General features: G+C 34.9%; 1 pseudogene; it reads left to right on the forward strand.

The window, feature by feature from the left end:
• The first annotated feature begins 10,531 nt into the window (after positions 1–10,531).
• LOC120587944 (uncharacterized) lies at positions 10,532–10,650 on the forward strand (annotated as a pseudogene).
• The last annotated feature ends 61,439 nt before the right edge of the window (positions 10,651–72,089 follow it).

The following is a 72,089-nucleotide window of genomic DNA, read 5'->3' on the forward strand; positions in this document are numbered from 1 at the left end:
TTGCTAATGAATGCTCCTTCCTTGCCCCCTCCTCCCCTACCTGCCTTGTTTTTCTATGTTGTTTAATCAGGAATGCCTGTAAACAAGATACATTAGACCGATTATAGGGACTGAAATCCAGTAACACTTGTAAGACCCCAAAGACTTCTACAAGATGCCACACTGGGCCTTTAAAATATATATCCCACAACATGGAATATATATGACTCCATGGAAAGTTCCTTGTTTACGTCTTCATAATATTATATTTTATACAAAAGATATGTGTTGTATAAATTTGAAATTCTTGATATGTTATCAAGAATTTTATGTTTGGATTTTTTTTATACCTAAAGCGTGTAGTGTTAAGAGAGAAGAGGTAGGGATCTGTTTGCCAGAATAAGTGACCTAAAAGATAAGGCTATGTCTGTCCTACCATCTAAATTAAGAATCAAATAGACTTAGAACAGAATTAACATCAGAAACAAGATCGGGCAGATGGAATTTTACCTAGGAGACTCCTATTGACATGCACGGGAGTTGCTTATAACAGAGATATTATGAAGACTAGGAGTTGGTTATTGTAATATAGTTTTGTGCTTAATAGAAAAGGGGTGTGTGGTTAATTCTTTCTCATTCCAGACGGCAGTTATCGCTTCGTCTCCTCCTTCAACTGTCATGCCAGCATTTTTTTTTTTTCTGTTTTATTGCTCCACTCTTGGAGGTCTGCTTTGGAATGGTGCCAGTTATCTTTTTTTCATTTAGGCAAATTTTACATCAAATTACTGATTTTATATATGAGGAAACTGGTGGCTTTGGAATGTTATCCTGTCACCTTTTATATGAATGTGCATGAAGTTTAAAAAGCCAAATGGTATTATAAGGGGTATTGTGAAAAACAGCAGTCCTTTGCCTAACACACGTCTGACTTTCTGCAATTCTCACTCCTCAGAGAAACATTTTCAACTCTCCTAGCTGACTTTTTTTTCTCCTCTGTGGTATTTACCTCCATATTTAAAATAACTTACTTATAATGCAAACTTCTCATTTCTCAGTTTTAAATATTATCTACTAATTTCTTTGTGTGGGAGATAGGAATTTAGCACCTTTACACCTTCCCCTCCCCAACGATTCCCTTGTTGAAACCTCTCAGAAGGTTTCAGTGTTTACACTTCTCTCATTAATCCATACCCCAGTTTTAATAAGAAGTATAAATCTCTTCATAGTACGTTCAAAGACCTCAGATAGTCTGCCCAAGAATAGCAGGGAACGTGGGACAAGAAGTCCCTTTTCGCAGGTGGCAATGCGTGTGTGCATGTTGCGGGGTTGTGACAGGGGACTAAACTTAAGGGGCAAACGGCAGGAGAGAGCTAGTGAAGGAGACTGAGAAGGAATGGTCAGAGATGGAGGGGGAAACCAGGAGAAAATGGAAGTCTAAGGAGAGAGTATCAGGAAGGAGGCAGTAAACAAATGTCAAAAGCCACAGATGAATAAAATCGGAGGAAGATTAAAAGGCATCCAGTAGTGGCTGCCAGAGTATTGGAGTCCAAAGCTTCAAAGCAATGGGAAGTAATAAATAACTTCATATTATTTATTTGTGGAAATTGGCTCTGAAGTAAAGGAGAGAGAAGGCAGTTTAAAAATAGCTAGATATGGATGAAAATTAAGTTCAAAAAATTTTTTTGAGGAGGAAAAGACTTGATCAAGTTTCTAGGTGAAAATGTCAATTGAAAAACCAGTAGGTGATCAGTAATCTTTTCTAATCACATCTATGACAATTGCATTATAGTTTAATGATACTATTTTCCTATACTTATATTGTACCTCACAATGTTTAAATGGCTGTTGGGTTATTTTATTTTATCTACACACACACATGTTGTAAGCTGGCAGTTTAGAGGAGGAAATACCCACTTTACATCTTGGAGCCAAGACTCAAACATGCCCCCTGCTCCAGAGCCCTGCTGCTGTCCTGCAGCTGTCCCTTGAACTTTCCTCTGCTTCTTGGCTGATCTTTGTTGTCAAGAAGCTCCTCTATTCTTGCTTTTCTTGGCCAGGCTTACCTGTCCATTTGCCCACTGCTATCATTTTCTGCAAATCCACAGCTGTATCATGTATCAACTAACTTCATCACACCGTTAAAGCTGTCACTATTCCAACTGTACACAGATTCAGACATTTTGCAATGGAAAGAGATTCCTTCTGGTCCAGTAACCTATTTTGAGGACATATTTTTGTATGACTATCACTAGAAACACCATTATCTTAAGCAACATTTGGACTTGGAGCCATACATCAGGATAGTAACAAAACCATTTTATATAACTGAAGTTTAACCTGGATACTAATGGTGTTTTGGTACCAAACTCTACCTGCAAGTCTCCCTAGTATATTTGCTTCTTGTTTTACTTTTAATTATGACTTTGGTCAACTAGAACACTAAAAGTTGGTTTATTAAATGAGTATCAAAAGTTAGTGATGGTTTTCAGTTCTGTATTATTAATAAAAATATGTGGCTATCTGTAGGTTTTCTGGGTGTAGGATAATACATTCTTCACTCACTCACTCATTCACTCACTCACTCACTCATTAAATCGGTCTACGAAAATTTCTTGAGGGTCTGCTATGTTCCCCAAAGTATGCCAGACATCCCTGCCTTCAAAGGGATCTCAGTCTTGTAAGAGAAATAGAGGAGTCGACATATTACTAGAATATCCATGATAAGAGAGGGACACCTCCATCAAGAATAATGTACTATAGAATTACAGGGGATTCCTACACTTAGACTTTATCTTGGTGGAGAAGCACTTCGAAGAATGCTTTCTAAAAAAAATGACACCTGAACTTGTAGGATGAGTAAAGTGAGAGAGACTGGCAGAGGAGGAAAGGAAGGCTGCCAGGCAGAAAGGACATTATATGCAAAGGTATAGAGGCATGAACAAGGAAGAGAAAGTCTGGTGCCTCATAGGAAGAGCAAGCATGTAATATGTCTGAAGTTAAGGGTGCATGTGGAAAGGTTGGCAAGTGAAAATGCTGGGGAAGTAAGCAAGGTCCAGATCCTCAAAGGCCTTACTTTAAGGAAAGTTGGGTTTTAGGAGAGCTTTGTAAATTCACAAAAGGGTTTTGAGCAAGAGAGTCATATAATCCAATCAGTCTTTTAGAAAGACCAGAAAGCCAGGTGAGAAATTCTGGCCTTAGGTAGGATTATAGGTATGGATAAATAGGAGGGAAGATGAGAGGGATATTAAGAAGGTAGAATCGCCTGAGTTCGATGATCAGTTTGATGTAACATGCAGGAGAGGGGCCTCGTGAATGGTCACTCTGGCTTCTCAGTCATTCTTACTGCGAATTCCTAGAATTAATGGTGCTGGAATGTGCTTTGTGGTAATCTGAACTGCTGGTTTAAACACATGGAAGCGTTCAAGAATTTCTGAATGACAGTATCCAAGTAGCTTAAGTTTCTTAAATACAATACATACAAATTTCCCAAATAACTGTAAGTGTTGTTCAGTGATATCTTTAGCACTGCTGGGTCCTCCAGCTGTATGGTGTGACTAATGATTAACCGTATGCAGATGCTAACACTATTCTAAAATGAACTTCCTTGCTATTCAGTCTGAAGAAACTCTCAAGGACATTGTGCTCCCCATGTTATAGAAAACTATGTGAAGATATGTTGCTATAACTGTTAGGCATTTCCTTTCTTTTTCTAGGTATGATATTTGATCCTAGAAATTTAAGTTTTCATTAGTTATGACAAATGAATACTTCAAAATTACCAAAAAAGCCCAAGAGCCTCATTTTGGACTCTAGCCAATTGATTTTGGCATTCTGAAAACTGAACCACACAATTATAGTTAGTCTTTATATTTTTGAGAGTAAAATGATTTTTTAAAAACTTTAAGGGAAAAATAGTTATTTTTGTTTATAAACTTAATAAATAGTCATTGTAAACAACATAGAAACAAAGATAAATGTATAAAACAAAAAGTGAAAATCACCCTGTTTCTCCATAATTCTATCACTTGAAACAATGGTTAAAGTTTAGGGAGTATCTTCCAGATATACACATATATACATTTTTAATGGTATAAAATTATACAGTTTTCCATAATCTGCCTTTCTCAATTACCAATGTCATGGATATCTTTCCATGCAAATATATAGAAAGCTATCTTTTAATTTTTTAAATTTTATATGTTTATTTTATTTACTCAGTTTCTTATTAATGTTTTTATTTCCCTTAAATTTTCAACTAACGGTATCGCTGTGAGTGTTCTTATACATATCTTTGTTTTTTCCATTCTTTCATTTTGATAAATTCCCCAGAGTGGCATTATTGAGTCAAAGGTTACATATATTTTAAATTTTAGTAAGTAATTTCAAATTAACACCTCAAGTTGTACTACCAGCTAAGTATGAGAGTACTTCTCTCTACATGTTATTTCTTTCCTTGGTATAATCAACTTTTGGTTTTTCTTATTCAATGACGTAGGGAAAATAGCCTTGTACATACTTTAATTTAGATGTTTTATTTTGATGTCCTTTTATATATCCTCTTTCACAAATTACTTATTAAAGTTCTTTGATAATTTAGCTATTGTATTATCATTTGTTTATTGATTATGAAAAGCTCTTAATATATTAAAGTCAAGCCTATTCTTAAACTTGATGATTTGGAGATTTGCTAAGAGAGACCTCCTTTTCCCCAAGATTATGAGTAGAGTCAGTCTTAATTAAAAAGAAAAAGAAACTAGGGTTTAAAAACTCAAGTGAAAAAATTTAAAAACATTTAACAAGTTTAGTGACAAAAAAACTTAATATAGGCAATTGGAAAAGATTGTGAGATGATCTCTAAGAAAGAAGAAACTTGTTTAATTTCATAATAAAATGAAAATAAGGAGTATAAATTGCATGAGGCTAGCAACTTCTTTTCCACTGCTGTACCTTCCCTACAGAAGTATTTGGAACACAGAAATTGTTCAATAATATTTTTGGTATTAATGAAGGAATACATGCATCCAAGCTTGCAAGAATGAATACATTAAAAGTTGAATTACAAAAGATCTAAAAATTGGTATTATTTCTACAAGTACTGAGAAGTCAGAAAACTCCACCGTTACAATGACAACTTTCACTGTCACTGTAAAACTTGTCATTTAAGCTTTAAAATTCCTTAGATTACTGAGACTTTTTTTTTCTCAACTGAAGATCTCAAATTTTTACTAATGTTTTTGAGGATATTAAATTTATGTCTCTTATAAATTGTTGTGTTAGTTTAGAGTAATATAACCCTAGAGAGGATTAGAATATTAAAAAAGAATCAATAGCACCCTGAAGAGTCAAAGAAAAACTGGACGACTATTAGAATATTTATTATTTAGTGATTTAGCCCCAAGTGAATGACAAAAGACATTTTGGAATCCTCATGTGGGATTCCTGAATAAGTCCCAAGGTCAGACAAAAATGTAAACTGTGCTTCAAAAAGAATATGAGACAATCTAAAGAATTAACTCCTATTAAAAAAAAAACCCACAGAAAAATGACTTAATGTTTTCATTTTGACCAATTATTTGATCATTTTCAGGTTAAGTTATTAAATGTATAATTATACCTCAATTTGCAGTCTTAAATTTTGGAAAAATACAATAACTTTCTCTTTTTTTGTAATTTAGATACTTCCTTGGATGGTTAAAAACAGCTTTTTATAAACTGTGTTCTCTAGCATTTTTTTTTCCTGAAAGAATAATCTCTTTTTATTAGCATAATAGCAAATTTTAATTCTGTGTGACACAAACCTCTTTAACTTTATATGGTATTTTATATAGTAATGTTTATTTTCCGTACAAACTCTCTAGGATATTTTATCTGTTTTATATCCCATTGAATTCTCCCTGAAACTGCACTAGTTTACAATAATTTTATTACTTTATTAATTAAACGTTTTCCAACAAGCTAGCTATGGCATTTCTTATCATCAAGGGTTCCATTAGTTTTTAATGGTGTGAGACAAAATTACCATTTACCCACACGCAATTTAAGAAGCATCATTAACACAGGAAAAGCACCAGGTGGGATTTCTAATAGTTACTGTTTCTCATTTTTGTTTTTATTTAAAAGGAATACTGGTTTTGAGATTTTTTTTTTTAGCTGCTATACTGCCAAATCTTCACTTGGATTTTATGATCGAGATAATTTAAAATAATGTTCTCTTATTTCCTTAGGCACTATTTAACAATATTTTACTTATGTGCACACAGCTCCAGTGTAGCACTTTTCTGCACAGTCGGGTGACTGTTGTCTGCAGAGACAACAGAACAAAGAGAGACCTGTGTGAACTCAAGCAGGGTGTGTGGTCAAGGGTGTGGGCAGCGCCAGTGAAGTGGCCACAAAACTGCCTCTGCCATCAGAGAAGCAGGGGCCCTGGGACTACAGAGACCCTGAAAAGGAGTCCTGAAAACCAACAGACATTCTAGGACTTTTGCAAAGTAGGCACACATTTTTTTTTTTTCTGCAGATCATATGAACTCTTGAAACGAGATTATATGTCATATGTTAGATAATACTTGCCCTCTTGGAGAGTGGAAAGTAACCCACTCCTATAAAATGAACTTAAGCGAACCAGTCAGAAATCCTCAAGCCCTGCAGTTTGTAACATAGATACTCCGAGAAGACTGTCAACATTCAGATCTCTTACAGTTCAGTGTGTTGTAAAACATACAGAACATAATACAGATAGATACCTATTGCCCATAAACTCTAACTAGAAGTGGGGGTTTATTCACTCAGGCCTTCAACAAAATGCTCATCAGCTATTTACCAAGGGCAAAACAAAGCCAAAAACAGATACAGGAAAAGAGGTGTTATAAAGCCAGTTTGAGCAATTATTTCAGATTTTGCTTTTACTAGACAGTTACTGTTCTGGAATATAAAAAAATTGCAATGTGAGAGGGAAATCAATTTCACAAAGTTGTTTCTAAAGTATTTGACACAAAATAGACATAATTTAGTAAAATCGACCAGTATTTCAAGATATTTTTCATTCAAGGGTGAGACGTATTCAAAAATAGTATACTCGCTTGACTCAGGAAAGGCAGATTAAAACACCTTTAATTAGCTCCTAGAGAATGTTCTATAAATTTTAGTACCTGAATAATCTGTTGAAAAAATGAACAAAATTGTTGACCCAATGCCTAGTCTGCATATACTCTTTCTTTTGAGTGGTTTGTAAATGAATGGATGAATATTTTGAAATTTAGCACATTATAGGGGGATGCTGTTTATTCACCTTCAAATAGAGTGGCTACTCTGGGGGATTTCTGTGTAAAATTTTTAAATGTAATTCAATTCAACAAATATTTATCGATCACTTACTATAGGTTTATCATATGATAAATATTATACCTTGGTTAGCACACCATACTACATGACAAATATTAGTTTCATTCCAAAGATAATTGCTGCAATAAAGGAGTTTTAAGCAAAAGGTGGAGAGGAAAAAATATGAATAAAGTGAGGTCTTCTAAATGTGGACATTTTGATAGCTAAGGAAAACTAGTATACTTCCTGAGATTAAGATATTTTATATTAAACTAAATCTACACTTCCCTCTTATATTAATCTACATTTTTAGTTAATTGTGCAATAATATGTGTGCGGATACAGAAAATACTTAAGCTTATTCACAACAGTGTTGTATTTGTGGCTATTTTTTTCTTTGTCTGCAGAAAGATCATGTGCTAGATGGTTCCCTTGTTAGTATATCATTTGTGTTCTCTACAAAATGGAAAAATCGACGTAGTTATTGATGAGCTTTTGTGTTTCATTTGATCTGTAATATTCTTTTATTTTGAATGTGACCTAAGTTAGTTATTAAATTTTAACCAAGTCACACTATCACTTTAAATGAGACATGTTATTTGGATAGATTGCTTTCAGCATTGGTATATAGGAAGACTCACTCTATAAATTCTTCTGTGGAACAATTAAGTTATTACAGAGCTTATTGAGAAAGTTGTATTTTATTTGGCTGACACTTCCAAACACTAGATTTCCAGGGATCCAGTAAAACATTTTGGTGCTGTCGGATTCCTAGCATTTGTTCTATTTCCATTCAGTGTGCTTTTATTGTGCTTGAAGCTGACAGAAAATTGCTATAGCCAATCACCAAAAAGTGCTTATTTTTTTATGATGTTTTATTTTCATTGCTCAACATTAACATAATGAAACTTTAGATTTTTCTATTAAAACAATGCAGTACATGTGAAGTGTCATGATGAATGACAATTTCTTGTGATATACATTTTGGCGCTTGTAAAATAAAGATTGACATTAGAGCTTCCTGGATTGGATACCCTCCAATTTTATTTAGAGACTGTATAAAAAGCAAACATATATCACACACACACACATACACACACACATGCACGCACATACCTGTGTGTATAAGTTATATTCCTATCTAGAAGAAAAGTAACAAAAAGTATTTGTTAGAGCATTGTCATTTCTATCAACATTGTTATTCAGCATCTACTAAACTTCCCATGCTTTGAAAAAAATCTAGGCCTTGAACTGACATTTTCCATACAATGGGATGCCTGCAATGTGTGATTCTGTGTCACTGTAGATTCTCTAAAGCAGTACATGTGATGCGAGAGGTTTGGGGAAGGTAGTGAGCCAACAAGAAAATGCCTTAAATTTCTCTTGTGTAAATAGAATAAAGTTGGTAAACTTAAAAATATTTTTTGAGTTTCCTATAATGAGTTTTAACTGCCTTTGTTTTAAATCATATTTAGTAAAATGGCACAGACATTAAGGTGTAATAATAACAAGAGGAGACGTGGAATGAAAGTCTGAAATTAAAATCCAGCCTTTGTGGAATACACATACGACCACAAATAAATGGCATATGTCAAAGGCCTAATTCTTGTTTTGTCTCCAAGTGATCTTGGGCAAGTCATTTTGTTTGTCTCATACTTGTTTAAGTTTTCTCACCTGAAACAGGAAAACGAGGTTAGATTGCTTTAAGGTGCAAATGGGATGAAGCAGCAAAAGTTCTTACCACAGGGCTTGGCACCCATTGCTAATCAATGAACAGTTACCACCATTCTACACATCATATTTGTGTTGCTCCTTCTCCCAGCAAAGACATAATGAGCTGTTCAGTGGTTTGACTTGTGATTTTTATATATACTATTAAATAACTAGGATTTTGAATTAAATATACTTGGAAATAATAGCCAACATTTACTGAGCATTTACTATGTGCCCAGCCTGTGGTGCTAAGCCTGTATGCCTTGATGCATGTGTTGTGCATGCATGCACACACACATATGTGTAATCTCATTTTATTCTCTCCAAACATCTATAAATTAGGCACAACTATTATCACCATGTTAAAGATGAGAAAATGAAGACCATGGAGCTAAAGTCACTTGTCCAACACCTCTGTCTTAAGTGATAGCAGCATAAGTCAGATCCAAGTAGTCTCAGAGCCCACATATTTAACACTCAGAAGAAGTGAAGACTAAATGTTAAATAAAAACAAAAATTGTATTTCAATGATGGGTCACGAGAAGCCTAGAGCACTGAGAAAGAAGAACCAACAACAGGGAAATAAAACAGAAGATGGTACTTGGTGTTTTAGAATAAAAGATCATCTGCAGAAAGTAAACAGACAGGAGAGATTTTCATTATTTTTTATGTATTTGCAATGGCCGTGATTTATATTTGTCAAAGATTCTCTTCTCTGGGGCTTAGTTTTCTTAGCTGAAAATGAGTTTGTTGGATATTTAATGAGCTCTAAGTTCTTTAATTGTAATCTACACTTTCTTTATGAGCTTTCATGAGCTACAAATAATATTTCCCACTTTTCCATGTATCACTCAGAGGGGATCTCAACTAATGTTTGGCCACCTCTCCTATCTCAGAGCTGTAAGTTGATAACTGACTCTATTACCAATCAGTCTGCCAAAGTGTTAGGAGGAGTTTGGTGGTGGTACAGAGGAGAAGAGAATGGGGGACGTGACGATCAAGAGAATCTCTTATTAGTGGTAGAGGCAAATATGGACATATTGTTGGCAGAATTCTCTCTCACACACAAAGTCTTCTGTGATTATCCAACAAAGACATTCATGTAAACAGAATCTGGTCACATTTAATATTTTAAGCCAGCAACTTAACTTTTTTCCTTAAAATTTTGGGTTTTGTACTACTGAAGGATGAAGGATGGCCTAAAACAGGGTCTTTTAATTCCATCTGAATGGTTAGGTTAAGTCTGTCCAGAAGCATGAAAATTAAAATCTTGTCTGATAAAACAGTCTGTTACTTTGGCCTTAACAGCAGTCTCGGAAAAGAGGTATTTTATTTTGCCTTCACCAGTAGTGCCATATGAGATGGAGACATAATGAACTATGTGAATGTAGAGGTTGGAGATAGGAGAAAGAGGGACCAGGCATGTTTGGTGAGTCATTCTGACAGGTAGGTGATGTGGCTGAAAGGACCAAGGCAGCTGGGGTTTTAGGTCAGGCTGGAGCCCTCAAGAGCATCGCTAGTCTATGGCCACGCTACCCTGAACAAGCCCGATCCTGTCTGATCTCGGAAGCTAAGCAGGGTCGAGCCTGGTTAGTACTTGGATGGGAGACCACCTAGGAAGACCAGGTGCTGTAGGCGTGAAAAATAAAAAAATAAGGGATTGTAAGCTGACAAGGTTCTTGCAATCTGTGAGGTCAACCAAGGGTTGCCTCGCCTAAAAAAAAAAAAAAAAAGGAGCATCACTAGACTGTGAAGTACCATCGATATCACAAAGCTGTCCTAAAGATTGAGATGATGCCATGGAAGCACTTTGTAAGCTATCAGTCCGCTGTGAAGTAGTTCTGTGACTGGCTTCATTGTGAGAGGGCTTAGTTGAAAGCACTCTTACACAATGATAGCATCGTCAAAATAAAAATCTGTAAAAAAAGCAAGTAAGTGTCTGTAGAGACCCAGAAGAATAAATTAACAAAACAAGTAGTCAGGGTATACCAAAATTTAAATGCTGGAAATGTTATATGGTATCGAAGAGGAAAGTTAGCAATGGAGTTAGCCAAGGTAAATTTCTGTATCTACTAAGTTATCTTAATAGATTTTAATAGCTTGGAACAGTAAAGAATGAACTGGTTAATGGAATTTTGGAAAAAAGAGACTCAGAAAACACAATTATGCCAGAAAATGTTGGGCATTTTAAATACCTGAAATTTTAAATGCATGCTTAAAACTATGTATGTATCCAAATTGTCATGAATGTTATTTTATGATAGAAATTACCCTAGAGAATTCTGGTGTCTTCTTTGTATTTTGAATGACTGTGTTAAGCACTCAAAAAAAAAAAAAAGTCAGGAAAATATATTAGCTCATCTCATTGGTGAACTTTACTCGTCACGAACCTTAAATAATATTGAGCAAAGTGCTAAAGTAACTTTATAGCAAGGTTTCTCAATCTTGGCACTATCAACATTTTTGCCACACAATTATTTATTGTGGGGGGTTGTCCTATGCATTTTAGGGTGTTTTGTTAAGTATCCCTGGCCTCTACTCACTAGATAATGGTAATGCCTCTCAGCTGTGATACTCAAAATACCACTGCATAATTGCCAAATAGTTCCTGGGGAAAAAATATATGGCTTTATAATGATACTCGAGAGCCTTCATCTTTCAAGACTCAGAATTCTAAAAATTCTGATATAGTAAAATTAGAGATATTATATTATAGAGAATAAATGTGTATATGTTTAAATTTTGTTGCATTGTTAACATATTTCTCATGTTACCTTTTACTTCACCTCTCTTTGTAGGTTTTTAAAGGAAGACGTGTAATTCTCTTATGTTTAGATGATGTGTTTCCGAGGGCAGGGCCTGGGTTGTATTTCTAAGGATCTCCATCTTTTTCTCTTCTAGGTCTGCAGTCTCTCACATTTTCATCTGTCTCCTGTCTTATTATTACATCTTCTTGGATGAATCTCAAAGTAGATGGAAATATAGCTGTGCTTGCCTATCCCTCCGGCACTTTGAAATTACTATTATTCTCACTAAATCCATCTTTCCCTTGCATCTGCACCTCCCGTGTTATTAAAAAAATTTTTTTTTGTCTTACTACTGTGTCATCTTCTAGGCATCCAGGCACACTTCAGGAACTCAACTGTATCTCCTCTACCTCTTTGCCTCCTTTGCCAACCAATTAACAAGTCCTGTTATTTCTAAATCAGCAATTGCTCTCCTAATGCTCCTTTTCAACCAAGGCTCTCTAAGACACCCCCTAGCTTGGACAACTGTCATTATCTTCTAACCGCCCTTCCTGCCTCCAGTATTTCTCTATTGTGTTGATTTTATATCTTTTAGATTGATATCTCTGAAACATTCCCACCCTAACAAATCCTCTAGCCATGTAAGGATGACTCTGACTTACGTCTTCAACCCTGTTTCTTATTACTGGAGCTAAAAATAATTTCTCTCTAACCTGTACTTCTTTAGGCCTTTACCTCTTAATTTCTTCAAATACTGTCATTTGCTCTAAACCATATTTCCTTTTGTGCTTTTGATAATTAGGATTACCATTTGAGAAAGAAATACAACCCCCCTTTAAAGTCTGAAATATATGTGGGAACTGGAGAGTCTACTTCTACTTAAGTACTCTAAAGTTACTTTAAAGTTTAATTTAGAGAACCACAATATGCAGATGGTTATAAAATACTTTCATGGAATTCATGCATCCCTGATGTTGATACTGTTTATTTTGCTTCTTGGAATTTAACATACAGCAGGCCTTCTTTACCTCCTCATCTTATGGTGGCACATGAATATGTAAATTTAGTTTCCATATTTTTAAAAATTATATATGAATTTTAATCTGCATTCTACTTCAAGGGGTAGTAGTAAAAATACCTACCTAGGACAGTCTGACTACAAAGTTCAAATATAGAGGCGAAGGGTTCAGAACAGGTCTCTCTGAGGTGTGTGACTTTGGTACATGACTTATTTGGAGCTGAAGGCAATCCAGGCCCTGGGGGCTTACGAGAAACATTTACTTTTCCCTTAAAGAATTTAAATTAGGAGCCTTGCCCATAATAGGAGTTATCAGCAGAAATAAATTTTTATGACCAATCTGTGGGGTGGGGCAAGCTTCTAATTACTGCAGATCTGCTCTTCTTATCATCTTGCAAATGACTTTCATCCCTCTGAAATCCTAAGGTATCTTACCTCATCCCTAACTCAAAATGTCATTATGTACCTTATTTTCCCATTCTGTCTCTGACTCTCTCATATATGTGGGGTGCCTATACATGCATATGTAATCCAATTTGTTTTTTTCTCTTGTTAATCTGTGTCATGTAAATTTGATTATTAGGCCAGCTGAGAGAACCTAAAAGGGTGGAGCGAAGAGTCTTCCTTCTCCATAGAGAGTAACGTAGGTAATAAGAGAGAGCCATATTTGTTTAGTGACACTTACTGCCACAGCACTGGTCCATTTATTGGAGGGCAGTAAATACACATTGAACTTGCTGTTTGTCATCAAGAATGCTAAAGCAGGTCCGTGGGAGCAGGCCTTGGTTTGAGCCCAGGTTGGTAGTAAACATAGGTCATTACTAGTTCACGTTTGTTTGATTGTGTGAAAGGAGTTGGTGGTCTCGGTCCAGTTTGTGGAAGACAGGTGACCACATCTCAGAACATCATGGCAATTGTCACTAATTGACAGCCTTTTTGGGAGCCTCAACAGAGAAGCAGTGGAATCAGTCAGGGAAGGGGAGAAATTATTGTTGTCCCACCCTTAACAATGGATGATGGAAAAATCCCCCTGCCTAAGATGAAGAAGCCTCTGGAGGCTAAAAGCAGAAAATTATACCTACTGTTAGAAAAAGAATATTTTCAGAAGAGCTCGACATTTCCAATATTGAAATGAGTTTTAACTATTTGTCCACTATCAGTCTTATTTCCCTTTCCACTCCCACATGCCCTTGTGTTTTAGAATTGGACTTTTGCTCCCACTTAGTCCTTCCTTATCCCAAGGAACATGTTCTGAGATGAAAGAACATCTACTTGGGTATTCACTGTATTCTTTTGTCAGTTCAATTGCAGACTTCTTCATGCTCCTGGTTTTCTCCCTGGATTTATGATACCTCTATTTTCATGTACATAAAAGAGCTAAGCAGATTGGTTCATGGCCACCTATTAATAGTTTTTTCTTCCATGGTGTATTTAACTCGGTTGTACTGGGATACATGTCTCTTATGCTCTGCTGTCTATCTTCCTTACTGTTCTGAGCTCCTTAAGGATACACCCCTTGCTTGATTCATTTTAGTATTTTCAGCTCTTGGTGCCCTGCAGGGCACATATTAGGAACTAAGTAAGTAAAATAGAAACAATGAATAAATGAATGAATGAATGCATTCTTAGCCTGTTGGAGACACATACTGACATGTAGGAGTGAAGTGAGGAGTAATATGAAAGAGATAGATTTTAAGAGATAAAGTGGCAGGAATTTGTAATTCTATTCTACTTGGTGTCTTTAAAATTCTCCCACTCTCATTTTGAATGGTCGCTTAGTGTTCCAATCCATGTAAGCCGTTTTACAAAATTGCTTTGTAATCGGCATAATTTAGCTTTATAACGGACGAGCCTACTCCAATGTGTGTTTATAAGAGGAATTTCTGTGTTCTCCATTAGAGTTCATAGTTTTACCACTGCTAAATCCAGTGTTCTTTATTTCATGTGAATTAATAATTTAATGAATGTAATTTTGATTATTCTAACCAATGAAATTATTTGAGACAAAAGGGAGAATTTAATAAATATGAAAAACCATGAGTATATTTTTGTACTGCAAGTACATATATTACTCATATATGTTAGAACAGGGTAAATGTTCCCAAGTGTTTTGCTTTTTTTCAAAACAGAATTATAAACCTAAAAATAGCTGTCAAATAAGTCTAAAAAAGAGAGCTTGATTTGATTCTTATTTTGATTATTTATTTGAATAAATTCTTAATGTTTCAAATAGGACTATTAAATGTAGTAAATGGTGAATATAAAGTAGTATATATTGACAAAAATATGTAATATTAAATGTAGTGATTGTTGAATATAAATTAGTATATGTTGACAAAAATATGTGATAAAGCGCATAGACTGAATGAAATTTAAAAATTCTAAAATTGTTTGAGATTTTTGATTAGTAAAAATTGCATTCTCATTCTCTGCATATCAACTTTGACCAGTATAGTTCCTTAGATATTTTTATGAGGAAAAAGTCCATGTCACCTGAATATCGATTAGAAACAACTTTACAAATATGACAATTTTCATGTTGTAATTTGCAAAGATATATTTCCTTTATTCAACATTACACTTTTGTCTTAGACTATGTATTAACTAACATTAGACTCTCAAGTAAACAGTAAACCTTTATAAATCCTTTTAGTATTAGGACCAAATATAATTCTTGCATGAGTTTTACGAATGTGCTGTGTATTATTAAGATTCGCCTCCACAGGGTATTTATCAAAGGCCAGGGGAAAGCCAGATGCTCAGGTTTGTGACATTGGACTATACATATCTGAAACCAAGTCAAATCAATTCATATACTGCAGTCTTTAATCGCAGAACAAGAAACATAGATACACCATTGCCCTTATTCATTCTTTAATTTTATAGGTACTTTAAAATATCTTAAATTATAAGCTAAATGGTACATGTAAAGCAAGATTCTTACCAAGATTATAGCTTAGTACGGAGTTCACATGCATATTAGTGCTTTGTTAGATAATTCAGATTGCTTCCAAGCAGCAGAAGTTTCTGCTAAGCACTTACCAAAAATTATTTTCAGGAAAGCATATGATATTGCAGACCCAACATAGAATTTCTATTAACAATGATCAATTTGTAAGCTGATCAATGTAAGCTGCATTATGTAAGGCAACTCAATATGTTATGTTTTCATGCCTCTTGATATCATCACTAAAAAACTCATTGGATTTATTTCCTGATACTCATTGCAACGGTCTCCAGAAAGCAAAGCTCATAGAACGAATTCAAATTTCATCTCTTAATACAGTTTATGGGGCCTCATCTTCAAAGTTTTCATGTTCCCTTAAGACATATTTGTGCTCACCTTTCTTTTTGATGGAGTTGTAATTAGTGTTGGGGAGCAGTTTTTTCCAATTAGCCAGGAGGAGAAAATTACAACCGAAGTTTTATAACAAATCATTAGGCATTCTGATATCAGACCAATGTATTATGAATTTCTGTGATATAAATTCTGCCTATTCTTATTTCTTTGTGATCATTACATTTTTGTTCTTATTGGCAATTATTGAGAAGATAAATATCTTGTTTTCTGAGCTGCCCAGAGGGATAGAATTTCTACCGTCATGCATACACACAGCATTTTGCTGTCACTCATTTATTTCACACAAACAATAAAATGCAAAATACCCATTCTAACACAATAGCTTGCATTCAATAGTCACAACATTAATTTATTTTAAGCTAACATATTTTTAAATGAAGGACCTCAAAGTCCTCTTTTCAAAAGACAAAGAAGGTGACTATTTTAATGAAATAGATGTCTGATTTTGCCTCATAGTTGACTTCATGCTATACTTTAGAATAGTAGTGATCTCTGCCTCTGTTTTTAACATTTAAAAAAAAATAAATGTGATACTATACAAAAGTTTTGGATCCCAACATTTAGAATGAATATATTTATTTACTTTTTGCATGTGATTCTCTTTTTGTATGACAAATAGTTCATTGTAGATCCCGGTAAATATATCTAAGAGGTAAAAAGGCCCTACAACTTATCTTTGGTAACCATAAACTCTTTGATGGAAAGAAACAGAAAACTGTCATTTAGCATGAAACAGCTTTTGATAAGATACTGCAGGATATATAGAGATCATCTGTAGGTTATTATTCTTGTATAGTTAAAAATATATGCACAAACAGATGTAAACAATAGATTCGATGTGTAGCTCATGATGAACATGGGCATGGTCAGATCTAAAAGGTAGCCCCTCAGGGTATGGTTTCATCAGAATTAAAAAAAAAAAAATCTGCTAAAGCTGGAGAGGACAGCTAATGTTTCTCTGACCTTGGAAGTCAGTTCTGACTTTTTACAGTGCAAAAGCCAGCATTGTGTAATGAAATCGTATCAGTAAATTTTATCAATAGGCATGTATTTTTCATGTTCAGGCTCCAAGTAAAAACGGAACAACATTTCATTGAGGAAAGTGGATGAATTCTGTACCTTTTATATAAACTAGGTTAAACATCATCTTTGCTTTGGGGAACCAGATAAAAAAAGTTTTTGTAGGTCCCCTTATTAAGTGTGTGTTTGTGTGTCTCCCTTGTCTGTGTGTTTGTGTCGCTGGGGAAGGGGGTAAAATGGAGTACAGCGAGTTGTTAATCAACTGTTTCTGCAATATGCCTATATGATTAAAAAATTTATATAGAATGTTACCCTGTTGTTTGTTAGTTATATTTTCCCTTCAGATGCAGCAAAAAAGTTTGCTTGACATCTAATCAAGCAACACTGCTTCTTCAGACTTGAAGGAGAACTCAGAAAGTTAGTTTTTTTATTCTTCTTCATTTAAGTATTATTTTTTAATTGCAGCGTATTAAACATAAAATCTGGTACAATCTTTAAAAATAAATAGGACCTAACTATAAATGGGCCCTGTTGTGTTTTTATCTTTGACAAGCAAGTAATTGCTTCTCAAATTTATCAGTTTGTTTATGCAAAAACCATTTACCAAGCCTAGCTCAAAAGCATCAATTTCATCATTATCATCTTATTAATTTAGCCAAGCTATAACACAGCTGATTATTCCTGAGTAATATCCTCTGCAGCACATCATGTGTGGCAAAACCATCTGTACAGTACCTATTTAATAAATAAACCCTCGGCTAAATGTCTCTGTTTATTGAGAACTAATGTTTATAGAAAATATAATGGAACTCAATAAATAACTCAGCTTCATCAACCTGCATATGAATCAGTGCGAAGAACGCTGACATCATCACCTTTCAAGTACCAGAGAAAGCAAAATTACCCAAAAGAGCTATAGAGTCAATATTAAGGCATTAAAACTGCAATGAAGGCATATTAATGCTTAAAACTTCATTGTTGGCAGTGGAATTGGCACAATGGACATATTTTATAACTCTAGGAATACTTAGGCTTTATGGCTGCTTCTTTGTTGACTGCTTTGCACTTAATGTAGTTTTCCACTTTAAATAAAAAAAACCCTCAAGATCTTAAAAAGAAAAAACCCAAGAAAATTGCTGATTCTAAGCATCCATTTTTAAAATAATGCAAACTGCTGATTCTAATTGTTCAGATTTAAGAAAAAAAAAAGCCAACTCCTTTAACTCCATGCTTCCTGAACTCATATTAGTAGCAACTAGATATTTTGAGGCATGTGCTTTTTAAAAAAGTAATGAATTTCTTAAAAAATTTCTTTTACAAAATTTTTAAAGAGGTTATGCTGAGTGATACCATTGGTGATACTGATAAAGTGAGAATGATTAAATTATTTTGCAAAGAAAAGCCATGTTTTACCTTTTGGGGCCATTATTATTAATATTATATCTTGATAATAAAATGCATACCTAAAATTTAAAAGTGCACAATTAATTAATATATTCATATTGAGTCTCATCACTAGGATAATTTTAAAATTTAGATTAATAATTTGAATTTTTATGCTAGTACAAATCCAATGAAGCAAAATGGATCGTTTTCAAATAAATCAAGAAAATGAGTTTTATAACTTGTTTTAAAAGTCTATCTGTCCACACTTTGCTATCCAGAAAAAAGAGCAATCCAAGACAAAATTGTCTTTATTCATATCTAAGGAATGGCCCTCACTGACTTTTGAGCATCAATATGCTTCACTTCACCTTGAAGTCTCCTTGTTATGCAGCTTAAAAGCTACCCTTTTCCCAGGGCCCATAGGACTTCAGATTTTTTTGTCATCATGGCCCAACTCTTTTGTAATTAGAAGTGAGAAAAGAAGCAGGCACTGACCTGTTGCGAAGGGCATGTTGGCTCATTCTCCAGGCCTGGCTTCTACTTCTGCTCATGTGGCTTTGAGACCCACCAGTTTATTCTTTTTCAGGTGAAACTTGTGTGTTAGTTAACACTTTGAAGAATTTTTCCTAGGGCCACGACATATTTGTAATGTTTGACTATAAGGGCACAGAGCTGCTGATATACCTTTCAAATGTTAATCTAAAAGCAGAGTATTTTTTGTTTTGTTTTGCTGTCGTTCAAAACATTTATTTATGTCTCACTAGAGCAGGGGGCAAAACATGATAACTCAAGGAGTGAGAGCCTATAATCTGCAGATATCAGCTTTCTTCCCTAGATGCTGCTTCCATTATTCTAGATGTACGTTTTTTATTTTAATTTTTTTTTTAGTGTTTCAATTTATGCAGTGGGCTCTGTGGTTTGCACAGAGACTCCCCATTCCCCAAACCTATGAGGGCTCAAGGGTAATCCTAACAGAATCTCTGTACCTCCTAAATTAGGCAAATGCCTCAAACAAAATGAATACCACATCAAAAGAGCAGAAAGATAGTGAAATGGTGCCAGTAATTGCCTTGTGGGGCAAACTCAGCTTATACAACTTAAAGCTTGCAAACACTGCACCCACACTACCCAGAAGAATACTTTTGTTCCAGGGTTTAAATTGCAAGCTAGGGAGCCAACAACCCCGAAACCCCTCTGTTTGGGAGCCAGAGCATGCAGTGTGCCCCTGACATATGTCTATAAGTAAACCTGCGCCTGGCATGTTGGCAGTTTTGAATAGTTAGGGTTTGGTGACCAAAGTCAATTTCCCACATATTTTGTCACAACTGGGCCCAGATCAGCAAAAAGGCTGTTAGCCTGACAAACTAATTACATTTACTTTAAGATGACCTATGGTTTAAAGTAGCAAAAATGGCAGAGTGCTAGCGAATGAGCCTCATACGGTCAAGTGGCTCACACACACAGAAGGCTCCAGAGATAAGGCAAAGTAAATTTTTATCTATTTGTTCTGAATCTACTTCAGAGTCTAGCCTCCCATTGTGTAATCCATAAAGTCGCTTTCATTCCATTTTAAGAAATCAATTTTAGATATTTCTGATGAAAGGTGATGTCAGGCCTTACCATTTTGAAGCAAGAAATCAAAATACCAATTCTAATCAACCACCCTGCCGTGGGTAACAGAGAGGCTGTGCATGGAGGAGAGGGAGAGTGGGCTTCCCATAAAACACGTGTCATCTGGATGTTGTTGAATAGATTGGTCTGACACGGTTCTTAAACAAATCCACCTTGATTTAGTCCTTGGTACCCATTTTTAAAGTCATTTAACTTATATCTGCTAAGAACCAATAGCAAGGACCACTGAGTGTGACAGACCACAATTCAAGGTTGTAATGACAAAGCCGCAGATGCAAAAATAAACCTTTCCCACAAGCTAGGAATACTCTTGAAGAAATCCAGGAATTGGTAAACCTAATGTATATCTGTGAAACATTCTTGATAAAGAGGCACAATTATAAAACGGATGGCACATTTTTGGCTTTCTTTACAAGAAATGGAAGCATTTATAGTTTCAAAGACAATATTGCAATAAATTCCAATAAGGAGATGATAGTTTCAGTTGGATGATTTAGCCACAGTAAAATATATTTACTTGTTTATTTACTCATACAACACTATTTATCAGGTGCCTACAATGTGGTAGGCATTGGGATACATCAGTGAACCCAAGAAATATTGTCTTAGTTTCACGAAGCGTATAATCTGGTGGAAGATTGACAGTTTATAGAAATAAGTGCAAAATTCAATCATGAGGACTAGGAAGGATGGCTACAGAATGGGAGTGGGGAGAACACTTCAAACAAAGGAAATAACCCATAAAACACTTGCAGTGGTAAAGGAATCCATGTGCGAACCAAGAACTGAAAGAACAGTGTGGTTAGATAGCAGAGAGCTAGAGAAATGTGGCGCCAGGTGAACTCGAAGAAGCTGGTATGGTTTGATGTTAAGAACTTTGGCCTTTGGAGCAATGTTTTAGTTAATCCATGTCATCCATGGTCCTGTTACTCTTTGTTCAGAGAACTTATTACGGAGTCATGTGATAAAAAATGTTGGTCACCGGCTGGTACTGAAATATTATCCATTCCATCGACTGAGATATTTTATTAAGCACCTATTTCATGAAAGGGATAGATGTTGGAAATATAGTGGTGATCCACGTGGACATGTCCCTGCTCTCACAAAACTTACAGTTGTCAGAAAAGATAAACTTTGAATAAATATAGGTGTACCAAGTGTTTTAAAAGAGGGCACGCAGGGTTTATGACAGGGGAGCCATTTCAGTGGGCTGCGTTGGGATGCTTCCCTGAGGAAGTGATTTGAGCTGAAGTGTAAGGGAAAACCATAATTAAGAACCATAAGATGTCCACTATGGGCAGTCAGGAAGAAAGTGGCAGGAGGTGAAGTTAAAGACAAAGAGAATGAAGGGCTTAAAGCCTCAGTGACTATTTCTAGCTGACAGTAAAAACTCTATTTGTGTTCAACCCTAGAGAAAGTGGTTGCCTTTTGACATTTTCCTCTCTAAACCTGCAGCAATACTGCATTTTGAGGAATGAGGACTTTTTCCCCAAACCACTGTTGTGCCAGATTCTCTCTTGCCCTTCCTCAGGGTTCTGCAGTAGGTATAACTACAAAGACTTGTTAACACGCACTTTCTTGATGGGTCATCTTCTGTCCTTGGATCGCAGCTAAAACAGTGGGATACTGCTTCTGGGGTCAGAGAGATCTAAGCTGGGAATGGATTGGGGCTGATGATTATGATAACCTCTCATTTTCTCTTTTGTTATGTTTTTCTGTTTTGGGAAAACTTACATGGAAATGCATAACTCCCCTTTCTCCCATTATCCTCCCAGGGAAGAAAAGAAAGAAAGGGATTGGAAATTCTGGGCTGAAGCAGACAGAATGGTGACTGAGTTGAAATGAGACCCACTGTGGTTTATAGACTTTCCAAATTTTCCAGTTCTCTGCACCATTCTGACAGAATAAATTGCTCTGAAGTGCTCCACAGCCTCCATCTGTCCTTGGTTGCAGCTCTATATCATCTAGAGGCTTAGACCAAAATGCCAGCAATCGAAGGAGGTACTGGAATTGAAAATCAATCCAACTCTTCAGAATCTTGAGCATTTTATGTATGGCATGGCTCACACACCACTATACACAATATAAGAGTTTGTTTTGTGTTCCACGTCATTCTTTTAAAGAGACTAATTCTATATTTCACACATGGACATGTTTATGGCTTAAAATGTTACACTGTTCCTGGTCTGTGGTTTAATTTGTTATATCCATTGTTTCAACTTTTTACTGGTAACATAGAAAGAGATGATTATATTAAGACATATATTAAATTGGTTGTACCCAGGCAATCAAAACTCTTGAAACAATAGTTTTAAGGACAAAAAAAACAAAACACATTTTATACAATTTCTTTTCTATTCCAGGCTTCTTAGCTTGGAAAAAGCTACTCACTATTTTTTAAAAGTTTTTAGTTTTATATAACTAACTGTTCATATTGCTGAGGTAAGCAATATGGGTGTCTCTTTTCTTGCAGAAAGAAAACAAAATAAGATTTACAGTATTTTCTGACATATTTTTGTAAAATTTACAATGTAGTTTAGTCCAAGGAGGCATTTCCAACTTAATGCATTTTAAATTATTTGTGTTATGTCAAGCTCTTTCCTATAAATCTGTAGTCATTCTGGCAAGCCAAATTATAGGCGACCTGGTGGTTACTTCTAAAAAGGGGAGATAGGTTTGACTAGAGTGGGGATGGCTTGGGTGAAAAGGGCCATTCCTTATACAGTCTTCACACAGCGTGGTGATAAAAAGCTTGGAAGTATATTGGGTCATCACTTTGTTATCATTTGGTATCATTTTTACCTCTTTGTTTGCTGATGGAGTATTTCCTTATACTAAAAATTGATTTCTCTTGCTGTATCCAAATTTCAAACATAAGAACTGAGTCAGGTGCATTTCACCTGTAAGTCTGAACAGGACAATTGTTTAAAGATTTTGCACAGTAATGATAATTCATGTAAAGATGGTAGGACTTGGTTAGTGTGTCTGTAATTTAGCATCCCAACAAAGAGCTCCTAATGTCTAGAATTGTTGTTGTTTTTAATAGCATCTGAGTAATTTTTATTTCCTTAATTTTTTCAAGTATAACAAAAGATCAAGAATGTGCCTACTTGTAGGTACATTTTTAATATCAACTTTTACTCATTTCCCTGTCAGTGGGGCTGAGTCTAGATAATTTAGCTACATTAATATGGGAAGTTTAATTTTCTAAAGTTATTTAGAAAATGATCACCAACTAGTTAATGTCTTTGTGGTGATAAAGTAGGTGGTAATCATAGTTAACTTAATATAAATGATATCCCTTTAAATCTTTTGGTCACCTACTATCATGTTGACATAATATTTAACTACAGACCACTAATGTATGTGTCTGAAAACTAGGCGAAAACTTTTATCAACTAAAGGGAAGTTTATAATAGAATCAGGAGGTTGTTGGTGAAATTACATGACTTATTCTATTAAGTTATACTTTTTTTATTAAGCAAAATACTTTGTAAATATCCTCTACTTATGCTTAATTTAGTAATCAAATGAAATTCATAGATAATAGCTACCTACCTATGCACATCATTCAAAAACCTATAATGTCATAATTATAATATATAGAAAATATAAAAGGAAAATAGATAATAAAGTAATATGTATGTAATCTGTAACTGCTCTGACATCACTGTGCTAATAGACAAAGCACCTATCAGAATGTCCAGCTTGCCCCGGGGTAGCGGGGTCATCCCTCGTGAGAACCATTGCAGGAGTTACACAGTTCCCAGAGGTCTGGGAACACGACCTGTTTTATTCTTTGCTCTACATCCAGTTCTAGACGTGGTATTTGGCATGACCTAAGTGCTCAATAAATATTTATACAGTGAATGTTGAATGAGCAAAAGAAAAGAAGAAGAAGAAGAAAAAAAAAACAATCCAAACCCTCTCTTTCAGTTATTTATCACCAAGTTGGAATGGCAGTTCAGTTCACTAACATGCAAAGCAAGGTGTTAGCTCCCCACATGTTCCAGTAACTGGATGCACAGTGTGCGCTGCAGGAATTTAAGGAAGAGAGGACTCGCCCTGCACAGCCGGGAGGTGAGAAGGGCTGCTGCACTCTCAGACATTAGGACAGCGGTTCAGTTATGCATTTCAGTCTCACTCTGCTCGGCCAGCTCTGTGCCGGGTGCTGGGCCAGGGGCAGAGGACAGACAGGATCCTGTCTCTGTGCTCCTGGAGCTGCTATTCTGCAGCGTTTCCAACTCCCACGAGTGTCAGAAGCCCGGGAAGAATGCTTGTATGAATATTCCTAGGCCCCGCATGGGTATTTCGATCTGCATTTTAAGCAAGGGTTGGAGATAAATTCTGGTGTAGTTCCTGGGTGTCACGTTAAGAAATAACATGTGTGAGCAAAGAACCTAATGTGTTCTTCCTGAGAATTTTCAGTATTTAGAAAATAAATGGCAACCCTTGGATGAATTTTGAGAATCAGCTTGAAAAGGAACTTTCTATAGTCATTTCATAAATAGGGTGAATGCAAAAGATAAGAGGGTATATTTTTAAAACATTTCTAAGACTGCTGCTGCTTATAAAATATTGTTTTAACATTCTTGTGACAGTAAAAATAGTTTTGATTATAGGTGGTGCAATTGTATTTGTTTTCTTTCCCAGTATTGTAAATGGAAAAGTATTGAGAATGAAAAGACATTGAGGAGAAAAAAGTTGTTTTGCAAGATAATTATTTTTGGACAGATGATCTTTAAATATTTAAAATCAAGTTTTGTCTTGTTTGTTTCTTTGTTTTCTGCCTCCTGCCATCTTTATAAAAATTATTTTGACTTAAATGGTGATGTCAGATATTATATAGCAAAAGAAATTAGTTATATCACTTATTAGAAAATTAAAAAGTTATTAGCACCATCTTATATTAAAATTGTTTCTAGAATATTTTTATTGCCTTACTTTTTTTAAAGAAACACTTTAGAATTAAAGTGTTTACAGTTTTTCTCATTAGGTTAATATTTCGTTTTTATGTGCCTTGTCTGAAGTTTTTAACTATAATTAAAATCATACTGTCTCTCATGACATGCCCTTTTAATATTATACATCTGAAACAAATTTTAAATATAGAATAGCTGCCCTGGTTATAAACAGATCAGCCTAGTTCTCAATATATCAAAGACCAAGATAGGCTTTTTGACTTCATATATTTGATTCCACTTTTTAAAAGGATAATTGCATGGTAGCAGAATAAAAGAGTTCCCATGTTTTATTACTGCTCAAAATAAAGGGGAGACATTCTGGTAAATAAAGACCTAAAGTTGTGAAGAATTTTATTACTTCTTCCATCAGGCTCAGGGTCTCCGCACTGGCAAATCCTCACTGCCACACCCTCTTTAAACCTTATCCTCAGGAAAATGAATTGACTAACCAAAGAATCCTAATTTTGAATCACATATCATCTGCCCTTTATTTATAACCATATTCAAATTAATTACAACTTTACAAATTATGAAAAGCAATTGATTTATAGCTCAGTCGATAGCTTTGTCTGTGGGATGCAAAAACAATTGGCTTCATTTGTTTTCTAAAGTAATTTTTTTTCTTTTTTAACTGGTTTTAGTACTATGAATACATAGCCTTTTTTTTAAATAAGTGAATTTACAGGGCTGTGAAGATTATAATTTTCCTTTTTTAAAAATAATTCTCTTAGCACATTTAAATAAACAGAATGCTTAAAAAAACAAATACTCAGTTTATTGTTTTAAGTTGGTAAATGATAAGAAGGTTGCCTTTTTATTCTTTAGAATCGTCCTATAAGTAATTAAGATAAGCTTAAAATAGAGGACTAGATGCATCTTTATTGGGAGACATTTTGCAAAAAGTTTTGCAAAGATAATTTGTGTGGGGAAAATCTTTTGTTCAGGTGATTTATTTGGGGGGTATAAATTTAATTGGGTAGAGAGTGTTCTGAACAATTCTTGATTTTCAGTTAGATTTTATTTTATTTTATTTTATGTATGTCCACTGAAAATCTACAGAACAAAATTTGAGTTAATTTCCATTTAGACCCTTTCCAAGGAGATTAAATTATGAAAATGAGCAAAAGGTCACATTTTAAGAGGGCCTTCCTCTTTCCTATATATTCTCAGAGTGTGGACAACATGTTCAAAAATGACCCAGCACATGTTATATTCAAATAGAGAAGTGATAATTAGGTACAACTACACATAGGCAGGCACACACAGAGAACTGAACCAGAGCAGTGGACAGTTGTGTAGGGGACTGACCCAAATTGACCCAACAGAGTGGAAATGTGTGAAGGCAATGTGCTCTGGAGATCGGCCCACAGTTATACAAGACACAGTAATATGACACAGGCAAAGGTCCCTCCTGCCTCATGCTGCAGAGAGTCTAAGAAAGTTTGGCAAGTAGACCGTAAAGTTCTGTCCAGAGAATCCAAAATCATCACCCATGGAGCTTAATTCTGAATTTCCGGCCCAGACAAAACTCCGATTAAATTCAATGAGTGTTTCTCATTTTAGAAAGCTGTGCATGTGCATGCCATGTTCTTTTCTTAGATAAAAACATACCCACAGCTCCTTCCATACAAAACGAAACCAAACACATTTAGAACACATGTAAGCCATTTCTCTATGGGAAAGGCCATTTGTGGTTAACACAGAAAGTATTTATGGTTTCACTGTTAATTGTGGTTTCTTTGTATTAGCCAAAAAAGGTAGCATTTTTCATGGTAGGAATAGAATAAAAGCAATAGTCTTCCTAAAAAATGTCCGAATTTTCTGGGGCATGAGGAAGTGACTGAATTTATGATATCTTCTAAACTACAAAGGAGTATATGCAAGTTACAGTTGTGTTTTCAATTTGAATAAAAGTTTATTTAAAATTGTCTTAATTGCTCTTTGGTACATTTCCACAAGCCAAGTCTGTATAATCAACATTATATAATATTTAAGGCTTGGGTGCATTTCAGTTTTTTATTATAATTGTTATCTAGGGATATTAAAATTTCTTTCTGGACCAAAGCTATTTCTGGAAATTGTTAATTCCAATTTTTTTGGAAATTGTTCATTTTACAAACATTAACCTGTACATGTTAGTTCATCTAATCAGATCAGTGGGATTCCTACCTTCCTTCCTTCCTTCCTTCCTTCAGCCCTTCCTTCCTTCCTTCCTTCCCCCTTCCTTCCTTCTTCTTTCCTTCCTTCCTTCTTTCCTTCCTTCCTGTCCTTCCTTCTGTCCTTTCCTTCCTTCTATTTTTGTTCTTTCCTTCCTTCCTATTTTTAAATTAAAACTTGAAGAATCATTGTAGTATTGAAATATTTTAAATATGTCATATTACTAAAACTATAATTTTAATTTTAAATTGCATTTTGGCAAGGATTCTATAATATGGATGAGTGAATTCAAAAGGTTAATTAAATATAAAAACAGCCAGATTATTAATTTGAATGTACATTCGTGAGGTCTGTACACTAATATTTTTTTAGCAGGCATTTCCACGAGGGCTGTTTTAACACTGAATGCATCACATATACACTATTAGAAGGCGGAAAAAAGAGACAGCTGTGATTATTAGGTCAAAAGCCAGAATACTTAGGAAGAGTAACATATCAAACAGTTTTTCTTAAGTATTCTGGCTTTTATTACCTGCAGGAAAGAATATATTTTATACTTTCATCATTACACAATTTTATTAATAATTTTAGAGGAAGCGATGATATATAAATATTAGATGATACTTTATTAAATTTCATAAAAAACAAGTATTTAAACCATAAGACTCTAATTGTCTCTTTCTGAATGTGAAAAACATTCTTTATGAAAATGCTTAAAGTATAATTTATCAATTTAATCACATACATTTATATAAATCTCTTAAATGTATGTGAAATTGAGTCTCAACAAACATTTTATAATGTTAAATTCAGTTCCCAAAGATCTGCATTTATTCAACGATCATATAAAAGGCTGTTAACTTTGCAAATACTGCTGTGTCCATTGCTAAGCATTTATATGATTCTGGGTTTTAATTTAATAGTTACGAATAGCAAAAACTTTGGTACATCTACATTGCACCAATATTAGCATTCAAAATATTTCCAGTAAAATATTTCAAAGGGTTTTGTTATATATTTTACCTCTCCTTTTTCTTACAGATGAAAAGTTAAACTGTAATATATTATAATGAAATTTATTAACTTTGTTGATATACCATAGAATTTTGTGCCTCTCAAATAATACTGTAATATATTTTATACAGTGTATAACATTAAATATTAGTGTAACATAATGATACCATATTTATGCTTACGTTTATATAGTATTTTAAAATATACTGATAACCATGGGATGTATGTCTTTCACATCTTCTTGTGATGTTAATTTTGAAAATCATTATTATTTTGAGAGATAATGCTCATAGAAGTAAATATTTCTCTGTGAAGTCTTTACAAAAAGGAATAAAATCTTTAACTAGAACTTCATTTTAATAAATATGTTGCATTTTCTTTTTTGTTTCTAACAGCAGATGCTTCTTTTCTGATCCTACATCGTTTTCTTTTGCATATCAGAATACAATCCATTTATTTTAACTTTTGTTTTCATGTAGTATATTTCAAATATTAAGATAAAATAACTAAAGAACAGATCAGGCTTTATTAATATGTTATATTTTCATTACTTGGAGGCAATAGGTAATGATGGTTAAATGCGAGAAAAATTCATGCAAAGGTTTTTTCATTTTTTGCTATTGAAAAATATGTAAAAATGGGAATTCATAGTGTCCGCATATTTCTTAGGGTTTAAAGTCACATTTTCTCAACTGAGGTTTCTTACCTTCCTTTCACTGACGCCTTTTTGGGAATCCTCAAACATTGCAGTTCTGTTTTTCCCTTGTCATCTGCTTGCGTTGTGCACGTCAGACTGTAGGGGGCACTCCTCAGCTACCACAAAGACAATCGTGCAGTCAGTCCTTTTTGTGGCTCTGAGACGGATTTAATACTCATTACTTTATCAAGACATTTAGTCTAAAAAGACTTCCTAGTTCATCTTTAAAGCACATATAGCCATAATTGAGTTTTTAAAGAAAATCTCACATAAGGATCCAGGTGGGTATATGGATTCCTGAGGATGTTAATAAAAATGTCTAATACTGCATTGTGCCTGGGCAAATAAGTACTATTCAGAGAACTCTTCTTGTTATTCTTTTCTTTTTGGAGCTCGGGGTGGATTTTATAATACCCAGATTTTTATTATTATACCTCGAGCCTCGTCTCTGTGCCTTGAGGACTCCCGGAGAGCAGAGTGCAGAACGATCACGATTTGTGTTTAGGAAGAGAGGAACCACAGAGTTTTACACAGAATCATATGCCCTACACTGAAGCTTATAAACAGCTTATCTTTAATGGGAGTGAAATATTGAATTTAAGATTGTGTGTGGCCTTTTCTCCACTCCCTTCCCTTTACTTTCTCTTCTCTTTACTCGCCCCATCCCAAACAGACTCTACTTGTGTGGCAATTCTTAGAACCCTTTCCATACGTAATGACAGGGGCCTCTCACACGTCTGCACCTTCAAGGTTCACATCAGCTGCTGGAACAACTGCTTTCGGCTTTTCGTAGCTTTCCATGCTTATGTCTCAGAGAAACCTGTAGCATTAACGAGGCTGAAGTGTTGGGATCTGACTTTGTTTCCATATTCAACCTTTTACTGGCCTCTGGGCCAGCTCCCCTGTCTTCCTGTTGAGGAATACAGCTCTTAGGATTGCGCTCTCTTAATTTCTGTCTGGGACGAGCCCCACTGCTTGAGTCAGAGATTCTCTCACTCCTCCAGACTCTTTCCCAAAGACACTTTCACAGGAAGGAGGACTTCCCCGTCCACCCTATTTAAAACAGCAATACTCCCCTACTGGACCCTGCATGTCATGCCCCTACTTTCTGCTTCTATTATTCTTTTCTATAGCACTTCACCATCATCTGACTGCCAGATATTTCAGTTATCAGGTATTGTTCCCCTTTCTGTATGTGTGATCTAGGGACAGGGATTTTCAAATTTTGTGTCCACCGTGGCATCCCCATTGCCTAGAAAGATCTCTGACATGTGGCAGACTCTTAGTAAGATTTGCTGAACGAATGAACTCATTTTAGTATATTATCTGTGTAAGGATCTATGTCCAAATTTGGGACTCAGCCAGGATTTAAGTTGTATGCCGTCTTTTCTGTTTTAAAACTTGCTTTCTGATTTAAATGAATTCCTCGAAATCTTGCCTTTATCTCATTTTGGTATCTTTGGTTATTCTCTTTAATTGACTTTGACTATCTTTATATTTTTACCTTTAATAAATTTGATGCAATAATTTTTTAGAGACTTCAGGATTTTTTTTTTCCTTTGGAGGGGGCATTTTTTTTTTTTGGATGGAGTTTAGAAAAGTCACATCTTATAAGGAAGGACTTCTCCACTTTTGGTAAAATGATAAAGTACTCCTGACTTGGACAAACTTTTTTGAACAGAAATATTCTGTAAAAGGCTCCTACTTCTACAGAATTATGGGGACTAGAAGTAATTGGTGACAGGCCCTATCTCTCCTGCTCCTCCTGGCCTTCCCCCTTACTCCAATTACCTCAAGGTAATTATGACCACATGGGATCATATTTTAAATATGTCGCCTGCAAGAGGTGACATGTTTAGTTCTGTGCATCAAATTATATGACCACACGGTGCTAGTTTACCTAAGTAAGTATAGAGGAAGATTTAGAGAAAGAAACCAGCATTTGCTTAGGTCAAGGATTATGCTAGACCTTTTCCATGTATCAATTTATTTAATCCTTAACACAAATATACAGACAAAGAAACTGAAATTTGGAGAGATTGTACAACTTTTCCAAGATCTGTTAGGGTGCTTGAGTTCAGAGATTTGCTTGTTTCTCAAACCTGTATTCCTTTCAAAGCATTATGCTGCCTCTGTATTATAAGCTTGACATAATTTGCCATAAACTCTGAAATGCTTTTTGGGTAATTTTCAGAAAGTAATGTGTCTATACTAAATTTTGACAGTCAAACAAGTTACATAGCTATGTGAGAGAATAATAACTGCCATTTATTGCAGCAGGCCCTTTTCTAATCTTTTGTTAGACATTATCTTTAATCTTGACAGCAACCTTAAATGATGATATTGTCATCATCATCATTTTACTGAGGAGGAAAAAGCAGCTTATAGAAGTAATTTACCTGATTTTAAAGCTGCTGACTCCTGGGCTGCTACCTAGAACAATAAATCAGATTTTTATGTCTTTTACTCCTTTAACTTATTCAGGGGTCTGCTTAAATGTCATCTAACTAAGCGATCTAGATAGTTCTACCTCTAGATTGTGTCCTTTATTTGCCTCATTTTCTTTCAAAGCTTATTATCACCCATACATTATATATTTATTTGTGGTCTGCCTTTTCTAGCTGAAATACAAGCTGTGTGAGTTTAGCAAAGTAGTTTGTTCTCTGTTGTATCCACAGCACTTAAGACTGCGACATAGTAGACACAAAATAAATATCAGTCAAATTAATATGAAAAGTGTGGAACTGAAAGTGTATTTGAAATTGGATTAATTTGGGTGAGCTGGATAAAGGGATAAAGGAGCGTTTGAATAAAAGAGAGTAGAAGGGAGAGGACTGGAACATAATAATAGCATAGTCAGATGAAGCACTAAAGAAATGTGGGGATTTAGATTCTTATGAAAACAGACCTGTGTACACAGAAAGGGAAACTGCCCTTTTCCATAAAATGATGGGGCTTCTAGAAGAGCGTAACGGATATTTTGTGTCAGAGAAGACTATTAAAATTCCCAGCATCTGTTGTTTAAAAAAGTAAGGTTTCAAAGTAAAGTGATATTTAGAACCTGAGATAAAACTTTGACTCTGGAATAAAGAGAAAAAGACTATTTCGGGGATACCAGGAGGAAGTTTTTAGATGTAGTTAATCTGAAGATAAGTAGGCTACTAAAGAGTTGAAGATATCTGTATTAGTTCATACTCAGTAAAAAAGAAAATGGAAAAAAAGAAAAGACTCAGAGGAAATTAGAGCTCAAAGACAGTAAGTAACTGGCTTAAGGTCACATGGCTTGTGAGTGACGGAGCCAGGATGAGAAACCCTGGCCGATGGTTGCCATGGACCCACACTCTTAACCACTGGCTACCTGGTCTTTTTTTGACAACATTCTATTGACATTGAACTTTTAACTTTTTTGACATACTTTTACATGCACCAATTTTCTATTTTCTTGCCCACTGTGGCTTGCCACCGACATTGCTCAGCTCTTGTTAAGCAACTGGGTGACAGGCTTCATGAAGCAACGTCCCTGCCTCGGCTCTGTAGGCACCAAAATCATCAAAGAATTCTTTGAATGATTAAGTGATCATTGTTGCTTGCTCATTTGGCAGTGGAAAATCAATCTGAGACCTTGGTGGGGGCAGCTTATGGAGGAAGAGGTGTTTTAATGCTTAGTAATAAAATTTAAAAAGAGATGTTAGAAAGGAGATGGATATAGTGGTAAGAGCCAGGTCCTCTGTGAAAGGAGGAGGTGTCATAGGAGAATGCCATGTGCCATTCTTTAGGAGCTGAGGAATCCTGAGTATACCGGCTACATTGAGGAAATGTAGAAGAAATGTAGCATTTGAAAATTAATAACAGAGAAGAAAATAATTAAGCAATCAAAGTCTTAAAAGGTGTTAAGAAATATATTTCAGACGGCGGTGAACAGTTTGATATTTCAGAGAAATAAGAGTTAAGGGGAAAATATGTAGTTAATCACAGCTAATCATCCATCCATTCATCCTCCCACGCATCTACCCAATTGCATTCTACACGTTTGAGAACTAAATGGTGATGGAAATGGAAACAACAAGTGGATCAGACATGGCATTGCAGGCATACCTGGAATCATTTACTTTAACAAAATAGAAAAAGGCATTTTATTGGAAATAAAAATTTCAATATTGTTATAACTAAATATTAATGAATGCTATCTCAAATACATTTTGTTTGTCCGGTCTTGTAGGACCCTCTATTTCTCATGTTCAGTATTAAGAGCATGCACTGACTGTGGAAACTGACATGCACAGATAAGTGTCAATTTTAAGCAAGGAGTGATGGTTCAACCACTACAGACACATACTTATGACTGATGATAATAATCTCTGCTCCCTGCACTTATAAATTGTATATATGGTATGAACTATGTTGGAAATGTGTCCATAAACAGGTAGATTTCTCTCTCTACAAGCCCTCCCTGGTTGTGTAGAATCATTTTGGAACATGTAAAGACAACTGTGAAATTAACACACCGTGAAAGGCGTGTAAGAGTGATGCTAAAATTGAATTTACCTGCTTGGTGCTAAGAGCGAATGTATCGACAGAGCTTTGTATACAGACCCAGAATGTGGTATTAAGTGAGTGTTTATTAAAATTCTGATTAAGGAAATGAAAAGATCTTTTCCATGTAAGAACAAACATTCATGCATTCTGTGCCTTTCAGATTCATTCAGGAAAATACCTGGAAGCCTTTAAGTTGCTATTCTCAGATGTGCAGCTCTGTCTTATTATACCATTTCCTTTTGCTTGTATACACTGCTCTTTGCCTGCTACATGGCCGATGTGTTTTTTGGCTCCTCCTTCTTCATGGCACATGTAGAATTATTTCTCAGGTTGAACTTGAGTTTATCCTTAGACAGTTGTTCCTTCTTGCCCTGACTGCAATTTCTTCAGAACACATGACTTCGCAAGTATTTTGGACTATCTAAGAAGTCTGTGGCTTCCTGTACTGTAGCGAGCATCCATTGTGTTTGAAGGTGCACCTGTAGCCCAGGGCTTCTGTGTCTTTGATCTTCGTTTCATTGCCATTAATTTTTTGGTGAAGGGTATTTTTCTGCTCCCAGCCACTTAGGACTGCAGACCGCTTTTGGTTTTCTAGATATTAGAGAACAATTTAGAGGCATGCTCTATATGACTCATTGTATATATTCTGATTCCAACGTGATAGATTTTTTTTTTTTCATTTAGGAAAAACATCAACTCCTTTCCGCTGTTCTTCCTCTGAAGCTCATTGTGTGAAAACATAATGACCATAATATGGAGCTAATCTGGGTAGGGCTTGGTTGATGGGCAGGCCCATAGGAATGAGAAGAAAATCTCATGAAATAGACATTCTTATCTAATATGATCACAACATTGGGATTTACACAGTAGAAGAAGGCAGATGAAAATGGTGCCTAGAGTAACATGGATTAGGAAAGACAGAGAGAAAAAAAAAAGTTCTCAGTAGGAGGCAATTAAATGTTTGCTATACACCAGGGGGCTGACCTGGACTTTGGAACTTTTCTGAAGGGGAAGGAAGAAGGCAGACTAGTAGTGGTTATTAAGGTTGGTGGCTAGGTTTGGAAAGGGTCACTCATCTGGTCTCCATTTAGAAACATTGCAGTGAACGAGATTCAAAGGCTCATAGATATGAACATTTTGGAGGGTTAGAGAAGTGCAACATAGAAACGCTCTTGAAATAAAATCACCATTCGTCCCAGACATGAAGTGCTAGTCTTGACAGAGCCTGTATCTTCCAGTGATATCCAGACTGTGGGCTGGGTTTGCTATGGTTAAAATCAGTATTCCAAGACTTGTGTGTTTAAAATGGAAAAAAGACTGGTGGTTGGAAACCTCATTTTTCTTTGTTACTGTTTTTGAAACATCAGGACATCAGCTTGTCTCTTGGGATTGTGCCCAGGAGGTCTAATTTTGCTGAAGGATCCAGTCAAGGCTTTGGAGTTAGTTTAGTATTCTAAATTAGTTATATTTTGATTTTACTTGGATTTGTGGAAAAACTAAAAAAGTCAACAGCTAAGAGAGGCAATTCCAGGTTCTTCCTACCTCCCATGAAATTGTATTTTGGTTGTTATGTTGAACACACAAAAGTAAAAAATATCCATCTGAAAATGTTCATGCTGCATGAGCAGTTCCTCTTAGAGAATTCGTATTCCCTTGGATGAATGGCATAATTTCATTCCTAGAAACATAATAAGGATTCCCTTCTTTTTTTTTCAGTTATGACAAGGAATAATGTTGAAATAAATCCTTGCCTCCATTCTCTTCCTAAAGTGTGCATACCTGGAGTGACAATGCTGTAGATGATTTTGCATCACCAGGGCAATGAAAGGAGTGAAGGGGGGCAAACAGAATTAGAGATTCAAGCTACAACTCAAATCAGTGAGGGCTGAAAATAGTGAATCAGAGAATCAAGAGATTGCCCGGATCCAGGAAATAGTCAGAAACTGGAAGTCAAATTAGGGAAGTGAGTCAGAATCACAAGGTATTGTACATAAACTAGAAGTGTAAATAGAGTGTTTATAAAAGCAAACATATGTACATATATGTATGTATACATACATACATATGTGTGTGTATTGTGTGTGTGTGTGTGTGTGTGTGTGTGTGTGGTTTACCAGATAGATGAACATGGAACTTTGCTTCATCTTATCATCTTTCTGGAACAGTAAGGACCAATGACTTCTGGCTGTGGTGTGAGGAGACTGAGGGCTCAGGGCCATGCAACTGACAGCTCTACACTCTGTTATCCAAGGGCTGGAAGTAGAGGGTTCTAGAATGCCCTAGAAGTTTGATTTCGGAAAGGATGCTTGTGCTGTGAATCCTTGCATTTTTTGTAAATTACATCAGCATTCCTTGGTCCATGCCATTCAGAAACATGTACTGCAAATTTAATTTGGTTAATTCGCAAGTCTATTTTTTACCTGTTCAATTTAATACTTTTCAAATTTGCCAACAAGTGATACGCCAGTTTCCTGCCAGACTACTCAAGGGAAAATGTGAATCATCAGTGGCTAAATAGCTTTTCTTGACATTGAATAAATTTCCAACTTCCTATTTAGCAGTGATGCATGTATATAACTGACCTTAATAGGAAAATAAGGTCTTTCTACACTTTATCTAACTCAAGTCTTCACATATTTCTGCTTCATCGTAGACTTTTGTATATGTTAGTATAGCTGGCTTTATATGTTTTTCATTTGTATAATTTGAGATGAACACATGTAGATTTACATGTAAAATACCCATGGCTACATAGAATAAAATGACATAGAATTATTAACTTGCTGTTTAATTAATATTATTTGACTGTTTCCTAGAGAATTTCGAGTATATTTTATTTAAGGCTTTTAACAGCTCTTTGAGTCAGGTAATATTCTTCCCATTTTCCAGCAGAAGAAACAGATTTTGAGAGAGTAAGACACTTTCTGTAAAACTAATTTGAATAAAGTTTGTTCATTCCAAAGCCCATGTTCATTTCCATTGGCTCATGTTGTTGCTTTTCTTCCTGTTTCCTGTGTTCTTATTCTCAGTGTCAGCACGAATCAGTTTGCTTTGCTAATATAGCCCATAGATCTTAAATGTAAGTGTGAAATTTGTTGTCATAATACATTCATTATAATTGCTAACCTCCATTCCTAATACCTGAGACTGAGTCCAGTGAGGGAAATCTTGAAAGTAAAATTTCTATGCTAGGTTTATCTTCCAAAGAAATATTCAATATACGTGGATAACACATATTAGGAATATATGCCTAAGAATACCAAAACTTCTGAATTTTTTTTTTTTGATAACCACATCAAAGGTAATTCTTGAGGTTTAGAAAGATAAAAATATTTCTTGGAAAAACAAAAGAAAATTAGCAAAAATTAGTCCAAACACAAACACCACAAGAAAAACTGTATAACTATATACCCATAAGTATATGTTAATAAATTTAGCAACAAAAATATACAGGACTTCATGATGTGACTCATTAAAAATGAATTTAACTAGATGGTGGCAGAATATGAATGCATGCACAATGGCCACAGTGAATGTGCAAGTGTAGGCTTTCTTTTAGACCGAGTATTAGGGAAGAAAATTGCATACTTGATGTCTGGCGGTTTCTAGAATGCTGTTTTTGTTTACGGGTTGGGTAAATGCCAGTGGTTTCAAAAAATAAGAATAGAAATCATACATTATTGTGAAGTTATTTTAAAACAACAGATGCAAGACAGGTCATGGAATGTTTTTGTGACTATTGGGCAAGGAAATGGAACCAGACCCTATGAAGGATTGAAGATATAAATTTTATTTGGATATCCCCAGAATTAGTATTGTGAATGCCTCCGCTGATACACATGTTCTGGGAAAATATCAAACTATTGGAATATTTGACCTGAAGGGCAATTGAAAACTGAATAATTTTTTTCCCCAAATGTAAATGGAGGTTGTTTATTTCAATAAAGTAGGAATGATGTTAAATCTATATATCTCTTCTTTCCCTTTTAAACTATATTTTCCTCATGGCTACTCTGATAGAATCTGTAGATGACATTTTAACTTTAGAGGAGTAGCTCCTTAACTCATATTAACTATTTCTGGGTAAGACCTTCTGAATATTTGGTAATATGTGCACATTTCATCATTGTAATCACCAGAGTAAAGTAGTCGTAACCTGTGGAAAAGGATGAGTTACAAAAATTATTTCCAAAAGGATGTTTCTTTGATTTCCAACCAGTGGCATACATTTGAAAGGACTACTATATGGGAAATTTTATGAAACTTAGATGGAGAAGCTGTTTTCAAGGTGAAGTCTTCAGACCACCAGAATGTCTCTTGTGGAATGTTGTGTATCATATGGCTCAAACAATGGGTCACTGACCTGGCTGTTTCTTGAGAAGCTATTCCATAAATATTTAATTTATTTCTTAAACAATACACTTACCATGATCATTGCCTTCCAGTAGAGATACATGAAGGTTAAATGTAAAACGAAAATTTTTTTTCAACAATTTCCAACAGTGTGGTCATTAAAATCCCTCTCATTCGTAACACAATTTCTGAATCCTTCTGTTGTCTTTCTCAACCCTACTCACAAATACAGTATTTACAATTTTTATTTGTGATGGTCTGATTGCTCACTGTGACTCATAAATGTTCCATGTATTTCCTGACTGAGTCATCCCAGGTGAATGGAAAGCATTTCCCCACTCTGATATCTGTTTGTGTCTTCTTGGCTTATCTGTGGTCAAGGCAGTAAAGAACAGTGTTGTGCTACCCAACTGGTCCAGCCCAGGCCAGGTTGTTCATGCCTTAATCTATTCTAGTCCATTTCCAAAATCACCAGAGAGATTGACTAAGAACATGAATGTGATTAAACCATTGCCCTTATTAAAATCCTTTGAAAGCCTTTAGGATATCTTCTCCACAGGGTATAAAAACTTCAGAATTTGGCTTTTGTTCTGGGCTTATATCTTGTGGTCTGACCATGCTGAGATCCACTGCCCCAAAGCTACCTTCCCTGTGCCACAGGTACCTGGCTTGGCTTAGCAATCTCCACCATGGTGAGCAGGGAACTCTTCTCCTGGGAATACTCTGAGTGAGAACTGCTCATGAGAAATTTGATGGGGTCCTGACATGCTACAGAATTTATGGAGTTCTTTCATTTGATGAAAGCATTTTCCCTTTCTGCAAATCACATACACCACCAATTAACACCTTGGATGGGCTCTAGTACCAGCCACAGTAGACCTGCAGCCATTCCTCCCCTCTGACACTCACATTTGCTGGTGAGATCTGGTTACCCTTCCAGATGCTTGGCCATATGATATATTTTCTCTTAAGAACACTATTACCCCTGCTCAGGGTTTTGGCTTCCTTTCACGTAGTCGGATAAGTATAAACCCCTAACTGTAAATGTGGTTCATGTTGCCTTACATACACAGAAGCTCTTTAGCCATTATGTAAATTTGTAGGTGCAGGAGAGGATACTTGGAGAAAGGAGTGTACCTGGCATCACCTGCCTCTGCATAACTCCCTTATATCACATAGCACATCATATTAAAATCACCTATTTTCCATGAAATCATTGCTAAGACCAGTGTCATGAAGCTTTTCCCTATATTTTCTTCTAGGAATTTTACAGTTTCAGGTTTTACATTTAAATGTAATCTATTCTGAGTTGATTTGTTGTGTGTATGTTGTCGGATAAAGGTCTGATTTCATTCTTTTGCATATGGATGTCTGTTTTCTCCCTCCCTATTTATTAAAGAGACTATCTTTTCTTCATTGTAGATTCTTGGCATTTTTTCAAAGATCAATTGACGAAATATGTGTGGATTTATTTCTGGGCTGTCTATTCTGTTGTATTTACTCTATTTGTTTTATACCAGTACCATGCTATTTTAATGATTGTGACTTTGTAATGTTTTGAAGTCAAAAAGCGTGATGTCTTCAGCTACACCAAAAGCATAGGCAACCAAAGCAAAAAGAGACACGTGGGACCACATCAAGCTACAAAGCTTCTGCACAGCAAAGGAAACAATCAACAGAGAAAAATGGCAACCTACAGAATGGGTAAAAATATTTGTAAATTTGATATCTGATAAGGGGTTGACTTCCAAAATATATAAGAAACTCCTACAACTTAATAGCAAAAAAACTAATAACTCTATGAAAAAATAGGCTTGAATAGACATTTCCCAAAGAAGATATGCAAATGGCCAATAGGTATATGAAAAGATGCTCAATGTCATTAATTATCAGAGAAATGCAAATCAAAACTATGATGAAATGTCAATTCACACCTATTAGTACAGTTATTATTTAAAAAGACTGTAAACGTTGGTGAGGATGTGGAGAAATTGAAACTTTCTATGCTGTTGGTAGAAATGTGAAATGGTATAGTTCCTATGGAAAATAGTATAGAGGTTTCTCAAAAAGTAATAGAACTACGATATGATCCAGCAATCCTACTTCTGGGTATTTATTCAAAAGTATTGAAATCAGTATCTTGAAGAGGTATTAGAACTTTCATGTTCATTGCAACATTATTCACGATAGCCAAGATGTGGCGACAACCTAAAACTCCACTGAGAGATGAATGAATATTGAAAATGTGGTATACACATACAATGGAATGCCATTCAGCCTTAAAAAAGAAGGAAAGAAATCATACAATAAATGACAACATGTATAAGCCTTGAAGATAAATTAAATCAAATAAGTCCATCACAGAAAGATAAATACTGCATGATTCCACTTATATTAGATATCTATCTAAAACAGTCAAAATCATAGAACAGAGAGTAGTATGATGGTTGCTTGAGACTGATGGAGTGGAAAATGAGGAGATATTAATCAAAGAGTACAAATTTTCAGTTATACAAGATAAATAATTTTAGAGAGCTGTGCGACATTGTGCCAATAGTTAATGATAGTGTATTGTACATTTAAAATTTTGCTAAGAGGGTAGATCTCATGTTAAGTGCCCTTATCACAATAAAATAAAAAATTTTAAAAAAATCTGTTTATTGTTTTTCTCATCCACAAAGGTGCAGGTCTTTGAGGTCAGGAATTGTCTCAGATTTTGTTTTTGTATTCCCCGAGTTTAGCATAGTCCATGACATAACAATAATTGTATTTGGAGGGCCAAGAACATAAAGGTATTAAGCTCCATCAAAGTGATAAAAGTCAAAGGGGGTGATTCAAAGTGGAGAGTTCTTTGTGGCTCTGGAAATGATTCTTCAAGGCATCTGTTTGCTAGTTCGTTTTTCAGAACAAAGCGAAATAATTTCTGCTGGACAGACCCATTCTCAGTGGTCAGAGTGTGCATAAATGTTTAGTATTTTTGTTCCCACTCTTTTTATTGGACCTGTTCAGTGGCAATAAACATTGACATTCTTAGAAACAGTGTTTGCCTAAGAATATTCTATCAGTCTTTATTGCTTTGGCGGTATTCTAAGAAAATGGGCATGACGAGATTTACCAAATCTCTATCACCTGACAGACCTATGTTTGACATATATTTGATCATGAGAAATTAACATGTTATGGCAGTGAATGTAGAGTAATGATACTTTAAAAAAGTGTTATGTTAATGTCAGAGTTGAGCAAACTGAAAACTTAATATATGTGTACTCTGTTCCTTTTGTCTCATGTAAGAATTGGCTTGTCAATCATCTTAACAAAAATGAAAGTACAATACACTAAAAATCAGTTGACAGAAACATAAATATGCCATAATTACAAATAAGTGCTAAAATAAGTTTACATTTTTAAACATGTAGGTCAGGTTACATATGGAAAAGTATAAACAAAGAGACTTCATTGCTTCACTGGCTATAATTATTTCCAGTCTATTAGCTTCTAAATTCCAGATTCTTTTTTATTTCGCAGTATAATATGTGAATAAATACCTGTTTTTCAGAAAGAAAACAGTGCACTGTGGGTATTGGCTTAAAGATATGAGCATCTCTCTATAATTTGTGTGCTGTTTTTTGCTAGCCATATAATTTAGCTTTGATAAATAACACATGATACAGTTGGCCTTGCTGGTTGACCGCCTCCAAAGAAGATGCCTAAAAGACTCACTATACTATTTGCACAGGAGTTGGGTCAGTGACCACAAGACAATGGCCACTCCAAAGCAAATAAACAAGCAGAAGTCCACTGGTGGTCACAGTCATTAGAGAATAGGCAATTCAATCTACAGAGGAGAGAAAGTAGGGAAGAACAGTGAGTGGGGAGGTTCACTTAGTTCTAGAATAAGTGCTTCAGAAGGAGGTGATTCTCTTCTTACTTAACCGACCTTATTTACCACCAAAAAATTATTACTATTTTTTTAAGATCCAAAGATATGTTAAAAGCCATAATGTAAAAAAGAACACGGAGTTAGATAGTTCTGTACTCAAATCCTTCTTTTCACAATTTCCTGAATTCTCTTTGGCTTTGGGACTATCTCTTTTACACCTCAATTTTTCATATGTAAAAATGGGATAATACCTAAATTTTAGAGTTGAACGATAAGTAGGTAAAAGTACCTGCCACAGGAGCTGGTGTGTTCATCAGTGCTAGTTTTCTTGCCTCTATTTATTCATGCATCTTTCCCCTCCAACGTATGTTTATTGTGAGACCATTTATGTCAGGTCTTATTCTTGGCCCTGAGATTCCACACCACATGACTCGATGAGAATATAGTTTCCACTCAGATCTCTTAATTCTTTCTGTTGTAAAGAATTTTTCAGGCAAACAAATGTGTGCAGCTTCCCAAACATGATCATAAACTCCTACCTCCTAATTCTTTGCATGTGATAACCGGTTCATTTCCAAGGTTTTCCTCAATCTTCTCTTTGACTTCTTCTAACATCTCATTAAAAACTCTTTCCTAAGCTTCCTGATTCTATGGGGTCTTTTTAGACTAATTCCACAGAATTCATGCACTGTGATCATGTTGAACTTTGTACATAGTTGTGTGCAATGCTAGATGGCATGTCTAATATGTTTTTGGCCATTTGAAAAGTTTTTCACATTACATTGTATACAGTGATGAAGAATAGGTTTCCTTCAGACTCCTAAGCCCTAATAGTTGATCTCAAAGCAATAGGTATTTAAAAATAATGACTGGCCATTCATTTATCTTCTTCTACACCTGATCTCTATTTTCATCACAATAGAGAATGAGATGCTTCTTCATACTCATAATTTGGAGTGGTTTATGTGTCTTCACTTTACCACCCAAGCACCCATCTCTATTCATCAACATATTTTGCCTCAGTGCTATCCACAGTCTTGACCTGAGGCTCATGGCTTGAATTCAGCTTCCAGCAAAGATTCCTCAGTAGCCCTTGGTGCTGTTGATGTTTGTGGTACAATAAATAGACTGATACCAGAAGTTAATTTTTTTCATCTGAAATGTTTAATGATAAAGTTTTATTCAAAATGATAGCATAGAATGGTCTACTTATAAAGCAAATGTTAGTCTCTTGAGACTCTGGCTTCCTATGCTAAGTGTGTTTATCACATGATATAATTTGTTAGTAGCCAACCAAAGGGTTTAAAAGACAAGTCATAATTTAAGAAACTAAAGCTACACATTGTGACATTTTAAGACTTACTACTTAAAAGTAGTAAACATTCTTTTCCATTATCTATGTTAAAGTACATGGTCAAGATAGTTTATTAAATAAGAAAAAAAAGTCCTCATATAAAGAACAGTGTTGTATTCATTAACTGTGTAGAGAACCTATTTATAAGGCGTTATTTCCTATATGATCTCTGAAGGAATTAAAGCAGGATCCAACAATCAACCATGAGACCTGAAGACGTGCTATGTTTTAAACATGTGATATGATGGAAACGACTAAAAAAAATAATGTGCTTCAACAGGAGAAATGTGGATTTCCTAATACTTAGAAGCTCATACAAGAAAAATGAAGAAGGAAAACTCAGAGAAGTTTATGTAATCCATGGAATTGGTTAACAGAAGCAGAATCAGAGTGGCTACAGACAGAGTGATGAAGCAAACGCAAGGCCAGTCTGTCCTCGGAAACACACGCACAGCCACCAAAAGGCAGAATTTGCCTTTTAAGCAAATGTGACAACAGGCAAAACAAGCAAAGAACTGACAGCTGATTAAAGGACCTGTTAAGTAAAGCTTTTTGAAATGTCTAAGCAAACCCGTGAGAAATTTGGAGGCAAAAATTAGGAGGTCGGAAAGAAGAAAAATGAAGTTTGTTTTTGGCAATAAAAGAGTAGTTATAATGTTTCCTAAATTTCCACTTTTATATTTACTTTATTCCTATCTAGGTGATTCATCTAAGGAAAAACAGATTCAATCTAATATGTTGCAATGGAACTTTATATTATCTGTCAATGTCATTTTAAAAACATATATAGCAAATTACATTAGGCAGCATTGAGTATCATCTGAAACTCAGTTTCATAAAATTAATTTGATTTTTTTCATGCTGGTTAGAATACATAGCAATAGCAATGTGTGTTTCCTTTCATTCTCATGAACTTTTTACGTAGCAGGCTCCTATTTCCTTGGCTTTAAAAGGATGCATAAGCAAGGTACACAGAAACCCAGGCTTTGTTTTGTCCCCTTATGTTTCCTATGCATTGGAAGTTGTTGGTTGATTTAAGACCTGAAGTTGGTCCATGAGAGCCAATTCTGGATTGTTAATAGTCTGGGACCTGATTTACCTTCTGACCCTTTGTCTCCCATAGACTCTAACATGCCTTGGCTTCCTAGACTTTTGTGATTCAAACCAGACAACTTGGGTATGAACATTTGACTCAGAAAATTGCTTAATTAACACAAAAGTGCCAGTCAAATTGACCAATGCTGTTTTTCTGAGTGTTTTCAACATATTGAATTCATCTTATACATGTTTGCAGAAGTTTGAGCTCGGGGCAAATACAGTCCTCCATTCTTCACTTCCATGCTATTGCTTAGGCAAAACCTCTTAGGCACCATCTTTCATTTCTTCTTCTGAAGGAAGGTTGAGGTCATGCATAGGGTCTCTTATTAGGGCTACTTACCTGATCTTTACTTATATTTGCTTCTGGATATTTTCTTATTATGAAGGGCTGAACATTATATAGTTTTTCTATTACTTTATTTTTTTCTTTCTGATTTCTTGTTCTATGATTTCATATCCTTTTCTCTTGCTGCTACTTGATTTGCAAGTTCATTCCTTTTGATTTATTCACTATTATGTGTCTCCCTATACACCAAGATTAGGTGGTACAATGATGAGCAAGACACACCTGTTGCTCTCAAGGAGTTTATAACACTTGTAAGGGAGAAAGAATGGTAGATAGGGGATTGTACATGTGGTAAGTCCCACAGTTATAAATACAGGGTAAGAGCACATGTGCATGGCTGTAAGAGTAAGCACAAACCATTGCCATTGCTGAGTACGAGAGAAGGAACTGAGTCACTTAGATTTCTTTCCTTAAGGAATTTGAACCAGGCATATGAGTTAGCCAGTTAACAGCAGGCACTTAATCGGATTACAAAGATAAGAATTCAGGATCCTCACAAGGTAGCAGAGAGTATAAGACAACAAAGGACACCAGTTAGTATATGAAGAAAATTAGAACAGGCACCACTAAAAGTGAATCAGAGCACCACAAGAGATCATGTACCATCTCTTAGGGGAATAATCACTGGAAGGGCTGTGAGGATGGTGGGTGCATGCAAAAGAAGAGACTCAGCAGTCACACATCTTGGAATCATAATTGTTCAAGATATATTGATTCAGTGTTTTAGAGGCAGAGGTAGGAGATAATAGAGTATAGCAGTTATCAGCATTGCATCTAGAATCATGTGGCCATGTTGTGTGATCTTTGGCAAATTAAACTAATATTTATGTTCTCCTCTATAACATGGAGGAAATAATAATAATTAACTTTAGGATTATTTTAACAGTAGATGAGATAATCCATGTAAAGTGCTTAAAATAGTTCCATGTGCATCCAATACTGTGAAAAGTATTACCTATTATTATTTTATTCTGCCTCAGTATACCAAAAAGCATCTAAATCAGTGATTTTCAAACTGTGGGTTACAATCATGAGGGCATAATAGGTGAAGATTAACCAGCAATTTAAAGAAAGACATAGAATAGGGTGTATAAGAAACATTTTCTTCAGTAAAGGTATTATTTGTAAAAACTTTCTTCAGCCACACAAATGTGTGTGTGTGTGTTGTGTGTGTGTGTGTGTGTGTGTGTGTGTGTGTGTGTGTGTGTGTACATGTGCAGGATCATGCTCATAACAGTTTGGAGACCATTGTACTATATGAACACCAGATAGGTAATAAGTTGGATCATGAAATACAGAATTAATTGGTTTGCCAGCACTAGCTCTGAGAAGAAGACACTAATCTATCCATTAGTGAAACCCGGGCCATATGCAGGGTTGCTCAGGACTTTGATGTTTGCATGTGTATATGTGAGGGCAAATAACAGTTATCCATAACTTTGCACCTCTTACTAGTAAGAGTTTTGGGGTCTTAAAGCTTGCACTCCCTTCAATCTTAGAGAATTGTTTTATCTTTTTGCTGGGATTCCTACTGTGTTGACTCTCTTTCATATTCTTTGGGTAAATAATGGTAGATTTATTGAAAAATGTCTATTTCTACTTCTATAATCTGTGCATATAACAATACAGAGGATATTAGCAGTTCGACTCTAAAGTTCTAAGTCAAGTACATCATAGACTTACCAGATTGAAATATAGACACGTACAGGCATGAATTACTCAGATAAAGGATTATCCAGATACTCAGCTTCTAAACATAGTAAAAATCCCTTTAGTCAGATAATATTTAGGTAAAAACAGATCCTCTGAGGTAAAGTAAGAAGTAGATAAGAGGAAATGTGTGAATTGTGCAGAATATATAATTTAAAGCGTGCCTAAGAATGTATACCATAAAGGATAGATCAAATTTCCTGGAATAAAAGTGATAATAATACAAAAAGAAGCTTAATAATAGTCAGAAATTATCAGCACTAAAAAACATTAGAAAAACCTAGAAAGAGAGGGGTTTGGAGAAAGGGGTAAACAAAAATATTGTAAAAGTCTTATCATATCAGGTTGGAGATATGAGGAAGCATCTTGATTGTTGGGAGAAAAATACCTTTGCTGGAGATAAAAAAAATTGGCTGTTATTAGCATATAGAGGGTAATTGAGCACTGTATTTTTCTCCTAATAAAAGCCCTGGGTAGGTTTTTTTTGTGCTAAGGGGTTCCCTGTCTGGTATTAAACTTTTCAGACTGTGTGCACCTTATGATTATCCTTCACTGTATCATTCATAGACTCCAGTCGTTACCTCTCAGAAGGGCCGTCCTGACCTGAGTCTGAGTCCTTCCAGCCTTGCCTTTTCCTAGGAGTCTCTTCTTCCTTGCCTCTTCTTACTTAAGAATGTATCTTTAAGCAATATATCGATGTGTAATTTTGAGGCTTTTATAGGTGTTTCTGTGGTTCTTCATGAGATGGGCTTTTTGTGACCTAGACTGGAAGGCAGAGGCTGCTTCTATGGGTATGTACCTTTGGTCCTCAGACTTCTATTTGTTGTTTCCAATGCTTGGCTCAATATCTTTGTTTCTACAGACTTATAATCCCAAACAGGGTACTTTAGAGAGAGAAAGAGAAGACTGTTTATAAATAAACTGGGATAAAAGGTGCAAACCCAGACTGTCCTGGGCAACCTGGGACATATAGTCACCCTAGTAATATTGTACTTTTTCTATCTGTTATATTGACATCGTACTTATTGTATTAGTTTTCTATTGCTGCTATAATAAATTGCCACAAATTTCGTGACTTAACACAAATTTATTTTATTATAGTTCAGGAAGTCGAGAAATCTGAAATGAATCTTATGGTGCTAAAATCAATATGTCAGAAGGGCTAGCTCCTTCTGGAGGCTTCAGGGGAGAATCTGTTTCCTTGATTATTTCATCTTCTAGATACCATTTGTATTCTTTGGCTCATGACACTGCCTTTTATTCCCTGCTTCTGTTGTCACTTTGCCTTAATATGGATCCTATCCTCTAGAGCCTTATATCTGAGGCAGAGAATTCCTAGAGGTTTTACGAAATATTTATTTCCCTTAATCTCTCCCAGGTAAAGAGAAGCTCAGTTTCTGGCTGATCATCTTTCATGGCTTTCCATTGCCCTCAGAATAAAGTCCAAAGTTTTTACATAACAAAGTCCAAAGTCTAAGGTCCTATATGATCTGACCTCATACCTTCTCTAGTCTTGCCTTGTACCACGCCTTCACTTTTACGGCAAATGCTGGACTTCTTTTATCTCCTCAGATAGTTTCAAGATCTTTCCTTTATCTTACCTGTTCTTATGTCCCCTGCTCCTCTCTGTAGACTTATGTGTGTATGTATGAACACACACACACACACACACTCACACACACACACACACACACATCACCTGAACATTTCTTCAATCTCGAGGTCTCATTTAAAAGGTACTCACTCATACAAATCTTTCCTGATCCTTCAATTAATTTGGTACACTTGTTAAACACTGTCATTGCAACTTATACACCTCCTTAACATCTCTTTGCACAATTGTAATTATTTAATTTTTCATACCTTATTTGCCCATCTTCCTTCACTTCCCCACTGGACTGGAAGCTTATTTAGAGAACTTGTCTGTTTCATTCACCATGGACCCTAACACAATGCTTGACATATGAAATAATTAACTCAGTAAGTATTTACTGGCTGATATAGTGTATAGAGAACCCTCATTTTGGTGATTTTTATCTTAATATCAGCTTATTCACTTCACTTAAAGAGAAATTATATATTTTTGAAAGATACTAAAAAAATCCTGTATCTTTTAAGACACTGGCAAACTTTTCCCATGCGTATTAGCAAGGAATGTGAATACTCTGAGATTACTCTTATTATTGCACCTCTCAGTCCAAGGAGAAAGCAGTAATGGTACGAGTCCAGGGCAGGAGTGCTTTAAAGAAATCTAGCCATGGGCCAGGCTTATTCTAGAATATAAAAGAATCATCCACTTTGCATCTTTGTTCTACGTACTTTGATGACTCTCATCCACATAAACTTATAAAAACTTAGATCTGAGTTTATAAAGGGACCTAACTGGTTTCTTAGAACCTGCTGGGAAGGGCTATTTATCTCGGTGTGTAACCAGGCTCCTCCTATACCTCTAATCTCTTATATCTCCAGGGGAAGCAAAATATTTTTCTTCTCAGTAATTGTCTAACTTGTCCTGCTACTATTGGTTTTTCTTTGTCCTTTCACTCTGTACTAACGAGTGTTTCCTATTTTATTATATAAATTTTACTCTCTGTGTTAAATATGTGTGCTTTTGCTATAATTGCCAAAACCAAGAGTGTGCTAGTATCAGACCTCTCTTTCTAGCAGATAATTCTATAAATATAGAAAAACTATTTGTTTTCAGCTTATCAGAGACTCTAACAAGGGTCTATTCTGCTTTCTGAACCTTTCTGGGTTGTAACAATGTATGCCATATGGCCTCAACAAACACTTCTTTGCAATGCCTAATTTTTTTGCAGCCAGCTTTCCCTCTTGAATGTATGTACTCGATGTGATTTTGCATATTCTTTTACATAATGATCCAGATTCTTTGCTCTTCTGTTATATTCTTTCACCATTGCTTCAAGGTCTTTAGCTTAAGCAAAAGATGACAGTGTCATCTACATATTTAAGGTGTCTCTGGTCCTTGAGTCCTTTTCTTTATCCATAGAAACCTTGAAAGTTTTCTGAAGGCAGAAGGTGAAGAGTCTTAGTGAGATACCACCTATTAATTCTACACTACAAGCTGACCTTTGCCACCCAATTTTCGAGTTAAATGTGACTCTATCATTTGTGAAGATTCGTTTGGGGCACTTACCATGTGGGTCTTCTATTGCTTTTCTGGCAGGGCTTCCAACAAAGCATCAGTTTCCATTAAGTCAAAATTCTTTTCGAGTCCCACAAAAGCCATACAAAACGACTTGTTTATTATCTATTGTTCAGCCTACTTTGCAGTTTGAAAGCAAATAAAAAATAATGCCTACTCTAACTACCCATACACTCTGGGTTACATCAGTTGTTACATGTGGTTTATTGTCTATAAAAAAGGTATATCTGTAATTGAACTTCTGGGACACAGATAATATTAATCAAATGATTAATTAAGAAGAAGCAATTTTAAATGAATAAATGTCGACTAAGAAAATGGCCATACTTTCAAATTGATTCAGCCAACACTGTCACCCAGTTCAAAGTGTGAGCATGACAAAACAAAATAATACATAGTAGCTTTGAAAACCTCAGGAACACTATACATACCCACAAAATGTAGATACAAATAATATCCAGGCAGACTCTGCATATACAGTGTCATACATTTAAGTTCAGAGTTGCTCTCTGGGTCAGAGGGTATGTTCAGAGATGCCTTTGCCATATCTCTTTTTCTTTCCCTCTCTCCCTCTCTCTCACCCTCCCTTCTTACCTATTTCTCTCTTTTCCTTCTTTCTTTCCTTCCTTCCTTAGTGCCTTTCTTTTATTTTGGTAAGGGTTGTTTATAAAATAGAATTCTATGACAAAAATCTGTGTACGTGTGGTTGAAATGAAATATAGGGAGAGGATGAAGTACTGTAGAAAGATGATTTATTTGTTTTTTATGGCTAAGTAACAAATTACTCTAAAATAGTGGCTTAAAACAACAAATATTTATTACCTCACGGTTTCTGTGCATTAAGAATCTAGGTGCAGGTGAGCCAGGTGATTTGACTCAATTCCCTCATGAGGTTGTAATGAAACTGTTAGGTGGGGCAGGGATCTCATCTGAGGCTCTGGCAGCCAGGGGCAGGAGGACAGAATTCACTTTCTCACCTGGTTATTGGCAGATTTCAGTTCTTCACTACCTGGGCCTCTTCCCAAGGCTGTCTTGTGTTGTAGCAGCTGGTTTTCCCCCACTGTGAGTGCTTCAAAGCAAAACGAGAGAGAACACAATATGGAAGCCACAGTCTTTTTATAGCCTACTATCAGAAGTCGCACTCTTTCATGTCTGCCATATTCTATTCATTAAAAGTGAGTCATTCAGTCCTGACCACACAGAAAGATGGATTGCACAAAAGCATGAATATCAGGAGGTAGAAGTTATTTAGGGCCATTTTAGAGGCTGCTAATCACAGAGTCCAAAAATTTCTTTGGCCTTTCCCCTTTTTCTTTCTCTTGAAATGGAATTTAAATTTAATTCATATATTTCCTGCAGTTAAATGCAGAAGCGATCACTTGTTCCCATTTTGGTGCATTTGCAAATATTTCGATTTTCAGAGGGGAATGACTTTTGCTTCCTAATTTCTACCCAGCTTCATCTCTTTTTATTGAAATACTACCTATGCATCAAGTTGGCCAGCTAATGTATTTCTGTTATTTGTTTGCCAGTGTATCTCTGGTGTCTAGCATAGTGTCTTGTGCCCAAATGATAATGAATATTTGCAAAATAAATAAAATATGCCAATGCCCTTAAGACCCATCACCAAGGACTTCTTTCAGTCTTGGGCTCTCCTTCCCATCAATCTCCCTGCATTTTCAGAGAAAGCATGAATAAACACACAGTCTCTGGAGACAGAATTCCTATATTCGTTTCCTAATTCTGTCCCTCACTGTCCTTGGGGAAGCTACTGACCTCTCTGTGCCTCAGTTTCTTCACCTGTAAATGGTGGTAAGGTTGCTTGGAGAGTTAAATTTAGATAACCCATGTAAAGCTTAGAAGAGTATTTTCATATAACTGACACTTACTGATGATTTAATTGATTATTTTTCATTACTCAACTATTTCTCATTACTTGATTATTCTCATTATACTTCTCATATGAAGTCTTGCATCATTGTTTTCTACATACTTATTTTTATCCCAACAAGTAGAATATGTCAGAACAACTACAATGGGATCAATCATTCATCTCCTTTTTCTATACTACGGTATCCTTAAATATGAGACCTTGTCTGATTTGTCTCAGTGTCTTCAGAGTAGGACTGACATACAGTTACTTTTTAACATGTTTTCCTTGGACATCAGACTAAGCATGAGCAGAAATGGTCAGTTGTGTGTGTGCTGTGCGTGTGTGCACACATGAGTGAACCCTATAAGTAAGACTTTAGTATTATAAGGCCTTTTATAAAGATGCTCACATTTCTTTGGATTTATTTGAACTAAGTGGGTATTTTGTTCCTTTACTTCTGCCTAACCCTAACTTTTTTTCACTGCAATCAAAGTGATTCCACACAGGGAATCCAGACCTTCTGCCATATAATACTTTTTAGACCAAGGTGGGGTATGCCTACATAAATGAAATTGACTCATCATGTATATCTGGTTTTATACCTTATTTGTCTTGGGGAATTACTTATTTCCTTATAACTTCAGGGACACGTCATTATGATTATGATGATTTTTTAACTTATTTCATTAACTAAAAATATATAGTTACAATTCTTTTTTTAAGGATAGATGATAGTGATCAAATATTTGTGAACATGGTAATAAACTATGGAAATGCTGCTCCAAAAAGATTCAATCAAGGGAAGAATGCACATTATATTTGTAGTTTTTACAACAGATTTCTCTGAATCCATTTTTTTTTTCATATAAAAATTATGCCAAACCTACACTTGAAGAATGAGAGCCTCAAGGGTTGGTATATGGATGCTAAGCTTGATTATGCATATGAGATAAAGATTTAGGGAATTCAAAGATATAACCAAGAAAAAAACCCAGAAAGCATACATCTATTTATTTTCAGTGTTTTTAAGTGAAAAGAGAAAATGGCAGCTAAATGAAAACTAAGCTATTCATTTTATCATAAGTCAATATACAAGCTAAAGAACCTGGTTAGATGCTGCCTTTAGAAATTGTTTAGAGGTTCAATTCAATAAAGTATTTCATGATTTGGTTAGTATTGTTTCAGAAGGGTGTTCCAGTGAAATTCAAACAAGAGATGTGCCTAGGTATTCAAGAAAAAAATAAGACCAAATTGTAAAATAATTTATCTTACTAAAATATAAAGTATAAATGTCTCATTTGGAGTTGGTTTCTACCTGTTGTCTTTTAAATATTTATGATTACAGCATAAAGAAAGCTAAAAGTAAAAAAAGTAGCATGATTCACTTTCTATAAGTTATTTCGAAGGTCATAGACTTTCATTTGAGGTTTTCGTAAGGAACACACTTTACTTCTTATCATTGTGAACATGTGCAGACTTACAATTAAAATTTTGAAAAATGCTAGTGATATGTGAAGATGGAAAATAATGGTGCAACAATGCCTAATTTTTAGCAGTAGGAAAATCACATTCTTAACTGTTCTAACTTATAAAATAGGACTCCAAGTTCTCTCATCAGCATCATTCCAAGACTATTCCAGGTCAGTCATATTCAAGAGTGTTTGGATACTCTTGAATCTGTTGACATGATTTTGAATTTCAAAGAAGCTGAAGAAAGAAAGATACTTAAAGCATTACAGAGAAATATGAGTGTAGGAGATTAATGCCAAATAAAACTTACAGCAAAGTAATTACCAACATAGACAGTTAAGAGACAGAAAAATATAAGAAAAATATTTAAATGAAGAAACTGCCGTCTGGTCCTAAGTCATAATATCAAATGAAAGTTTGTTTACAATCTTTTACTCATCAATTGAAAAAAGGCTGCTCCTTTATTCTGACTCTTCAAGGTTTTATTGTGTATCACAATATGCTTTTCCTTTCAGAATGTACTCATGTTATGTCCTGTTTCCTCAGAGACCATTACAGTGTTAGGTGAGAAATTATGAAAATGGATCAATTTGTTCCACAATGTTAGTATACTTCAGAGAAATTAAAATATTGGTCCTTTAAAGGGATGTTTTAGAAATGATGTTTATGCTGGAAATATCTAACCCTGTGACAGTCAGGACCGAGGAAACCTTTCCTCATCTTTCTGGCAAGTGAGCCTGAGCCGCTGAAGAATTTCATGTCCCATAACTCTGTTGAGAAATACTAATGTATTGGGTTTTAGAAAAATGAAATAGTTTTTCATTCTTAAATTATAATTCTAATGAATTTCTATTATTTTAGTGAAATAAGATGTTAGACAAACACCGTTCTTTTTATGAGTAGTCATCAACTCTATATAATTTAATAGAATCAATATTAGATACTCCAAGGTTATTTATTGTACTATTCTAACTGAAATGATACATTAACTGTAATCAAAAGTGTATTGAAAAATATAACATGGACTCTTAACTTGCTTCATTCTATGTTGTTTTTAGTTCAAATTTAATGTTCGAATATAGTAAATCAACATTTGGATTGTGCTAAGTATGCCCAATCAGAAAGGATCATATTTTTGAAGAGAAACTGTTTTTACCTGAGTTCTCAGTCCTATACTAAAAATGATAAGAAACATAAAAGATATCACGAGTTACAAATTGACAGTCTAATTAATAAGGTCTTTCCTGACAGGTAATGTTAAATTCTATGCACTGGTATTTTTCTTTGCTTATATTTTGCTTTTGGTTAAAATCTGGAACCAAGATGGTGTAGAAACATCAGATTTTTGAGCCTTTGTTTCAGTTAACATTGCAGAAATGGTAAATTTTCCTTTAATGTTCTTTGGGTTTGTGAAATTTCATGTATCAGATATTTTAAGTATCAGATGTAGATCAAATGATGTGAGAAGAAATGCTTTTCACTCATTTAAGACTTTGCCCCCAACAAGCCCAGATGGGTTTGATGATGTGCTGCTTTTTTTATACTTGGAGGCTGGTAAGGTGAGCACTTCGAAAGCCTGTGGCTGCAAACAGCTGTTCCTTTTAATCTTCTGGCTCCCAGATGCCATTGAAAAAAGGGAATAACCTCACTTCTGATTATGTTTTGACCTGAATTTCGATTTGGCCTCCAAGATATGAGAATTTCCACGTTATTGGTTAAAGTTAGGCAACACAGGGTCTTCCGCCACTGTGGGCAGGATAGTGAGATATAGAAAAAGACCATGGATTTTAAAGTTATAGGTTTGGATTATTAGCTGTAAATTGGTTAACTGCTCTCAGTCTCAGTGTTTTTTCATCTGTAAAGTGGAAATTTGGGATAAGATGTATCTCACATGGCTGTAGAGGGGAGTACATTAGGTGATGAATGACAAATATCTAGTCCAGAGCTTAGCTGATGGATGTTCCAGCTCAGTCAGGCAGAGAGAGAGAATTCAAACTTCCTCCACCTTTTTGTTCTCAATGGGTTGGTAGATACCCACCCACACTGGGGAGGACCATCTGCCCATCTGCTTTTCTCAGCTCACCAGATTCTACTGTTTTCTGGAAGCACTCTTGAGACACACCTAGAATTAACGTTTATTCAGCTATCTCAGCATCCCATGGCCCAGTCAAGTCGACAAAAAATTAACCATCACAACCTCCAAGGGGCAAGAGTTGTATCAACTTCTATTATCATTAGCCGAATATGAGAGTGTCTGGTTTCTTAAATGAGACAGGATATTTTCAATTAAAAAAAAAATATGTTGGTGAGAGTAAGGGGAGGTGCATTTTTTTAGAGAAGAAAGTGGTATCTTGTTACTATGGCTAGTATATGTAAGATACTGATTTATATCTATTTTGTGATTTCACTATTAGTTTTAAAAAGATGTTTAATTTGTTATTATATTTGAATTAATTAGATCCCTTAATTTCTAGGAGAAAATAGATTTGAGTTTTACTAAATATTTTTTTAATCCTCTATTTAGATGTTTTCTCTCCCTTGATTTTACTTTTTAAAAACATGTTAACCTTCTGAGTTTAGTTTATGTCTATTCAAACTTAATGGCATAGCTAGAATCTAATTCCTCAAGGGTCCTCTACAGTTGGGTTCTTCTGAAATAAAATTTTTACTTATCGAATTTCAGTTTCCTTCTCTGAATATTCAAATACATTTGTCAACTGCTTTTAGAGGAGAGACTGTGAATGGATGATGATAAATCTGGAAATGTAATTCTGATCTTTTGAAATAAAAAATTGTGATACAAAGAGCCTGGTCCGGTAGTTCTAAATCTAGACCGTGTGAAAATCATGAAAGAGATGTGAAAAAATACCCAACCCTTGGCCCACCCCAGATGAACTAAGAATGTACAGCTGAGAATGTAGGGCTGCGATGTTATTTTTTAAAGCTTCCCATGGCGATCTAATGGGCAACCAGGATTAAAAAACAACTCAGGTAATGGACTCAGGTTCAAATCCAAACTTTACCCCTACTCAGCTGTGTCAAATCATCTCAGATACTTGGGCCTTCAGAGAGCTAGAATGATAGTAAAAAGCCTCAGAAATCTAAGCTCTCTACCTGCTCTAACATAATTCAAAGCTTCCACAATCCAATACTGCCCACAGCCTGATGGTATCTGGAAGAACTGTTAACATCTCAGGTATGTGTCGATGTGTTCGATAGAGCATATTTGTATGGTTTATATACAGAGTATATCATTTGAAATTAAAATAGAGGAAGTTTTAAGTGATTTCACTTCAGGGTCCTTGCTAAAGGCCGGGTAACGCTGCCAGTTCTTCTGTGAGAATTACAGATTAGCAAAGTGAGAATTGTAGCAGTTTGGCTGTAAAGATATTAAAAAGTCTAGTAAGTTTAAGTTATTTTCACTCCAGGAAAACTATAATCATTTGAAAGATCGAAGAACAAGAGTGAAATTTAAAATAAGATTACATATTCACAAATCACTGTGTTGCTGGTAAAGGAGCCATTGTTGACAGTTTACCTGAATTTTGTTATACTAATGGACTAATGTAGCTTTATGTTAAAAACAATTTGAAGTAGTACTAAGAATGCTTTAAACCTATCAGGTTTAAAAAACTTTGATTGACAGACATTTTCGATGGTGTTGTAAGGAAATCATCTAATTTCACACCAAAAAATAACTTTTCCTTTATTGAAATGTCAATGTATTACTGGACATAAATGTTAAAATGTCATTGAGCACTCTCTTTTTATAGTTCTCAAGATCTAAGGAAATACAATATTCTTAATTCATCCTTTGCATAGAAATTCTAGAATTGAGAGCTGACCAAACAACTCAAAAGGAAGCACATTATAACATAATAATTCAAAGTAGAGTTAAAAAAAAAAAAACCTAGCAGTTAAAGTGTCCATATGTCTGAATTTGTAAGTGTTGATATGAGTAGATTTCCATGTAAGTTTCTCTGGCCTTATTACTTAATCTTTGTAGATGTGTGCATCATTATTAAGTTTTTATGCAACAACTGTTTCTATATTAAATGCAAACAACGCAAGAGGTGACGATACCATAAGTGGCAGGCACAGATTTCTTGATCCATCTCTTAAAGGGGTGCCTGTGAAAAAAGTAGCATAAAAGATGGAATAACCCAGGTTTCTCATAAAATTTAAATTGTATAAATTCGTAAACTAAAAAACTGCTTTTAGCTCCCCTGTTTTACCGGTATATTTTCTAAACTAGGGCAAGTAAGCTAAAATTCATAATTCATAAACAATCTGTGGAAAAATTAGTGAATTATTTATAACACTTGAAAAATGTGTTTGTATCTTATACAAAAATTAGCTACTCTGTTAATCACAGTGTGCTACAAATATGCTGGAAATTAGGACTGGCAAAAGTGACTTTGAAAAAAAAATAGTCCTGTAACTCAATCTGAGATTGGAAAACCAAACTGATCCTGAATGGTCTATTTAAACAAGTGCCAATTATTGAATAATTCTCTGACCTAAACAGAAAGTTATTGTATATGGAAAGATTTTTTTTCCCTTGGAGCGCTTTATTCCAGATGCCCTTTTAAATTGTTTTTAATTCTCTGTGGGCAGTAGATAACTAAACCTACAGAATGTAGTAATGGCAAGGAGGAAGCAATCACGTTGGCCACTTCTAGTTAAGAGTCATGGAAAAGGCATCTGTTATATATGAATTGCAGACTATAAGGACTTTGACAGTTCATAGACCAGACCTAATTTATTAAACTAAGTTTCTAATATAAACAGTAATTTGTTTCAGGCACTGACACTGCAGGTCTGGATTATGTGAACTAAATATAAAGACTGTATTTCCCCTTTGGAAAGCGTGTGCCTTTCGGGCACTGAAAGAAAATAATCTAATATGTCATAATAGTAAATATGATGAACATGGCCCACCTTCCTCAGCATGGGTTGATTCACACTCTCTCCTTTTTAAAATTTCCAGAAGTTGTTTTAAAAGTACTGAGGCATGGTTTATAAACTTCAAAGCACACCTGTGTGTTATATTCCAAATAGATGAGAAAATAGTGAGACTACTTAAAGAGGTTCAATCTTTTATCCACTTTAAGTCTGAGGTATAATTTAGTTTAAATTGATGAAAACATTCCCAATACAAAATCAACTGTCACATTAGAAAAACATGAAGATTCCTATTTACCCTGTTTTCTTATTTTGCAGACAAAGTTTGATGGAATAGGGATTCTGAAATTTACATTTTAAAATATCCTAAATATTTAAAAAAGACTGTGGACTAAATACAGCTTATTTTAAGACATGTTTATCTTAAGACAGTATGTTTCAATTAGGTCAAATAACATGTAGTTAGTTTTTTAAATGGCTATATTCTTTATGAAAGCATTAATGTGTATTCTCATATAAACTTAGTACCCCTTACTAAATTATTTATATGCTGCCAATTCCTTTGTAAAGCAAGAAAGAATCTACAAATCCTTATATTTTTCTTATTCTAAAGGGCATCATATTAGCTAGGATGATTTTGGATGCAAGTAACAAATTCATCTTAAAATGTGCCTAAAACATAAAGGGCATTTTATTATCTTACAAAATAAGAAGTGGATGGCACTTCCATGAAGAGTAATTCAGTGGCTTTTTCATGCCTCACTCAATGTTGTCCAAACACATGACAGGATAAGCTTCTGTCATGTGTCCCTTTGTAAGGGAGAAGAAAACTTTCCCTGGCATCTTTAATCAGATATTCCCTTCTGACTTATTGCTCAGTGGTTGGGTCATGTAGCCCTGCTTATGCTGACCTTGGACAGGAGAATAGAATTGCCCTGGTGGACTTCAACTACCCAATATTCCACTCCCCACTATGAGGGATGAGGCTGTCTGATACCCAAACAAAAGCAAAGGACATTTAACAAGAAAGAAGGGGGAAATTGCCAGTAGGTGTGCAACAGGCAGTATCTGCCAAAAGTAAAAAGAAAAAAAAATAGAATTGATTTATTGGTAACACCTGAACAATAGATTGTAGGCATAAAAGAAAAATTTATGCAATATTATTTTATTACTCACATGCATCTGGGAATAACTCTTTTAGTATTTTTCCATGATATATTTTATATAATGTAAACAAAAATCTTTGTAGCATAACACATTTTTAATAAAATAAAATTCCAAAAAGATGATGTGAAATACTTAGACTGAAACATTTGGATCATTCTGGTTGAATTGACTATGCTAGTTAGTTACAAATATAGTTAGTTTTCTCAAGCCATTTTGGCTTATGTAATTATGAATTGACAAATTGACTAAATACAATCAGCCAATAGGTTTTTTTTCATGTTTCAGAGAAGCGGTCTCAATTTTTCTCCTACCTAATCACTCACTTGTTATGGGTAATGCTGGCTGGAAGTCAGGACACTTGAATTCTTATTCTGCCATTCCTCTGATTTTTATTTCTATTCATACTTTAGTTGGGATAATATAATTTGTGTGTTTCTGAGTCACATTGATTACCATTTTGGACAAGACAGTGTGCTTCAGTTTCCTCATCTGTAGCAATAAAACTTGGTGATTCTTAGAAGCTTAAATTCTGTTTGTGGTCTAATGATCTTTGTTTTGTACACACACCATGCCTAGAATTACTTACGAGAAATTTTAATGTTTCAATGAGAAGATTTCAATGACAAATTCATTCTTACTAAATAGTTACATGGTTGTTCAGCCCATGGAATGCGGCGTACCTGTCCTGAGTATAATCTGATGACTAGAAAAATAGTTTATTTCAAATACAGATTTTCTAAAACCAAGAAATTGCAAACATACAATCACACCTGCAAAACATTTTTGAATTTGAAAATTTTCTTAGTATATGTTTCGCAGTGAATGTGGTCAAAAATTAAGCAAATTCTATAAATTCACTATGGTTTTCTTATATTAGAATGTTTATATTTGAGTTTCTCTTTGCTTTAGTGTTATTTCTGGGTTTGGTGTAAAACTTCAAAAGGAATTTAAAAGTTTGGTGTTTGCATTGCTTCCTTTGAAAGAAGCAAAAGCAAAATGAGATTTTTTTTTCAGGGTTACAAAAATTTTGTCTTTTTAAGTTAAATAAGCCTTTAGCATTTATAAACTTTTGAAAATATCCATTTAAGTTTTGAATTTAAAATAACTTTTATTTTTTAATTTTAAAACATCTTTTTAAATAAGATAATAAAAAATAAAAAATAGATTTGCCTTAAAGCTTATAGATTCTTTTATTTCTTCACTGAATCTCATAAAAATGAGAAATCATTACTGCCACTAGTTGCTGTTTGAAACATGGAATTCAGTCAAACACAATGTGACGTTTTATTTGTGATCGTGTTTTAATTTTATTTGATTATCAATTTTTTAAAGAAATCTGATGTAAATCATAAAGCCGATTGTTGATCAATTATATTTAAAAGCTTTGAGGTCAATTGCTGAAAAAAAACCTCAATTCACTCATTCTAAAACAAAACATTATTCCATATAGTTTCTTTATCAAGTATCGAGAGGATTAAATATAATATATCAAATTTCTAAAACATTTGTCTTCAACAAAATTTGGACACTCTTTTTCCCTGAGTTGTACTTCCATTCATGGTTTATTTGGGATAATTAATTATTTCTGATTAATTCTCACAACAGATTACATATTATTCCTTAAATCCATTGCTTTAAACTATTACTTTAATAGCTATATTTTTCTTACCGTTGACTATGTTTTACTAGTTAGGAGAGTATCTAAACATCAAAAAGTGGAACTTGATGTGATACTGTAAGTGAAGCAGAGTTGTTATCAAACAGTCACATTGAGTCTAAGGGAGCAGAAAACAGTTATTAGCTCACCACTAATAGGTCTGCTTTTCAACCTTGGTGATGAAATATTAGGTTCAGCATACATGTTAGTACCTCAGTCCATCTTCACCTCACATGATCTGTAGGGTCAATAGCCAGAGATAGAAAGTAGCTGTTTTGCGACCCAGAGAGAGGACCTGGTAGAAGCAGGCTATTATTTCTCATTGTGTTCCCAGACCAACCCTTATACTTCCTGTGCTTGCCCATCCTGTGCACTTAAGACCCTGAGGGATTATTTTTGACTCATTCTCACAATGAATCACTCCCTTAACCAATGGATCATGTTTCCTGAACTCTGGGGATGCTACACCAGGGACCCCACTGGGTAAATGGTGGTTATGGGGATGAGCATTGGGTAGGTTTCTGGTGAGACTTACTTTTTTTTTTCATAAGATCAGATATAGTAAGCTGATTATCTTTCTAATACTATTTTCAAGAGATATAGTATATAAAATAATATTAAGTTTATGTGTGTTAGAGAGACCAAGACAGTCAGAATGAAGAAAATGTGATGCTATGGCCTGAATATTTGTGTACCCCAAATTCATATGTTGACATCCTAACCACAAAAGTGGTAGTTTTAGGAGGTAGGACTTTTGAGAGGTGATTAGGCCATGAGTCCTGACCCTTTGTGATTGAGATCAGTGCCCTAATAAAAGACCCCAGAGAGCTAGCTGCCATGTGAGGACTTGGAGAAAAGGTGGGGTCCCTGAACCAGAAAGTGGTCCCTCAGCCAACATCTGCCTGTGCTATGACCCTAGACTTCACAGTCTCTAGAACTGTGAGGAATGATGTTTGTTGTTTATAAGCCACCAAGTTTGTTATAGAAGCCTGAATGGACTAAGATACATGGTCATTCATGTGGTAAACTATTTTGGCTCCAATTCTCTTTCCTATTTTACAAATCATGCTATTTTTGAAATCATTGAGAGCAACCTATGTGGAAATTATTTTCTGGAAAGAAGAGTGGACTAGGAGCATGACCTTACAAAGTAATGGTGATAAACAAAATTCTTTTTTGCTTGTAATGACAGCTGGCATGCCTGCTTTGGTTGCTCCAAAGTAGAGAAGATAGGCTTAATTTTCTCTACTATGTTAAACACAGTGGAGAAGAGAGCAGTATAAAATAACAGGATTATAATATAGACAGATTCTAACCCCTACTCCTCAACAATGAATTTTCCTAGACCTGTACTCAGAACACTGCAAACAGGTTTACTCAGATTAATAGTGGTACAAGAGGCTCCACACACTTTGACTCCAATATCCCTCATGTTCTCAGCATTCGTGCCTCCAGTACACCTATAACTCAAGGTTAGCAAACTCTAATGCCCGCATGGGCCCAAGCAGTTAATCTAAATGAGTAAATTGTGTGGGATGCAAGCTGTGGCCACTTGGGGAACACAAGTCCTTTCTCAGCCGGGTCCTGGTAATTGCTTTTTGTTGCTAAGTGGGAATGCCATTTTCAAGAGAAAGCACAAATTTAGATTTTCATGAAAAAGATGGATTCTTAGTGTGAAATCTAACAATTTTTAAATGCTGGCAACTGAGTAAAACTTAAAGAACCCACCTACTGGTCTGATTGGAGCAGCGAGTTTGATACCTCAGATCTAGGTACAGTTTAATTGCTGGTAATGCTAACAATAACAGTAACCAATATTATCTTCCTGACAAGCTATTTGTACTCTGCCTAGAGGGAGAAGTGTAATCATTCATAGACATATTCACTAAAGCAATCTTTGTTCTTAGAAATACATGCGGATGGTTTTTATGTCCATAAAAGAGGAGCATTTGATAAAATCTTTCTTATTTATCTATCTATCTATATCTATCTATCTATCTATCTATTTATCTATCTATCTATCTATCTATCTATCTCTTTATTTATTTATTTATGCCTTTAAAGTTTTTTCAATTACAGTTGGCATACAATATTTTAATTTCGGATGTACAACATAGTGATTGGAAATTTATATAACTTACGAAGTGATCACCCCAATAAATCTGACACCATACATAGTTGTTACAATATTATTGACTATATTCCTTATGCTATACTTCACAGCCCCATGACTATTTTGTAACTACCAATTTGTACTTAATCCCTTTCCCTTTTTCACCCACCTCCGCAACCTCTCTCCCATCTGGCAACCTTTCTTAGATTTTTAATACTCAGAATTCATAACACTAGTTTTTGGTATTCCAGTATATGTTTTTATTCATTAAAACACCAGTGTTTTTGGTAGAGTAATATTATTTTGACATTAAGTTTAGAAAGTATTTTTCTGTACTTCATGAGAGGAAGAAATGAGATAATCAACAACACAAAAATTTTTTTGAATTAAAAATGTATACTGTCATATTTTACCTCAAAGCCTTCTAAACAAGTGGAATATGTGACCACACTAACCTTATATGAATAAAGATGCATCAGCATCTCTACCTAATGATAAAAACCAGTGACTGTAAAGCTAAACTGAAAATACTTTGAAACTAATTTATATCTTGCTTATCAATAAAAATAGAAATGCATGATTTTGTTGTTAAATAAAATAAGTAATGATTAATGGTACTGCCATTTTGTCTGTCTTACAATCAGTATATGTACTGACCAATTATGGCTAAATGAACAAATGGCTACATCGCGTATAAGTGAGGTTTAATAGGATAACATTGGTAGTATGATTTTTTTTGGCTTATTTATCTTTTATCTTCTGGTGATTTTATACATATTTTAAGATATTCTTAAATGAGCTCACATACTTTCATTTAAATGACATATTCAAGGCCAATATTCTAGTTAGCTTTGCTAAACCTTGCACGACATTTTTGCAAATTCTATTTCCCCAGAGTTTCCCATGATCTATTATCTAAATAATTGAAATATACCTAAAGTGTATTTTTTGTATGGGTGTGCTTTCAATTTTTTTTTTTTTTTTGTAATTCATACAAATATGTCATTTCTTTCAAAGCTATTACTAGCTATTTTGGTCTATGGAAACAAAGCATGATACCAAACAGTGCTATTTTGCTTTGCAAAAATGAACTGTATACAATGGAATATACTACCAAAAATTTAATAATTATCAGGGAGAGAATGAAGTTTCATTTGCAGAAATAAAAGGCTAAACCTTAGAGCAGACAGATTCCAGATTTTCTGACTGCTACTCAGGTGCTCAAGCAAGCTGCTGGGTACTGCAAACTGTCTTTGAACTACAGAGCTCACTCATGGCAGCTTTTGCCTAATTCTAGGGATTGCGTTAGCACTTGCTGTAAAGGGACAGAATGTTTCATGTCTTGAATAGATTCTAGTAGTTACGAATGCTCCATTCTACTTTTACAGAAGTTACTAAATTTTGTAATTCACTTTACATAATTGCAATATATTATTTTACATAAACAATAGCATTGTTTATAGCTGAAGTAGAAAAACTAATGTCAAAAAGACAACTTTTATTATATAGAATATATAAAGCAACTGCTATTAAGATTTTTTTTCAAACATGAGAATCTCAAAGAATTGCGTCCATATTTGCAGAGCAAAAAAGTGATACTGAACAAAAACTAGCAAACTACAAAAAATGTAACCTCTCAGTGTATGAAAACTACCTTAATAGAAGTGTTTCAACAGAGACCACTTAAACAAGTCAGGCTAAACTATAAATTAGCATTAAATATTTTATATATGCACATGAAACACATCTGAGACCAGTTTGAAAATAACATCATCAATAAGAAAACAGTCAATAAATATAATTATTTAACATTTACAGTGATATTATAGGAGTAAAGTTATTCATAATAGTTTTTATTAATTGCCTCCTTTGATCCAAGATTCTCAATGACATTCAGATAATCATTTCTCATTATTGAGCATTAGGATAGTACTAGGCTATCTATAATTAAGGGAGGTTATGCCTAGTGGCAGTAAATCTGTTTTAGTTTTGATATACATAAACATGGGGTCTATATAACAGACACTTCATCTACTGTGTATTGATGATAGTGTTCTATGGGTAAAGGTTAAGTGCCTGTCTTATAAGAGGCAGAGGTGAATAGTGGCTAGTTTTATTTTTATTTTTTTTATAAATAATTATAAAGATCTTTCCATTTCCTCAATGATCATAAAGTGCTCTATATGTAAAGGCCACTTTATGAATATAAAAATTACTATACGTATGTGCACAAACTATTTCTGGGCTGCAATAGAGAATAAAAGGATTCTGGGATTTGGAATAAAAGGTAATCCTCCTTTGGCTCTGCCAAATGCCCAGGATGTGACCTTGGAAATGTGGAGAGGGTGTGAGGCTCACGAGAGAAACACCCAGAGCTTTGCACGTTGTGTGTTGCTCTGAAAGGTCACGGATGGTATCTCCAGACAAGTCAGGGCAAGAGGTGGCAAGGCATTCCACTTTTAGATGAGCATGGAGTTGATGGAAAACAAACTTCTCCTTCCTCACTGGTGTGGAGGCCTCTGCCTGGGAAGCACTGTCCTGGCATAAATAGCTTAGGTGTTTATTTTGTCATACTGAAAGAAGGGCTTGAACTTGTAAATTTCTGAGGTCTCTTTTAGTTCTAAAACTTGAAAACCTTTTATTTTTTTTTCATTAAACTAGGCTTCAGTCACTTGTTAGCATTGGGTCTTTCTGCTAACTCCTGGAACAAATAGCAAAGAGCATTATAAAACCTCTCTTGATTTCACTGATTTATCATAGAGAGGCACTGATTTCTCTTAAATATCTGTTCTGATGTGCACTTGGTGTAGTTCTCTCTTCATTCTTTTGCTTTTGGAATGCTCTTATCTCGTTTGCTTGTTTATGTTGTAAGTACTTGATCCTTTGTACATTTATTCAAGGTTTGTCTGCTTGTATTCCCTGGAGCAAACAAATCGTTTAAAATATATATGCTCTAGATTATTCTCGTAACAAGGTTCAAATGTATACATTTAAAAAGAACAAATGTAAAGAGAAATATTTTTGATTACTTTTTGAACCCGATAACCTCTGGGGTTTAGTTTTGTTCTACTGTTTGTATAACAAGAATTGAGCCTGGCCAATCTGAGCATCAAGGTTATTACAAACCAGATGTAGCTAGATCTAAGGATATGGCACGAGGGAGTCCTACTATATGGAAAGAGAAAAATTCTATCCATTCCCTCTTTAGTGAGAAGAAGAAAGGAAAGTCAGGTAGGAAAAGAAAATCACAAGATGAAGTCCTCATTGTCCCACTGTCTTGAAGCTTAATCTTGAGTGAGGACAGAGAGCTGTAGAACCATTCAGAAAGACATGAGAAAACTAGAAAACATTAGAACTAGTGGCTCAGTTTCCCAAACATTCTTCTCAGTGCCATAAGCAACGTGGCTCTGACAAATAGAGTAGCTCCTGCAGAGGGAGAGGCTTCGATGAGGATGTTGGAGCTTCTCAGCCTGCACATGATCTGTAGGGGATTGAAATGGAACTGTGTGGTACCCTAGTGAGGACTGGGCAGAGGCAGTGGTCAGAGGTCAGGAAGAAGAAATGACAGGGTCAGCAGTTAGCAGCAATGGATGCCACCATATGCTGAAAGGCCAAAGGGAACTGGTACATCACCAGGGGTTCAGGAATGGCAAAGCTCCGGCATAGACAGGAGGAAACACTTCAGCCTTGAGAAGACCAGACAGCATCCTTGGCAACTTCTTTGCCCTCTGTCATGAGATTATATGATGTCCTTGCTCTTGATATGGGAGCAACAGAGATGGAAAAGAAAAAATATAAATGTCTATTCATACAAAGATATCTTTTGAAGAAGGTAATTTAAATTGGAAAAAATAGAAATATAATTAATAGGCAACATTTCACCACTTCTTCATTCTTATTTCCATCTGACAGGGTAGTGGCTTATGTGGAATATAAATCTCTAACAGATACAAAGAACTCTAAAAGAAAGTATTAGAAGTGTTTTTCTTCTACATTCATTTTTATTTTAATCATATACCATCTCTTGAAGTGTTATCTTGTCAGATATTACTTTATTTTTTTCTCATAGATTGTCACAGACTCTTTATTTGTCATTCATGGTTATTTAAAATTTTTTTTTAAATTTTAAAAAATTTAAAAAAATTTAAAAAAATTAAAAAAATTTTTTTAGAGCAGTTTAGGTTTATAATAAAATTGAGAAGAAGGTACAGAGATTCTCTGTATATCCTGTGTCTCAATACCTGCATAGTCACCCCTATTATCAACTCTCTCACCAGAATTGTACTTATATATTTTTTGCCAATGATGAAACTACATTGACATGTTATAATCACCCAAAGTCTGTAGATTACTGAAGGGTTCACTCTTGGTGTTGTACATTCTGTGAGTCTGGACAAATAAATATATGATGATATATCTTTATCATTAAAATATCATATACAGTATTTTCACTGACTTTAAAATCACCTGTGCTCTGACTATTCATACCCCAACCCTGCAACCATTGATCTTTTTATTGTCTCCACAATTTTACCTTTTTTAGAATGTCATATACTTGGAATCATACAGGAAAATATTGCTTTATCATAAATGTTTGCCTAGTATCTATTATGTGCTAGGTACTGTTCTTAGTGCTTTACAAATTCACTTAACCCTCATAATAGCCCAACAAATACTACTATTTTGCCCATTTCAGGTGAGAAAATTAAGGCACAGAGAAGTCAGTTTGGTAAAGAAAAAAAAAAAAGCAGAGCCAGCATTCCAGCTTATAAAGTCTGACTTTAGGATGCATGTTTTCCATCACTACACTATGTAGCCTTTTAGTCTTCATGTTCACTCAAGGTCTTTAAGCTTTTAAATCCTTTTCTATTTAAACTTCAAAGATTATTATTACTATTGGATAATTTTGATTTGTATAGGCATAGGAATTACTCAGCCCTCGTGGTCTCAGACTCAAAACTCTGTGTTTGAGGAGCTCAGGTAAAATATAATATTTGTCCCTAAAGGCCAGACATTAATTAGTAGGTGGTTGTCATAAAATTCACCTATTAAAAGCTCTTTATTACATTCTAATAAAAAATGCACATGAAGTAAGTATGTGACTTTTAAGCAGTTGTAAGTTTTATTTGGTGATTTTACCAAGGTTTTGTTTTGATTTTCATTGTTTACCTAGAAGCTCTCACGAGACACATGAAATATATTTTTTATGTTCCATAAAATTAATGTGGAATGGCAGCAGAAGGCTATTTCTTACAGGGAGGAAACTTTCTTGCACAGAAGGATGTATGCTTAAAACACTAATATAGAAGAAAGTTTACTTATTAACACAGTGATCATTTATACGTAAGAACTTAAAAGAATCTGCGAACATAATTAAAAATGTATAAATATAGATGCTATGTTTTTATTAAATTTATTGAGGTGACATTGGTTAATAAAATTATATAGGTTTCAAGTGTATAATTCAATATTTACTCTTTTGTACAACCCTCTTCCCACTGGTAACTACTATACTGAACATAATTATTTTTATCATGCTATATGCAAAGCAATATCTAATTACCAAAGAGTTGAAATGTTTTTAGGAAGCAAACTTGCAAACTCGGTGCCTGTCCACTCAGCCAGAGAAAAGCAATCTTTTGCTCACAAATGTGAAAAATTAAGGGCTATTTTGACAGCCATGTAACTCTCCATATCTGCTTTTGTGAGAATTATCTGAATTGGCTGTTTAGGGAGAAGCCTCACTCTTTAAGCCCCATCTCTCTCTGCTGAAGAGCTGTGGTTTATTGTTTACTCATGAGAGTAAATTTTGGAGAAGAAACATATCTTTCTCTGTAATGATGATATCCTATACACAGCCTTATTGTAACAATACAGCTGCACATAAATGGCACAATATCTGAAATCACTTGTGGTCAAATAACATTTGGATTTGTACTTTATTTTAAAGTATGATAAAGAATAATAAAATATAAGCAATATATATTATTTATTAAATTTAAGTAAACAAAGGTAAATTGAAATATGGTATTTATTATATTATTGTTAAACAGTAATTTCTTCTATTTCAGTTTTTAGCTTCTGTTAATGAAAAGGTATGTGTCTATTTGGTTGCTGATTCCTAATAACAATAATTATACCTTAGAGTAACAGTAGGTAGATAGGCTTGAGAATGTAATTTTCCTTTTTAACTGGTGTTCCCCAGTATCAAAACAAAGGTTAAGTAGCCGTTTAACAAAGGTTAAATAATCCACTTTAAATGGATTTAAAATGACAAAATATGGTATGATTTTAGCCTTTTCAGATGTATGATTATAATAGAAAGACTCAGTGGTTCTAACAAGATTAGGATTGTTGGTGGTTCAACACCTCATTTCTGCAAAGCAGAGAGATTTTCTTACAAAGATGTAACAGGCAGATTGTCCTGTGTTTAAACAAGTCTAAGAGAGATGACACAGCGGACAGAGAGATGCACTTTGCTGAGAGCAAGCACCGCAGGATGATGTAATTGCTGGACTTTGCATCCCTTCTGACTGAGGACACAACAGAGACTCTATAATCTCATTAATGAAAATCACCGTGTCGAAATAACTGCAGCTCACCTCCCAGCAGGGCCTTACAGACGCAGTGCTTGTGTGCATGTCATCTGGAAGGATAAGCTGTTAAATGGAAAATGCTCTTTGAAACAAATTTTTTCCTCTTATTTTTTAAAGCCTTAACAGGTTATAATATTTGACTCAAATGAGACTTTACAGTTTGTTTTCATACATATAGAACTGTGTAGATTCTGCAAGGACTCTGGTAAGGATAAAACCCTGGCCTTGCCTTTATGTGCTTATGTCAGGAAGGAAAATAAGGTAGGTCACCTGTAACTCTAGGTCCTTCCTTCTCTCCTTCCTTTCTTTTCTCCTTCCACTATTTCCTGAGCCCTAATGATGTGGTAGCATTCTAGTGGCTAGAAATTCAGTGATTTAACAAGAGCAAGTCCTTGTCTAGAGCTCACACTTTGTGGAGGTCATGAGAATGGACCTTGATAAAGACCAAGGCCATGGATGAGTCAAGGGACAGAGAGCTTGGAGCTGCCTGGGAGGACTAGGGACTGTTTGGTAAATGGAGAATCGTTTGAGTTAAACCAAGGGAATGGGAGACAATAATGGTCAAAATAAGGGGAATAATGTGCAGTACTTCTAGAAAGCAGGTTACAACCATGTTGTTGAATTCTAGACTGAAGAATTTAGTAGGCAATGAGCAAGCATGGAAGAAATTCAAACAGCCACAAAATAAAAACATTTTAGGAAGGTTGTTATGGCAGTAGTTATTAAGATGGGCTGAAGTGAGGAAACTGAGGGCAGGGTGGCCACATAAAGGATTATTGCAGTATTGGAGATGAGTGGTTACTAAGTCTGATCTTGTGGAGGCAGAGGGAACAGAAATAAGATTAAAAGCTTGGATCTACAGAATGTTTTCAATGATGTGAGATCTTAAAAATTCTTTAAATTACTGCTTGATGTCCATATTATGTATAGCATTGTTGCCCATTAAATATTAAATCAATATTCTAATTTTTTTATAACCCATTTTGACCCCATTTGCAGCTATCTGTAGCACTTCCAACTCCTACTCCTATCGTGGTTGTTACTCACAGGGTATCCTTGTATATAAATCCTTCTTCAGAGTTTGTGCTGCAGAGTTTGCTCTAGGTTTTAGAAAAAGATGATACATTAAGGTTTCTACCATTTTAAAACCTAATTAACCCTTATTATAAATTACTCACTGTTTTCTACTTTTTCCTATTTTCTTTGCAATGGAAACTGTGGCCTAGTTTAGCTCATTCCTGTGGTATGAGGGAAAATAAGCTCTTATAAGTATATATAATATTTTTCCTCTGGATGCTGAGATGCAAGCAAGGCTGGTGGAGAGGAGGAGCAGGAAGAGGGCAAAGGCTCCCAAAGCTCCGAGGCGTCTCCCAAGTTTCATGGAGAGACAGTGGGTGCAGAAACAGTTATCTGTCTCTCAGAGAGGCAGTTCTTGCTGTGCTTTCTTCCTTCCCGTCTGTCTTTCTTTCTGTGTCTGTCTGCTTTTCTATCTTGTCTTCTATTGTTCTGTTTTCCTTTCCTCCTTCCTTTTATTTCTTCCTCTATCCCTCCTCCTTTCCTACCCCTCCATTCCTCCCTCCCTCGCTCCCTCTCTCCTTTCCTTCTTTTCTTCTTTAGTACTCAGCTGGGGTGTGACCATCTTAGACATAAAAATAAATGCTCTGGTCCAAATAGAACAGCAGACAATTTCTTGAAGTTCATGTAGCAACAACAAAAGTAGCTGTAGTCATTGTTCCTCTCTCTGGTTTCTTTTGGTTTGCTTTTCTTAAGGGTAAGGATTCATAGAGATCTCTGTTACAGGTTTCAACAGATAAAGCACATACTGTTTCATTTACTCTTACAGTGGACCCCCAAACATTTTCTGATTGTGGACCCATTTCAGGAAAAATATTTAGAGCATGGGCACTCAATAAATGCATGTGTTTTTATTATATGTTACTCTATTACTTTAAACAATATATTTTACATAATATATAATATAGTATACTTAATAAATATTATAATATGACAAAATATTTAAATTTAAAATCAAAGTAATAATTAAAAGTAATATTTTATTATATCATGAGGTAAGTGTACTCCTTACCTTAGATAACATCTCAAGGCAAATTATACCATTAGAGTGAGGTTTGTCATCAGTAACAATAGATACAAATCTATACTATAAATGATGACTCTACATCATCGCAGATGTTGTTTATCCTTGCTTTTACACCAAAATGTGGCCAGTAGGCTGATCATAGGGAGAAGAGAAATGGCACCACTGTTTTTCTTTTGCTGTATGCTTCTGTTTGCTTTGTGGTATCTCCTTTGGGTCACAGAGTCTTTGCAATAATCTTTTAAGTTGTTCTTTATGTGAGGATTAGTTTAGTAAAAATTTGATGAAATCTGTAAATTACTTTCTTAAATATAAATAAAAGTTCTAATAATAATTTCCCTGTGCCATACGGTTCATCTTGCTCATCTGAGGTTTACGCATCTTTGCTTTCAAGGCTTCTGATTGGAAAACCAGCAAAACTTTCTGCAACCCACCTTATTTGCATGTAGTCATGCTAGATGCACATGATAGTTTGTTGGTTCTAAATGTGTTTCATATATTGATAGACATTCTGTAGAGGACTTTCATTTTCCCAAGATTCTATTCCATTCTGTACTATAATCAGATTACATTAAGATTTTCTAAACTTAATTTCCCCTGCCCCTCCAACCCACATACTTCTTCTTTGTTGGTGTTCCAAACAGCAGTCTACGGTAGATAGCATTCAGCTTCTACTTTTCTGAACCTACCTTTTTGATGTTGATTGATTTCCTGAATATCTCCTTTAAGTTTAAAGACTGCCAATACAAAATATATTTT

This window comes from Pteropus medius, unplaced genomic scaffold, assembly GCF_902729225.1.
Source record: "Pteropus medius unplaced genomic scaffold, Ma_sr-lr_union100, whole genome shotgun sequence".
Lineage (NCBI taxonomy): Eukaryota > Metazoa > Chordata > Mammalia > Chiroptera > Pteropodidae > Pteropus > Pteropus medius.